The sequence below is a fragment of the Delphinus delphis genome, chromosome 4 (genome assembly GCF_949987515.2).
Source record: "Delphinus delphis chromosome 4, mDelDel1.2, whole genome shotgun sequence".
NCBI lineage: Eukaryota > Metazoa > Chordata > Mammalia > Artiodactyla > Delphinidae > Delphinus > Delphinus delphis.
In genome coordinates this window covers 39,700,507-39,772,595 of record NC_082686.1, presented here as the reverse complement: position 1 = coordinate 39,772,595, position 72,089 = coordinate 39,700,507, and positions in this window count along the sequence as shown.

The window sequence follows — 72,089 nt, the reverse complement described above, 5'->3', positions numbered from 1 at the left end:
GTATTATCTTCTTGGAGAATAATGGTGCCTATACATTTGTAAAAAGTGTTGAAAGTTCCCGCAGGAAAGAAACATTTAGTTTTAATTCAGGATTTTTCCAAATCACTTACTAGGGACTCTGCTTTTAACTCAGAAATAAATAAATAAATAAATAAATAAATAAATAGTACCTATGAACATTCCAGGGGACTACAGTTTTGATGGAGAGCAAAAATTTCTCTTAGACCCCAAGCACTGACAATGACTTATAGATTTATTTTTTTAAACATCTTTATTGGAGTATAGTTGCTTTACAATGGTGTGTTAGTTTCTGATTTATAACAAAGTGAATCAGCTGTACATATACATATATCCCCATATCTCCTCCCTCTTGTGTTTCCCTCCCACCCCTCTAGGTGGTCACAAATCACCGAGCTGATCTCCAGGTGCTATGCGGCTACTTCCCACTAGCTATCTATTTTGTATTTGGTAGTGTATATATGTCCATGCCACGTTCTCACTTCATCCCAGCTTACCCTTCCCCCTCCCCGTGTCCTCAAATCCATTCTCTACATCTGCGTCTTTATTCCTGTCCTGCCCCTATGTTCTTCAGAACCTTCTTTTTTTTTTTTTAGATTCCATATATATGTGTTAGTATATGTTATTTGTTTTTCTCTTTCTGACTTACTTCACTCTGTATGACAGTCTCTAGGTCCATCCACCTCACTACAAATAACTAATTTTCATGTCTTTTTATGGTTGAGCAATATTCCATTGTAGATATGTGCCACATCTTCTTTATCCATTTATCTGTCAATGGACACTTAGGTTGCTTCCATGTCCTGGTTACTGTAAATAGAGCTGCAATGAACATTGTGGTACATGACTCTTTTTGACTTTCTCTGGGTATATAACCAGTAGTGGGATTGCTGGGTCGTATGTAAGTGCTATTTTTAGTTTTTTAAGGAACCTCCATACTGTTCTCCATAGTGGCTGTAACAATTTACGTTCCCACCAACAGTGCAAGAGGGTTCCCTTTTCTCCACACCCTCTCCAGCATTTATTGTTTGTAGATATTTTGATGATGGCCGTTCTGACTGGTGTGAGGTGATACCTCACTGTAGTTTTGATTTGCATTTCTCTAATGATTAGTGATGCTGAGCATTCTTTCATGTGATTGTTGGCAATCTGTATATCTCCTTTGGAGAAATGTCTATTTAGGTCTTCTGACCATTTTTGGATTGGGTTGTTTGTTTTTTTTTTGATATTGACCTGCATGAGCTGCTTGTAAATTTTGGAGATTAATCCTTTGTCAGTTGCTTCGTTTGCAAATAATTTCTCTCATTCTGAGGGTTGTCTTTTGGTCTTGTTTATGGTTTCCTTTGCTGTGCAAAATCTTTTAAGTTTCATTAGGTCCCATTTGTTTATTTTTGTTTTTATTTCCATTTCTCTAGGGGGTGGGTCTGAAAAGATCTTGCTATGATTTATGTCATAGAGTGTTCTCCCTATATTTCCCTCTAAGAGTTTTATAGTGTTTGGCCTTATATTTAGGCCTTTGATCTATTTTGAGTTTATTTTTGTGTATGGTATTAGGGAGTGTTCTAATTTCATTCTTTTGCATGTAGCTGTCCAGTTTTCCCAGCACCACTTACTGAGGATGCTGTCTTTTCTCCATTGTATATTCTTGCCTCCTTTATCAAAAATAAGGTGACCATATGTGCGTGGGTTTATCTCTGGGCTTTCTAACCTGTTCCATTGATCTGTATTTCTGTTTTTGTGCTAGTACCATATTGTCTTGATTACTGTAGCTTTGTAGTATAGTCTGAAGTCAGGGAGCCTGATTTCTCCAGCTCCATATTTCTTTCTCAAGATTGCTTTGGCTATTTGGGGTCTTTTGTGTTTCCATTCAAATTATGAATTTTTTTGTTCTGGTTCTGTGAAAAATGCCATTGGTAGTTTGATAGGGATTGCATTGAATTTGTAGATTGCTTTGGGTAGTATAGTCATTTTCATAATGTTGATTCTTCCAATCCAAGAACTTGGTATATTTCTCCATTTGTATCATCTTTCATTTCTTTCATCAGTGTCTTATAGTTTTCTGCATACAGGTCTTTTGTCTCCTTATGTATGTTTATTCCTAGGTATTTTATTCTTTTTGTTGCAATGGTAAATGGGAGTGTTTCTTTAATTTCTCTTTCTGATCTTTTATTGTTAGTGTGTAAGAATACAAGAGATTTCTGTGCATTAATTTTGTATCCTGCTACTTTACCAAATTCATTGATTAACTCTAGTAGCTTTCTAGTAGAATCTTTCTCTATGTATAGTATCATGGCATCTGAAAACAGTGACAGTTTTACTTCTTTTCTGATTTGGATTCCTTTTATTTCTTTTTCTTCTCTGATTGCTGTGGCTAAAACCTCCAAAACTATGTTGAATAATAGTGATGAGAGTGGACAACCTTGTCTCGGTCCTGATCTTTGTGGAAATGGTTTCAGTTTTTCACCATTGAGAACAATGTTGGCTGTGGGTTTGTTATATATGGCCTTTATCATGTTGAGGTAAGTTCCCTCTATGCCTACTTTCTGGAGGGTTTTTCTCATAAATGGGTGTTGACTTTTCTCTAAAGCTTTTTCTGCATCTACTGAGATTATCATATGGTTTTTCTCCTTTGATTTGTTAATATGTGTTCATCACATTGATTGATTTGAGTATGTGAAGGATCCTGGCATTGCTGGGATAAACCCCACTTGATCATGATGTATGATCATTTTAATGTGCTGTTGGATTCTGTTTGCTAGTATTTTGTTGAGGATTTTTGCATCTAAGTTCATCAGTGATATTGGCCTGTAGATTTCTTTCTTTGTGACATCTTAGTCTGGTTTTGGTATCAGGGTGATGGTGGCCTCATAGAATGAGTTTGGGAGTGTTCCTCCCTCTGCTATATTCTGGAAGATTTTGAGAATGATAGGTTTTAGCTCTTCTCTAAATGTTTGATAGAATTCCCCTGTGAAGCCATCTGGTCCTGGGCTTTAGTTTGTTGGAAGATTTTTAATCACAGTCTCAATTTCAGTGCTTGTGATTGGTCTGTTTATACTTTCTATTTCTTCCTGGTTCAGTCTTGGAACGTTGTACTTTTCTAAGCATTTGTCTAGTTCTTCCAGGTTGTCCATTTTATTGGCATATAGTTGCTTGTAGTAATCTCTCATAATCCTTTGTATTTCTGCAGTGTCAATTGTTACTTCTCCTTTTTCATTTCTAATTCTATTGATTTGAGTCTTCTCCCTTTTTTTCTTGATGAGTCTGACTAATGATTTATCAATTTTGTTTATCTTCTCAAAGAACCAGCTTTTACTTTTATTGATCCTTGCTATTTTTTCCTTCATTTCTTTTTCATTTATTTCTGATCTGTTTTTTATGATTTCTTCTGCTAACTTTGAGGGTTTTTTTTTTGTTCTATTTTCTCTAATTGCTTTAGGTGTAAGTTTAGGTTGTTTATTTGAGGTGTTTCTTGTTTCTTCAGGTAGGATTTTATTGCCATAAATGTCTCTCTTCGAATTGCTTTTGTGCATCCCAAGGTTTTGGGTTGTTGTGTTTTCATTGTCATTTTTTTCTAGGTATTTTTTGATTTCTTCTTTGAATTCTTCAGTGATCTCTTGGTTATTAAGTAGTGTATTGCTTAGCCTCCATGTGTTTGTATTTTTTACAGATTTTTTCCTGTAGTTGACATCTAGTCTCATAGCGTTGTGGTCAGAAAAGATACTTGATACAATTTCAATTTTCTTAAATTTACCAAGGCTTGAGTTTTAACCCAAGATATGATCTATCCTGGAGAATGTTCCATAAGCACTTGAGAATAAAATGTATTCTGTTGTTTTTGGTTGAAAGGTCCTTAATAATATATTATATATATATTATTATTATTAAAAATAATAATAATAATAAATATCTATTAAGTCCCTCTTGTTTAATGTATCATTTAAAGCTTGTGTTTCCCTATTTATTTTCATTTTGGATGATTTGTCCATTGGTGAATGTGTGGTGTTAAAGTCCCCTACTCTGACTGTGTTACTGTCGATTTCCCCTTTTATGGCTGTTAGCATTTGCCTTATGTATTGAGGTGCTCCTATTTTGGGTGCATAAATATTTACAATTGTTATATCTTCTTCTTGGATTGATCCCTTGATCATTAGGTAGTGTACTTCTTTGCCTCTTGTAATAGTCTTTATTTTAAACTCTATTTTATCTGATGTGAGAATTGCTACTCCAGCTTTCTTTTGATTTCCATTTGCATGGGATATCTTTTTCCGTCCCCTCACTTTCAGTCTGTATGTGTCCCTAGGTCTGAAGTAGGTGTCTTGTAGACAGCATATAAGGGTCTTGTTTTTGTAACCATTCAGCCAGTCCATGTCTTTTGGTTGGAGCATTTAATCCATTTACATTTAAGGTAATTATCGATATGTATGTTCCTATTACCATTTTCTTAAATGTTTTGGGTTTGCTTTTGTAGGTCTTTTCCTTCTCTTGTGTTTCCTGCCTAGAGAAGTTCCTTTAGCATTTGTTGTAAAGCTCATTTGGTGGTGCTGAATTCTCTTAGCTTTTGCTTGTCTGTGAAGGTTTTGATTTCTCCGTCAAATCTGCATGAGATTCTTGCTGGGTAGAGTAATCTTTGTTGTAGATTTTTCCCTTTCATCACTTTAAATATTTCTTGCCACTCCCTTCTGGCTTGGAGAGTTTCTGCTGATAGATCAGCTTTTAACCTTATAGGGATTCCCTTGTATATTATTTGTTGTTTTCCCCTTGCTGCTTTTAATATTTTTTCTTTGTATTTAATTTTTGATAGTTTGATTAATATGTGTCTTGGCATGTTTCTCCTTTGGTTTATCCTGAATGGGACTCTCTGCGCTCCCTGGAATTGATTGACTATTTCCTTTCCCATATTAGGGAAGTTTTCAACTATAATCTCATCAAATACTTTCTCAGTCCCTTTTTTTTTCTCTTCTTCTTCTGGAACCTGTATAATTTGAATGTTGATGTGTTTAATGTTGTCCCAGAAGTCTCTAAGACTGTCCTCAATTCTTTTCATTATTTTTTCTTTGTTCTGCTCTGCAGTAGTTATTTCCACTATTTTATGTTCAGGTGACTTATCCATTCTTCTGCCTCAGTTATTCTGCTATTGATTCATTTAAATAATTTTAAATTTCTTTTATTGTGTTGTTCATCATTGTTTGTTTGCTCTTTAGTTCTTCTAGGTCCTTGTTAAATGTTTCTTGTATTTTCTCCATTCTATTTCCAAGATTTTGGATCATCTTTACTATCATTACTCTGAATTCTTTTTCAGGTAGACTGTCTATTTCCTCTTCATTTGTTTAGTCTGGTGGGTTTTTACCTTGCTCCTCCATCTGCTGTGTGTTTCTCTATCTTCTCATTTTGCTTAACTTACTGTGTTTGGGGTCTCCTTTTCACAGGCTACAGGTTTGTAGTTCCCTTTGCTTTTGGTGTTGGCTCCCAGTGGCTAAGCTTGGTTCAGTGGGTAGTGTAGGCTTCCTGATGGAGGGGACCAGTGCCTGTGTTCTGGAGATGTGGGTGTATATTGTCCTTCTGGTTGGCAGGACCACATCCAGTGGTGTGTTCTGGCGTGTCTGTGGCCTTATTATGATTTTAGGCAGCCTCTCTGCTAATGGATGGGGCTGTGTTCTTGTCTTGCTAGTTTTTTGGCATAGGGTGTCCAGCACTGTAGCTTGCTGGACATTGAGTGCAGCTGACTCTTAGCATTGAGATGGACATATCTGGGAGAGCTTTCACTATTATCACATGGAGCTGGGATGTCTCTTGTGGATCAGTGTCCTGAACTTGGGTCTCCCACCTTAGAGGCACAGGCCTGACACCCGGAAGGCACACCAAGACCATATCAGCCACACAGCTCAGAAGAAAAGGGAGAAAAAGAGAAAGAAAGAAAGAAATTAAATTTAAAAGTTATTAAAATAAAAAAATAATTATTAAAATTAAAAAAATTAAGAGTAATTAAAAAAAAGAAAAGAAAAAAGAAAGAAAGAAGAGAGCAACCAAACCAAAAAAACAAATCCACCAATGATAGCAAGCTCTAAAAACTATACTAAGAAAAAAAACACAAAAAAACAGACGGACAGAACCCTAGGACAAATGGTAAAAGGAAAGCTATACAGACCAAATCACACAAAGAAGCATACACCTACACACTCACAAAAAGAGAAAAAGGAAAAAAAAACACATATGTATCTATACATAAAAACAAAAAGGAGGAAGAGAGCAACCAAATCAGTAAACTAATCTCCCAATGATAATAAACTCTAAATATTAAACTAAGATAAACATAAATCTAGAAACAAATTAGATGCAGAAAGCAAACCCCAAGTCTACAGTTGCTCCCAAAGTCCACCGCCTATATTTTGGTATGATTCTTTGTCTCTCCAGGTATTCAGTGTACATCAAATTGATCATGGAGATTTAATCCACTCTTCCTGAGGCTGCTAGGAGAAATTTCCCTTTCTCTTCTTTGTTCCCACAGCTCCTGGGGTTCAGCTTTGGATTTGTGCACCGTGTGTTCTCCTGGGGAAGTTGTCCCTGGATCACGGGACCCTGGCAGTGGCTGGCTGCACAGGCTCCTGGGAGGGGAGGTGTGGATAGTGACTTGTGCTCGCACACAGGCTTCTTGGTGGCTGCAGTAGCAGCCTTAGCGTTTCATGCCTGTCTCTGGGGTCCGCACTGATAGCCACGGCTCTCGCCTGTCTGTGGAGCTTGTTTAGGCAGTGCTCTGAATCCCCTCTCCTCACGAACCATGAAACAATGGTCTCTTGCCTCTTAGGCAGGTCCAGTCTTTTTTCCCAGACTCCCTCCTGGCTAGCTGTGGCGCACTAGCCCCCTTCAGGCTGTGTTCACGCAGCCAAGCCCAGGCCTCTCCCTGGTATCTGACCTCAGAAGTCCGAGCCTCAGCTCCCAGACCCCGCCCGGTCCGGCGGGTGAGCAGACAAGCCTCTCGGGCTGGTGAGTGCTGGTCGGCAGCGATCCTCTGTGCGGGAATCTCTCTGCTTTGCCCTCTGCACCCCTGTTGCTGCGCTCTCCTCCGCGGCTCCGAAGCTTTCCCCCTCCGCCACCCGCAGTCTCCGCCCGCGAAGGGGCTTCCTAGTGTATGGAAACCTTCCCTCCTTCACAGCTCCCTCCCACTGGTGCAGGTCCCGTTCCAATTCTTTTGTCTCTGCTTTTTCTTTTTTCTTTTGCCCTACCCAGGTACGTGGGGAGTTTCTTGTTTTTTCGGAAGTCTGAGGTCTTCTGCCAGCGCTCCGTAGGTGTTCTGTAGGAGTTGTCCCACATATAGATGTATTTCTGATGTATTTGTGGGGAGGAAGGTGATCTCCATGTCTTATTCCTTCACCATCTTGTAGGTCTCTCTAAAGATGTTTTAGAATGCTTATGCATTTGCTAAGTCAAATGCAAGAGAACGTCCTGTTTTAGCCTATTTTCTCATTTAACTTGTCATTTTTAAAAATTAATATTCAATTCAATTAATTTGACTTTCCCAACAAATCCAAGATGAAAATAATAATTATATTTTAATTTTGTATGATTAAAAAATACATAAATTTTAATCTGAGGACTACACTATTATTGTCTGAACTTCTTTTTTTGTGGCATTTTTTTCAACCCTTAGAATTATATTTCTAGAATATATTGTGAACTCATTGTCAGACTAGTACTTCCTAGAGAACAGATTCTCTCCTTTATCCTTATACCCTCTGTCCTTAGCAGGGTACCTGGCATGGTGAGCACATTTAATACATTTTTTTGACTGGATGTATAAATTAACAACTTCTAAATATTAGTATCTTCTATTTGGAAATTTACCTTTTTCTTTTCTTCAAGGTTGTATTCTTTGTATTTTAGATTGGTTGTTTCTATTTAAATGTATTAAGACCCTAAGGGATCATTTTCATCTAATTTTATTCAGATGGTTCCAGTCTTAAAAACAAACACAATCTTTCAAATCATTTACCGTTACTAATTTTTGGCCATTTTCCATACTTCTTTGTCTCAACTTCTGGGATATTTTATTGGCTTGATTTTTTAAAGCTAAGTCACAGTTTTAGTGACAGAATGAAGAGTTGGGAGGAAGTTTTAGAGACCTAGTAATCCACTAAGTAAATTTAGAGATGTAATAATTGTGTGTCAAATAATTTGCACATGTTTCTAAAAATAAATAACTGCAAAGTTAGGACTAGAACCCAGATCTAGATTACATTTCTTCAGGCTTCTTTCCATTATAATCCTAAATTTTGAAGGTTTTTCCCCTGTTTTTTTTTTCTTTAAGCTGTTCATTTATTTAAAAACCATATACTGAGGGCAAACGTTTTGCCTGGTATTGTGAGGGTCATCATTAATAAACAAGAACACATGGAAAGGTCATCGTTTGATTTGAATAGACACACATGGCAGTTAGAAATATGGAAATGTTCTCTCTCCCATGTGTAATACTTCTCAATTTTTTTCAGATTTGTTGTTTTGCATCTTAAACAAGCTGATTCAGCCTAGTGTTCTGAATTTCTTTACGACTTTTTAAATTATAGCCTTCCCTTGAGAAACTTGATTAATTCATATTGCTGGAATTATCACCTTAGTGCAAATGACATATGGTTTCATTCTGTTTCTAGTCTCTCTGGTTTGGAACATATTTTTGAAACACTAATAGATTTCTTATCTTGTAAGCCTCTAATGTTTTGACATTAAACATAGGCATTAAAAAATGTAGCAGTGTTAATTGAGAATGGTAATCAGGATGTCACCACAGGGTCCTATTTCGTGAGAGTTAATGTAACTCAATTATGTGTGGTATCCTTAGATGGAAGTTTAACAATGAGCTATTGTTTTAATTTTATATTGTTTCTATGTAAAACTGTGCTCTTTGTAAAATAACAGTATTTAAAGCTTGCAAAATATAAGTAATACTTAATTGCTACTATAGTAGATGGTAGTGTTTACTAACATTCTCAGGTTTAATCCTTTTAAAGGATATTTTGATATTTTAAATGCACATATTCCTTGTAATATTTCTTTTTACTGTTTAAAGAAAACTACTTGCACTTAAGCTTGAGAATTCAGTTAAATATTGTAAAAACTGCCAATCAGCAGAACAAAACAATATTAATAATAGCTGGTTTCACTAAAAAGCCCATTTTTTAAAAAATGAGATTTAAATCTAAGAGTCTTCTTCATCAAATTCATTTTCTCCTTTTCTACACTGGCTCTACCTTTGAGTTAATATCTCCAGTGTGAAACTGGGGCCAAGTGTAGAAATATCACAGTGGTTGAAAGGGCTCTTCACAGAAGATAGTGAGTTCATTGTAATGAAAATTATCAAGGTCAATGCTATTTGACTCTGGCAGGAGATTCTACAACCTGCATCTTTAAAATTAATAAGGACAAATTGAAATGATGGGTATTAAATCTGCTCCTGGAATTCTGGGAAAAGCAAATTTTATTCCAGAAAATCTTTTGGGAAGGCAACTTGGTGATTTGTCTTTTCAGTACTTGATTCTGGTTCTTTCCCTTATATTTTTGTTTTGTTTTTTAGAAAAGGCCTTTCACACCTCATGCTTTGCTTTTTCATTTGGTCATTTTGGTCATTTGGTCATTTCATTTGGTCATTTTCTTTCTATCCCCTCAACATTACTCCTCTACTTGTTACATTTTGGATTTTGTCTCTCTACCTCCCCCACCCCAACCCATATAATACTCTTTGGTTCTGTCCCTTCAGAGGCTTAATTTATTTGCTAAAATTAGCTGATAGGACAGGTACTTTGATTCAGTTCCTGGTCTGTGCATCAGGTTGAGAAGTTTTAGCTACAAATTACAGAACACCCCAGTTTATGGTGGCTTACACATTGAGTCAGGAAATTATTTCACATAACCAAAGTCCATAAACAGAGCAGGTCAGAGAATAGTATGATCAGATACTCAATAATGTCTTTGGGTACCTCTGTTTTCTCTGTCATTCTGTCATCCTCAGTGTCAACTTCACATTGAGCTTATTTTCTTTGTGCTTGCACATGAAAGGGAAGGATTGTAACTTTTATGGAAAGAAAATCTTCCTCAAATGTCCTCAACTGACTTCTCATGTCCCACAGTCTAGGTTAGATATTGGACATGGGATTTCCATGATTGGTTTAGAAAATCCATTTGGGCATCCACTACTAGCATATGGACTCGGGGAGAGTGTATACTATCTAACTCGTGACTATTCCAGATGCCTAGATATTATCTGGCACATAATAGGGTTTCACCTTATAATTTTGAGTAGATATTCAAACCCTCATGACTACTACATATGGCAGGTAACTACAGATAATGCTCCCAGAAAATCAGCTAAAAGACCATCTGTTCATTGTCTCCCCACGCTTTCCTCCTCTCCTTGAAATCCCTATCCATGCAGTCAACTCTACTTTAATTCCTAGACCAATCTGGACTTAAAAGTTTAAGTGTGCCCCTTTCTTGTCTTTAAATCCTTCATTAGTATGGATGGGATTAATAATACCTACCTTAAAGAGTGCTTGTGACGATTAGAAAAAATGTAGGCATAGCATCTGACACTGTGCCAAACATATAGATGGAATCTGATCAATGGTAGTATTATTTTCTGAACTCTTTGTACCAAACTAACTAATATCATGATATCCTCCCAGGCTCTCTCCTGTGCCACTGGTTACATTTGTGGCAAACCTGACCTGAGACCATGGTTCATAGGGCTGACACTTGGACCTCACATAGTTTTTAAACTCTCTGTGTTGTTTCTGCTCTGAAGATGTTTTTGGCACCAGAGTGTCTATTACCAAAGGTCGTAACTGTACTTGTCTCTGCCCTCAGCTTCTGATTTGGTTTCTATTTTAATTCATGCTCTCATTGCCTGTCTAATTTCTTAGTGCCCCTGGGGTGCTGACTTTTGCTTTGTCTTGATCTGCTCCTTACGTGGGTGCTGGAGTTGCCTCCGAACTCATTTGGTAACTTGGGCTTCCATTTTTAAGGACTGACTTCCTCAAGGCCAGCGTCTTCCTGCCTAAGTGGACATCCAAGTGTCATCTAACTAGATTACCCATCCTCGTGCTTGACTACCTTGCTGGTATATCTCATTTCTAAAGCTTCATACCTCAAACCTAGGTATTGAATGAAAATCACCATCTATGACTTAAGTACCCTGCAGAAAGGCTAATAGCCAAACCTACTCATAGCAACCATTCTGCCCTCTGGGATATTTCAAATGCCAATCTTTGGCTCTGTTTCCACTTGGGCGTTTATTCAGGCATTTGCAGACATGTCTTCTTCCCAACTTTACACTTGACACCATCCACTGTCTCTTTAAATGTGCATAGATTTAAAGAGTTAAAGAATTTCCTGATCATGGCTTATTTTTAAGAGAAACTGTATAAGACTGAGTATGGAATGAAAGAAAGATATATTAAAAGTGATGAAGGAGAGGTAAAGAGGAAAAGAGAAGAAAGCTTATTGGAGCTTATAGTTTTTAATATCAACAATCATGATTGGTAATTTCCCACTCAAAACAGTTTTTAATTATTTCCTTCCTCAATGCCCTTCTTGTAGTGTTTTTTTTTTTTTTTTTTTTTCTCTCTAAGGGGAGACAATGTTAAAAGAAAAAGCCTCTGCTTAGCTTAGTTATTGGGTTGGCCAAAAAGTTCATTCGGGTTTTCCCGTAACATCTTCCAGGAAAAACCCGAACGAATTTCTTGGCCAATCCAATAATTCCAAATACGTGAACTCTTCTTACTGTACAGGGAAAACATTTTTGTAATACATCCAGTGGTGAATATCTGATGACTAAATGGCACATCACCAGGTATTGTATAATACTATCTACAGGCGACTCTCTGCTCAGTCCTGATGATTGGAATAGTTTATACATTACCTCTGTTCATAGTATCTGATGATGTACTGGTTTGAATTTTTTGCACTCTTCCCCATCTGTTTTTAATTTTCTTCATTATCTTGTCTTGTGAGGGATCTATTTCTGTGGTCCAACTCAAATTATTTTTTGGATTAAAATGGATTAAAAGCGTTATGGCAAAACTTCAGGAAAATCTCCTACATGTGTCATGAGAGTATTTGCTCTGCCTGTGCCATGCTTTTCCTTATTAGAGAAGGCAGATTAATTTGACAAGGCCATGACTCTTGTTCTCAAACAAGATGTAGTCAAGTCTCTGTTTGCCTTCTAATAGTATGCGTATAAACCATACATGCTCTGTTAAGACAGCCGCATATATGCATATATATAAATGGGTGTGTTTTCATTTTATATGTATGTATTTACTTATATAGATATATCTATCTAGAGAAATAGCATTTATATAAGTATATGTATATATATATGATAAAACATGACCATTATATGTGTATTTCCATATTCATATCCAATTCTAAATTTACACTATCTTTGATATAAGTGCTCTATGGAGGGCAGGGAGTCTTTCTGTCTTTGTTAATTAATGAATCCCAAATATCTAGATCTGTGACTCACCTGCTTTGAATGAAGGAAGGGATGTTGGCTGCTAATGTATGCTTTACAAAATATTAGGGAAAGCTCGTGATTGATATATTTGTGAAATAATTAGAGTGCTTAGAACACCTTCTCCTCCAGCCCAGACATCTAATCTTGCCTACAGGGGCTTAGCTATTGGTCTAGGGAAAACCCACACTGTCAGCCTCCAGTGCCCTTTGAAACTTCTAGGATCTGGGGTCCTGAGATTCTTTGCCAAATGATTGACTCTTACTTTCAGGAAGAAATGTGGAAGTAATGTGGGCATATGAGATAGTACCAGTATTTTTAAACGTATAAAGAGAGAAACCAGCATATAAGAACATAAGGGTTTGCATTTTTGAATGGGTGATATGGTATCTGTGTATTTCCTAATGATGGCTATGGGCTTCATAATATACCAGATCCAATAGTGGAAAAACAATAAAAATAAAATCAATGTCAAAAGTCTAAGAGCAAATTTAAAAAGAAGAGCTAACAAAAACCCCAAATGTAGGAAATTCCTAGGGCTTTTGTGTCAGTTGAAAAGAGAGCAAAGAGATGGTAAACATACGGTTGGTGTAGTTGGCTGCTTGCAATTCTGTGTTATCTTAAAAAAATAAAAAAAAAACCTTTCATATATAAACTTAATTTCAATTGGAATACCATAATCAAGGGTTCGATTTTGTAACCGAGACAACATAGGTCACTTTTAGTGGTGGGAATTAAATTGATAATCTTATGTCGACCTTTCTTCTGCAGTAGAGGAATCTGGACGATTTAAATAACCCCTTTTCTTGCACAGGCATCTCTTAATTATTAACGTCATTTCCAGAGGTCTATCCACTCTGGTTCTACAGAAGGCAAATTGTACCATGATGCCTGCACGCCTGCATTCTTGACATGCAGTGACTGCACCCTCTTCCTTTTATGGATGAGGACATCCCTGGGCACTCAACAAAAATTTTAACTGGAATCAATCCTCAATTGGCTCTCTATTCTCTACTTGAGTGACACACCCTGATTTCAAAGAAATGCTGACATGTGGAAGATTAGCATGAAGGTGAGAGGGAAGAAAGAAATCAAGGCAGTAAACCCTAAACTTATGTATGTGTTGAATATTTCATGGGTAACTGCATATGGGATTGTGTTTTTTTAAAGTATGTGTAACATCTGGTTCTTTTTTTCACTGAAATCATGTGCAGTGCTTTTTCTTCTACTCAAGAACAGATTTTCTATTGTTTCATAAATAATTTTGCTTTTGTACCAAAGGCATTTGTATTAATTCAATATGGTGCAATAAAAGTATTCGTGGAATGGATTTAACCATATTGTTTATTGATTGCTCCACTTATTTGCTTTATGTTTATCTTTAGTCAGCTATCACATCAAGTTTTTTGGTATTCATTTGGACACAGAAATTAGATATAGAAGGAAACCCTACTGTTTATGGTTTATTTGTTTTTGTTTTTTTTGCCTGGTGTTTGGAAGTCAGGAGGTAGGAGGGGAAAGTAGAATTTAAGGCCACTTCATTTTGCAAGGAAGAAACATGTCTATGTAAATGCTTCTGCTACTGCTCTCCATTTAACAAAGCAGCAGAATTGCTAGGAGTATCTGAGGCTTACCAATAAATAATAGACCAGCAGAAGGATTCAGTTCCATCTTGGGGTTGCATTTTGCCACACAGATTGATGGACAGAAAACAGACCTGAAACATTTTTGAATATGTGGGAAGAAAAATTAATTAAAAGCTCAACTTGTCAGTTTTATAAACAGAAACATTTAGAATTTTTTTCAATTTCATGATAATTATGACTTGTTTTTATACTTCCAATCTTAACTTCCATTGTGATGCAGGATGAAGGCCTCACCCCACGCTCAATGATCAAGCTGAGTCTTCTCTCTCGATCTATAGGCATCCTGGAAGGTGTCAATCTTGTATATTTTTCATGCTAAATTTCTGTCCTGTCCCACTGTTAATTCAACATGAGCATGCCTAAAACTGAAATCAATGTTTGTTTCCCACCAAACTAGCATTTTCTTCAACCTTTCTTAATTCTAACAACTGACCCATCACTTCACTATTTCTGCTGCCACCACCCTTCACCTATTCATATCACTTTATGGCTTGACAAGTTCAAAGGTCTCCTCATTGATCTCTCTTGCTCAGATCTTCTAATTGATCAGAAAACTGGTATTTTGATTGATAGATTTTAATACCTATCATCTGCATATATATTTTAATACATACCTTCCCTGCTCAAGTATTTTTAGTGATTTTCAGTGATTCTTTGTCTCTTAGAGAGTAATTCATGAACTTTTATTAAGCCTGGCATGAATAGTCCTACACAATCCAGGTGCAATTTACCTAATAGAGTACCCCTTATGCCGTAAAGTGTTTTTGTAGAAGCTTCCTGGTTGTGAAAGCCAGGGTTGTGAATGCCACATTTAAGCTGGGTGGTATTCTAGTACCTTCTAAATTTATGACTCTACGATTCATAGCTTTTTGACCTTAATTCTCACTTATTCCCAGTATTCCTGTTACAAACTTTGTTTATGTTTAATTAATATGCATGTTGGATACAAAACAATGTTTGGGGTGTATTTTCTACATATCTGAGACCAGCTTACCTTTTAGAGAGGCTTTTAAATTTCACCTCATTCACTCATTCTTTCCTGGCCACCTAATCCCATGTTTCTGACCTTAGGTTGCATTTACTGTCAGAATCTCTACCTTAGCATTATAATTTGTTGGCATGAATTACTATTTGTTTTTCTAGTAATGTGTGCTTCTGATTAGATCGTAAGATCCTGAATAAAGAGATTGTCTTATATCACTTTGTTTCCCCACTTCTTGTACAATCTCCTGCACTATGCATATTACAGATACCCACTGAACATTTGTTGATGATGTCAATGATCCTTTAACTTCACCACCTGTGTGACTCCTGGTCGGCCTTCCATTCCCAGTACCAATCTGCCTGCTGCATTTGACCTTGCCTGACTATGAAGCCTAAAGTAACTTTACATTATCTGAAAGTTCTTTCATACTTTTAGCCAGTTTCATTTTTTTCTTGTCACCACAATTAATTTTTCTTTCTCTCCCTCTCCCTCCCACCCCCTCTGCCTCCTTCTTTTAAAGACTGTGGGCACATTGCAAGCTTGTATAATAAGTATTTGTGATTGACTGGTAACTCCTCTGAAAACATCTGAATCTTTTTCCAGGTCACAAATCTGTAGACTTCTATGAAACTGTTGTACTGTGATACAACTGGGTCATCAGTATATCTGGGTCTTAAGAGTAGTGTATGTAAAACCACAGAGTACAACTCTATAACTCCAAGAAAGTATGCCCCTTAAAACCCAAACTAAAGGGCTATTTGAGCGGCTCAGTGAGAATTTACCAACCAGAAGATTGAGGTGACGTCTCTCCACTAAAGTACACTCCTCCATGTCCCCTGCTCCTGTGCACACTGCTCTCGAGTATGGGGAGTTTGACACATGTTTATCAGACCAGCCGAAAACCTGAATGGCAAGGAGATAATTCAGAAACCATAGGACAGAGTGCCAGATGAGCAGTCTCCATTATCACAGTGCCAGGCATCCCCAGTGACTAGATACACACTTTTGCATGACTCTATTCATTGATTCGTGCCAAAGAAAGACAACAGACGGAAGGTCCCATGTAGACAGCTGTGCCAAATGGATGTGGCGCCACTGCTACTCAAGAGTGTCAGTCCTAGTAAACCAGGGCTATGAAGACAGCCAACGGGTGGGGCGGCCCAACATAAATATAGATAATATTTGTGGTTTAACTCCCACACAGTTATGCAGAAGGCATTATGGATTGGCTTACAGTTTGATCTGGCATTTTTAAAAATACTAAGGCATAAATAAAAACATGACCTAAATGCATAAATAGAGGTCTCTGCCTACCATGTGCTAGAAAAATATCTTAGGGTCTCAGGACTAAAATAAACATGATTTCTACCATGTGCTCAAACAATTGAATTTTGCCCAATTCAAAATTAGGCAAAGCATGAGTATTTACTAGTAAAATTAACTTCTTTTCTCTTTCTTCTCATTATAGCTACAGGCAAAGAGAGGAAACCTGAGCCATTATACAGTGCTTTTAATTGGTATATGAAGCCAACTGTGTTAACTCATTATAGAAAACCCAGCTTCTCTTCTCTGCCTGTCACTTCTATGTGGAGGGAATTCGTATACAGAGGATAATTACCTGAACTTTCCCTTTTACTTTTATTCCATAAACACATTACTAGACTTTCTTATTGTTTTGAGTAAAAAAATGTGTAAATAGGGGAAAAACAATAAGGGAACAAATGTCTCATATAGAGATGAATTTCAAAATTTTAAAGTTCTGTTATTGTTTAAACTACTGTGAAGAATTTTTTTTTCCAAAAGGGAAACTAAAGATAAAATGGAATAAATTGAGGAATGAGTCATATAAGCATCAAATAAGTATGATTTCCTAATAGATTAAAGATAAGGATATCAATTGATATTTGTTTGTTTTGCTCTAAGAAAGTGAAAAAATTCCTTTTCATCAGGGAGAAATACAAATCATATAAGTGATTTCTCTAAAGCAAAACTACCTTTTCCAACAACATTTATAAGTAGTTGGGCCATGTATAGGATCTCCATGGTTATTATCTGCCTAAACTAGTCCTCATATTTAGATCTTTTCTACCTTAAAGATGTAACACTTTTTCTTCAGCGGTAACTAGTCTTCACACCTTTGCTTATCTAATGCCTGAAACAGCACATCTAATGTTGGTATTTTCATGTAACAGCTTAATTAATCAATTATCACAAAATTGGTATAATAAAAAATGTACAGTTTTTGCACCACACAGATAAGAGTTCAAATCCAAACTCTATGTTGTAGCCTTCAGCATATCACTTCATTTCTCTGCATCTTAATTTTTTCATGTGTAAAATGATACTAATTTGAAGCTTTGTTGAGATAATTTATACAGTGCCTGGCACATGGTAGCCTTAAATAACTGGTAGGTCTTATTATGGGCTTTTAATCAGAGAGACCTATGCTGTAATTAATTGTTTATATATGACCTTGTGAAAATAACTCATCATTCCTAATTTAATTTCAGTTTTTACAACAATAAGAACAAATATATATTAATAACACCTGGAATACAGAGCTGGCTGTAACAATAAGAATATGAACGAATCAACCCAGCAAATAATCCTAGTCACACAATCCAGAAAGGGAAAGAAAGTTATGTGATGAAAGTAGAAAGTATAGGAAATCAACTATGAAGTTCAAGGGTAGGAATTCTTTTTAGTAACCCAGGTTTTTTTTTTTTTTTTTTTTTTCAGAAGCAAAGGAAAGCTTTGTTCTCTGATCAGAGAATGGAGAGGTGGGAGCTCCCACTCTAGAGCACACGCAGTTTCATCTCCCCACAGGCCGTGGGCGGGGCTGCTTTATAGGGATCTCCTGTGGGGGGGAGAGGGGCGGAGTTCTCATCGGGCAGGTGCAGCTGCGCTGCTTACGCTCCAGATTGCAGGGCTGGGTGCAGCGTCTCTGCACACGGCCCCCCGCCATCTTGAATTGAGCAGTGCGTGGGTGCTTCTGCCCACAGATTGAGCTGAGGTGTCAGCGCAGCCGTTTCACACTGGGAACTCTGGTCTGGAGGGCCAGATGTGAGGCCTCTGCACGCGGCAGCCTATAAGCGACTGAAACAAGAGTAAGCACAAAGGAAAAAAAAAGGTTAGACAATTTTATTACCCAAATTCTATTTTTATTTCCAGAGAATTGTTAGTAATCCAGTCTTTATTATACAAGTATTCAAGACAAATCATGCATTTTTTTCCTCCTTGACTTTTCTACTAGTCTAATATTCTCTACCCACTTTTCAAGCAAAAAAGAAAAAAAACAGTGATTGAGATCGTGGTTATATAGGCTATGCGCCAGAATATTCCTCTAAGTAAAGCAAAATTTGCACTATTGAGAAGAAAAGATGAAGCATTGTAAATTGTCTCTATTGACTAAAGAGGTTTGGGTTTGCAATATGCTTCACCCCTAATGATTTAGAGCCACAAAATCTAAGATCCTTATTTGTAGTTTCAAAATCAAAATTCCACAAGCAAAATATTAGAAATATAAACTTTTTTCCAGCTGTAAAATTTTGAATTGCTTTCCTTTTTTTTCCTGTAGTTTTCCTCACTCGTTAAAGTGCTAGTATTTCTCTACTTTTATGTTTTAAAAATATCATCCCACTGATGCATAAATTAAAAAAGTCACTTGGTAACTGTATTCCTTCACTATGTATTCAAATAAGACGGGAGAAATACTGTCCATGAAAATACAGGAAGTGTTTCTAGACTTTCGGAGATCAATGGATTGGAACAGAGAGATCCCTGCATCCACCTAGCATTAAAGTGCCTCTAAGCCGAACAGATCTAAGCGCACCTGAGGGAATTCATTCTGCTCAGGACTCAGTCAGGCTTTCATAGCAATTAAGTTGATGGACTGTATATTTAATACATTTTCCAATTGTGAAAGAAGATATATATTGTGAAACCACAAATCACGTGGGCATGTTTTTATTATATTATAAAAAACTTTAAAACACTTAGTGACAATAGGAAATGGCTTTTTGCCACAATTGTTTTGAAGTTGTGCTACTTTTATTCTCGGTTGGCATGCTGTAGTATTTATACATAACTTGACTTAATCTGTGGGCCATTTGTCATCAGGAGGAGGCTTATACAGCAGTGAGTGCAACCTTTAATGGGAAGATATTATCAGCATCATTATTAGTAATATTTATATAGTGTAATAAATAATGTTTATTTCTAAACTGGTGTCAACTGAGAGAATCCCTGCCTTGAGGATCTAGTTGTAGGATGCAGTTATTCTTAGAGATCATAGTTGCATATGGTTTGGGCCAAGTCATGAAAATACTTCTCTGTTTACCTTTCTGACTTTAGTATCTGGTAGCCACTTACTTGACTGAGGTGCACTAAGTAACCTGAATGGAACCCACTGTTTTGACTTGCCCAGGTTGACCATATGGTTTATTGTCCAACCCATGACAACTGTTAGAGTGCATGGGGGTCCCATTTATAATTTACCTGGGAGAACTATAAAGCAGACTGTTTCATGCAAACTAGACACCTTCCTGGTCACCTTTGTTATAGGTGAAACAACTTCATTCATACCTGCTTACCTGCCTCCCCTACTAGTTGATCATGTGAATACAAATTAGGAATTTTCAGCTCTACCATTTACTGTTTGTGCAACATTAACATTAAGATCTCAAGTCCTCTAAGCATCTCTTTCTTCATCTTTAAAGTGGGCATACTGATATGGTGGTTCTTGTATATAAAGGTCTTGTTATGGTACCCAGGAAATAGCAAGTACTCAATTGATGATAGAGATATAATGGGTGTGGCTCACAGCCCCTACTCCAGCCTGTTCTCTTCTTCTGTTCCTCATACTCAGAGTTTTGAAACTTATTTCTATAACAACAGTTTTGAATATCATCTTCCCTTTGATATATGCCTTTCTTACATTTCTAGGTCCTCAAATTGCCATGTCCTTTAACATTCCCTCCTAGCCCCCCCCGAAATGTCAGATTCTTTCCCATTTCTAGTCTTTCCTGTACTAACAAAAAGTCTATCAGAAGCGATGCCTTCATGGTTAAGAGCATTTGGAATCAGATAGACCTAAGTTTGTATCTGAATCTACATTTATAGTCCATATGGTGACATAGAAATTTATTTAACTGAAGTCTTAGCATCTATGTACAAAATAGGGCCAATTATAGTGTCTCTTATGATTTAGTATAAAATGCATATTTATCAAAATATGTAGTGTGTAGTAAGTGCTCAGGAAATTTTAGCTGTTTTTATTATTACCTGCTTTATGCTTCATCCCTCTAGATTCTTTCTCTGTTTAACAAAATGATGCCTACTATGTTTCTCATAATCAAAGACTCCATCAGTTTCAAGGTGCATCATTATGTACCAAAAAAAAGAAAAAAACCTTCTGCTAGCTAAAATATTAGACATTATAGATTATAATGCATATTTTACTTTTAAAGATGTTAAAATATAAACATGTGCATTTTAGAATCAATAAATGTAGTAGACAAACATGTCAAATAATCTGTTTTGATGCATTAATGGAAGCCAACTTTATAGAATATCCCTTTTTAAACTTTGATTTGCATAAGAATCATCTGAGAATCTTTTTGAAATGCAAATTTGATTAAGAAAAATCAATTTCTGAATTAGATTCTGACTCTTGGATTGAACCTGAGACTCTGCATTTTTAATAAGCAAGCAAGTGATGCTAATGCACCCAGTTTGGGGTCCACACCTTGGAGAACAAGGCACAAGAATTCTTACATCCTAGCTAAGGGTCGTTTCCTAAATATAATGCTGTCATCAGAAAGATAAAAAAGGTATTTCAAACTACTTGTGCCCCATTCCAGGAATATCTGCTATATCACAGCTTCTCTCTTTGTTGTCCCTTCTTTTCTACCGCTCATCTCTTTCTGTTCTCCCTCTCTACCCTGCACCACCCCCCGCACATGAGAACACAGTGAATCACTCTTACTTTACTTCTGAGCGAAACTGTTTTTGCAGATCTCTTGATTTTTGTTGGAACACGAACATTTCCCCTTTCTTAAACAGAAAGAACCAGGAAGGTGCAATGCACAGGACAGAAAGAAGTTTATTTGAACAGTAACCTTTTTTTGGTATTCTAGCAGAATAAGTTTTTCAGAACTAATGCAGTCAGTGTTAGCAAGAATCCTTTGCATTTTGGGGGAAGATTGTGCTTAGCAGCAAAGTAATCGGCTGAGCTGAGTGGACGATGTTTTATTTGACCAACAGATGGCAGTAGCAGTCTCTTTTTCCCTGTTGCAGTAATCAGAAAATTGAAACTAACCTGCTCATAAGATCCTTCTAAGAACACTCATCAACTTTTTCTAGGCTCCTTGAGTTCTTGGCTGATTTCAAAATGCTATCTCTCTCTTTGAGCACTGGATGACTTAATCACTCTTATAAAATGTAACACTATTTTCAGGAGACATGCCACCTACCAAATCCATATTTGCCCAATTCAAATGGAAAACCAGGAGACCGTGACTGTCTCATTTCTAATATGCATAATTTTTTATTTTACACTTCTGGAAATTTTAGCTATACTAAAAATATATTTCTTTAAATTCAAAAGGATAACTCATATATTTGAAAATTACATATGTTTGCAAATGAGCCGGAGTAAATCAATTCACCAATCTCCATCAAGTTCCAAGTTTTAGAGCTATGTGGTTGTACATGTCAAAGATATCCAGCATGTCTCTATCTATGATGTTTCTGAGAATATTTATTACTTTTGTTAGTAAATTTTGATAGGATGTATATCTACTAAAGCTGCTCAATACTCCTTTTTACAAATCTTCTCTTTTCTATTGGGCAGAACTATATTTGAATATCTTGTAATAGAATTTCAGTTAAGAAATACAGAAAAAATACCTTTATTCTCAGTGTTTTACAAGAGGATACATGTGAAAAACTATGTATAATCTACTTGTCATTCTAGAATTATAAACATCTACATATGTATAAGTATTTCCTATTTAACTACCACATGTCTGAGCATCATAATTTAGGTGCTAATCTTAAATTTAAACTCAGAATATTATTGATACATTTAGATGCATTTTTATTCTATTAAAGTTGTAAAATGAATCTTTATAATTCACAATGATACCTTCTTTCCTTGATACCTGCTTTAACACCTGGTTAGAGCTCAGGGTGTGAAAGTTTTTGTTCCAATTTTTGCCATGGCTTCATTTAACTCATCTGTTTAAGGGTCACTTTTGCCTTTAGACACTTAGTTCAGAAATGCAAATAACAACACAAAAACTCATATTCATGCCCTATAAATATTTTTAAATGAATTAATGGAAAAATTGGATGTTTTCCCCTAAGATTGTGAACAAGGCAAGGATGTCCCTTTTCATCCCTCACTCAACATGGTACTGGAAGTTCTAAGCACTGCAAAGAGGCAAGAAAATGAAATTAAAAGGCACAAATTAAAGGCAGAAGAAGTAAAATTGTCTCTATTTGCAAATGCTATGATTGCCTACATAGAAATCCCAAGGCAACTATAAAAATACTCCTAGAAGTAACAAGTGAGTTCAGCAAGTTATAGGATACAAGAGCAACACATATTTCTATATACTACAATGAGTGTGTGTAAAACCAAAATTAAAGACACAGTATCATTTACAGTTGCTCCAAAGACAATAAAATATTAGGTATAAATTCAAAAAAAGTACATGAAAATTACAAAATGCAATGAAAGAAATCCCAAGAAGTCCTAAATAAATGAAGAGGCATACCATATTCATGGATTGGAAAATTCAGCATAATAAGATGTCAGTTATCTCCAAATTGATTTACAAGTTTGACACAATTCTTATAAAAATCACAACAAGTCTTTTTGTAGACACAGACATGCTTATTCTAAAATATATATGGAGGACTTCCCTGGTGGTGCAGTGGTTGAGAGTCCGCCTGCCGATGCAGGGGACGTGGGTTCGTGCCCCGGTCCAGGAGGATCCCACATGCCGTGGAGTGGCTGGGCCCGTGAGCCGTGGCCGCTGAGCCTGCACGTCCGGAGCCTCTGCTCCACAATGGGAGAGGCCACAACAGTGAGAGGCCCACGTACCGCAAAAGGAAAAAAATAAAAATAAAAAATAAAATAAAATAAAATATATATGGAAAGGCACAGGGACTAGAATAACTAAAACAATCTTGGAAAAGAAAAATAAAGTGAGAGAAATTACTCTATCTGACTTAAGACTTAAGACTTAATATATAGCTACAGAAATCAAGACTATGTGATACTGAGGGAGGGATAGACACATAAATCTATGAAGATGATAGAGAACCCAGAAATAGACCCACAAAAATATGCCAAACTGATTTTTGGAAAAACTGTGAAACAATTCAATAAAGGAAGGATAACCTTTTCAACAAATGATGCTGGAGTAATTGAACATCCATAGGCAAAGAAACGACCCTCAAACTAAAACTCATACCTTATACCAAAAATTAAATCAAAATGGACCATAGACTTAAACATAAGATTGAAAACTATAAAACTTTCAGAAAAATTGGGTGAAAATCTTTGGTATCCTGAGCTAAGTAGAGAGGTATTACACTTGATATCCAAGCATGAACTGTAAAAGGAAAGTCTGATACACTGGACCTCATCAAAAATAAAAACAATTTTGTTTTGCAAAAGACACTGTTAAGAGAATAAAAAAATATGAGACTATGAAGAAAAAAAATTGCAAACCACATACCAGACAAAGGACTAGAATGTGAAATTTACAAAGGCTCTCAAAACTCAGCAGTAAAAACACAAACAATCCAATTAGAACACGGGCAAAATCAATGAACAGACATTTCACTGAACAGGATTTATAGATGGCAAATAAACACATAAAAAAATGTTGACTATCACTAGGCATCAGGAAAATGCAAATTAAAATCACAACTTGACATCACTAACTACCTATCAGAATAGCTAAAATAAACATATGTACATATATATATATATGTATTTATATATTCATGTATATATAAATAATTGTGTATGTGTGGTGTGTGTATGTGTGTGTGTGCATGTAATGGCTGAAATAAAATATGAAATAATGACAATATCAAATGCTGGTGGGGATGCCAGTCATATGTTTCCACTTAGGCATCTGTAGATACAAAGTGGTACAGTTACTCTGGAAAATTTTCTTTTTTCTTGTAAAACTAAACCTGCAATTACTATGTAGCCCAGCCAATGCACTCATAGGCATTTATCGCAGAAAAATAAAAACTTCTGTTCACACCAAAAACTTTACAGAAATGTTCATAACCACTTTATTTGTAATATCCCCAAATTGGAAATAAGGTTCCCTTCAATCAGTGAATGGTTAAACAAATAGTGGTACATCCATACAATGGAATACTACTCAGCCATGAAAAGGAAATATAGTTATGGACACAACAAATTGAATGAATGTCCAGGGAATAATGTTAGTGCAAAAGGCCAAATCTCCAACGTTACATAATGTATGATTCCTTTTATATAAAAGTTATTTAAAAGACACCAGTTTAGAGATTTAGAACAGATTAGCAATTCCCAGATATTAGGACCAGGAGGAGAGAAGGTAGTGGGGCAGGCAGGAGGTAGACATGGTTATGATAGGACAATAGGAGGGATCCCTGTGACAATGGAACTGTTCTGAATGTATTCTGAATCTGTTCTTGAATGTGGCGGTGGATACATGATGCTCCAGATATGATAAAATTCTATACAACTAAATATACACACATGCATGTGCACACACACAGACAAGTAAAACTGGGGAATCTGAATAAGACTCGTGTATTATATCAAAGTCAATACCTGTTGTAGTTTGTGCTATTGTGTTACAAGATAGTACTATTGGAGGAAACTAGGTAAATGGTACACAGGACATCTCTGTATTATTTATTACAACTCCTTGTAATCCTATAATTATCTAAAAATAAAAAGTATGATTAAAAAAGTTACAGAGAGAAAAAAAATAACCTTTTAAGAAGATCAGTTGTTTCTTAACTAAGAAATAGTTCCAGAAACAACAGCAAGAAAACAAATTAGTGATATGCTAGATGTAATTTTGAACTCTTGATTATAATAATAAAATATGATGACTTATGATCTTCATTGTTTATAAATGTATTTAACATACAGAGTCTCATTTTAATTTTTACAAAAACTCTAAAAGTTGTATGGATTTTTTTTATTAAAACAGAACATTGGAGAGTTTAAGGTCAAGAATCTTTTTGGCTCAAAAGCCAAAATGTGAAGGGCTGAGATTTAATCCCAAGAATTTTGGTCCATATATTCCACCTAGAATAAAAAGGAGGTATTTCCACTTCAAATTTAATTGCTTTTAAATCAAGAAGAAAGATATTAACAGTAAATTTAAATCTATGAAATACAATAACACTAAATAAATTTAGATATGAAGATCCTACTCCAAAAAGTATATCTATGTTAAGTTCCTTTTACAGAGATAGCAGATATCTATTATGTATTATATTGATGATGTGACCAAGCAAAGAAATAAGTATAGAGTAACTTGGAGTCCATATAAGGTAATTTTAATAGAAAAAAGTTTCTTCAGCAAAAATATCTTTCTACCATTCTACCCTTATTCTTAAAATCCTACCATTCAATTTGTTGCTTTGATTATAGCGCTGAAGTCCCTTCCAAGAAAATAATGTCCTCAGAAGTGTTACTTGTCCCTTATGTATTTGTCACCTGGGAAGGGTAATAGGACAAACCAGCAATTAATAAGTATTCTCAGAAGGATCTTTTTTTATACAAAACAGGTAGGATCTTAAATAAATTATTCAGGACAGGTAAATTTGATTCAAAGAACGAGCCAAAACAGAAGTAAAATGAATCAATGTGAAGACTTCAGATGTTTGATTCTCAAAATGTTAGCCTTAACTCTAAAATTCTAAGTCATTTATTTGATTCATATAGGCCAATAAAAAGAAGTTCCATAGAATTTCATTTGTTTGTACTACTAAGGGTAACATACTTACTCTTAAGGGCAATTAAGAGAGACATGTTCAGCTCAGGAGGATAATTACTGGTCTTCAAGGTAGGATTACCAACTATTACAGAGTTCCTATTACAGACACTCATGGACCATTGGAATTAATGGTTCTCTGGAAGCACACTGTTTCATGAATCACCTTGATCTTCAGTTGGTTCAGGTCCTTTATTTCTTACAGTCCTGTGTGTGTGTGTGTGTGTGTGTGTGTGTGTGTGCATGCATGCGTGTAAGTTACAGTGAGATTAGCTTCTTCATTATCAGCTTAATTTATTGTGGATTGCTGTTTATATAACAATAGAGGGTAAGAACTGCCTATTTTTGGCTTTATCATAATTAAAATTTGACTTGTATACATTGTCGTTAAAATATGAATCATTCATATATCTGCTGCTAAGGCCAATAGATATACCATCTCTTCCTATCTCTGAATTTGAGTCATTTAACTTAAAATATACTATAAAAATAAGTAAAAGAAAATTCTTGAGTTATTTTTAAAATATATGCAGGATATTGTCTCACAAAATAAAATCATGTGTATAAGCTTCAATTCTTCCCTTGTAAATTGAGTAATTTTTAAGTAAATGAACAAATACATTGAAATAAATTGTAAGGAACAAGTTTGTTTCAACTTCTTTATTTTTTATCCTTCTTCTTTTTACTGGAAAATGAGAACACGGGCAGGCACATCTCAGGATTCTTTAGTCTCCTTTGGTGAATGCTGGTCTATGTTTCTGAGAGTTCTCTGATCCAGGAATCTAGGAGGCAGCACAGAGGTACAGAGATTCAGAGAAAAGGAGGCTTCCAAGGAGAAGAGGGTGAATACTGCAGAAGGGAGGATTGTTGAAGACAAACACGGATGATCTCCCAGTTAGCAGTGGGGTTGACCCTGTTCACCTCATTCTAAACTTTCACAATTTATTATATTCTACTTTTGGCTTTTATTAAATGTTAAGCTTGTGCATTAGAATGTGAGATAGTCTGTGGACATAGAGAAAGGAGATTTACAGTCCAGATCAAGAAATTTAAAATGGATTTTGATGGAAGAAGAGGATGATGTAAAACACATTTAAGGTTGAGTACTACATGATACATTAGAAAAAAAATTTGTGCGCATATGTGAAGATGGCTCTAAAGACTTTTATGTGTATACACACAAATGAAACTTTATCAGCGTGACTGTTATTGACATCATCAAGTCTAGAACCATGTTGCTCAGGGCCACTAAGCACTTCTAGCTCTCAAGCATATTTCAAGTATATTTGACCTTTAACTCCCACAAGTAGTGAATCCCCGTGGAAATGGATTGAGAAAGGGAACATAAAAAGCAATAATTTTTCTTGTAAAATTTCCATTTGTCAAAGATAGAAATAACTCTATGTGTTGTAAGATTTGCCTTGCCTTAGAAACAATTCAACAATGCTTTTTTTGTTTGTTTTTTTTCACATTTTTATTGGAGTATAATTGCTTTACAATGGTGTGTTAGTTTCTGCTTTATAACAAAGTGAATCAGTTATACATATACATATATCCCCATATCTCTTCCCTCTTGCGTCTCCCTCCCACCCTCCCTATCCCACCCTTCTAGCATTTTATATCAGCTGAATAAAAATATGGGGTTTCTTAAATTAATGAGTAAGATATAAAAATATATATTTTTTTAAATAAATGGTGCTTTTGGTATATAGGAGTTTCTTGCTACCAGGGGACTTAAATTTGAAGGTTTCGGCCATACCAAAGAATTTTCAAGAGCAGTGCATTTTATTAAAGATGTGACATTTTAACTATAATGTCAATGTAACATCTTTAATGGTAATTAGAAAAAATAAAATGAAGGTAGTTATGGGGAAATAAAGCCACATAGGGAACTGACTAGGTGGAAGTGAAATTAAATCTTCCCCTCTCATTTTCTGCTTTTTCTTTTTGGGGTAGGAAAGTGCTATAAAGTATACAAGAAAAATTATAACTCCTTATTAATTGACAGCTAATAGGTGCTTTTATTCTAATTGCACATAAGCCCAATTAAACTGGAAATATTAAGTGGATTTTCATTTAATTTGTTAGAATTCTAAAACAAGTGATTTCAGGAGAGCATATGGACTTGTATAACAATTCATTAGGATTATCATTTGGAAAAGAAGGAAGGATGGAAGGGAGGGAGGAGAGGAGGCAAGGAAAGGAGAAAGGGAAGAAACGGAGGGAGGGAAGAGAATAGCTAGCAGCAGGTGCGTACAGGTCAGTGTGCCAACCTTCCCTGGAGTATTGTTTTTCCTCAGGCATAAATTGCCAAGAGCAGCAGTGTGATTTTACAGTATTTTAAACACACTATTGAAAAAATTCTCTCTGAATCACAAAATTAATAAAAGCAAGTTATAGTAAAGAGCAGTAGAGACAGTTGTTTAATAATTTATCTTTCTGTGTACAATGTGAAACTGTATTGAGATAGGAACTTTTATTGCGACAGCATCTTATCAATGGGATGTCCTATGAGAAAATAATTGGTTTGCTTTTTTCAGGGAAAGGAAAGAAACTGTCCAGATCCTTCACCTTCGAGCAGATCATTATGGTCCTTAATAATTATGCCGTCTAGACCAGGCTAACTTGCCCTAGAGCGAATGCGTGAAAGGGTCTTTTGTTTGTCTTAGCAAAACAGCCTGGAATCACGGTATTCAGGGCCCTTAAGATGAGGCCATTCAGTTTGTATGAGGAACCTAGAGATGGATAAACACCTCAGGAAAGCTGAGGGAGATGGGACTTGTGGTCTGGCCCTAGTACCAACTCGGGAGAGAAAGAAGTATGAGGGGATTCTGTGTTCAGATTGAGCCCTTCCAATATCACCTTGCATCCCCAAAGTGGCAGGGGCTGGAACCAAAAGTGTTCATTTTTAGGAGTTACAAAAAATGTGACTCATAACTATAAGGGTCTGGAGCCAGCTTCACAAAGCATAACTCATACACATTTGCTACTTTAACAATTGCTGTAGCCTGACAATGGTCTGTCCCTGCCCCTCTGAGGATGCCTTATGCCATATAAGCATAGGCAGTGGAATGAAAGGCTTGGAGGACCCTTGTTAGTCAGTGGGAGGGCTTTCCCCATTGAGAGGAAACACAGGGGGCATGCAGGTCCACCACCCTGGGTGGTGTGACTTTGGGGCCAACATTTTGCCCTAGACTCTCTGTACACAGGGACAGGTTATAAAGAAGAGTGTGGTACTTTAAATACAGAATTTAGAAAATGGTTAACCTAAGTGAGAGAAGCTGGATTGTAACTAGGGGCTATGCAGCCAGAAATGGAACTGAAACCCGCACTGGCTCTGACATTTCTGCTTCCAGCTCTGCTTCTTTTGTGTGGTGGCTCAGCTTCACCCTCTACTGCCTCCATATGAGGCAGTTTCGAGACTCCATATTCCAAGCTCTGTCATGCAAGGAAACTGAGCTTCATTCTCCCACCTTTAAGTTTTAAAAAACAAAATCAAAGCTCTTAAGAAAGAGGTTTGCCTGACCTTGCTTGATTTGTCCTTAGATCCGGTTTGTCACCTAGGCATATTGGCATTCTGAGCCAGCTAACTATGCGTCGTGGATGGCTGTCCCGTGTATAATAGGAGGTTTAGCTGCATCCCTTGCTTCTACCCACTAAGTGCTAGTAGCCGAATGTCTCCTGGTGGACAAAATTGTCCCCTGATTGAAAACCATTGCCTTAATCACCGTGGTCAGAACTATAGGATCCCATTATATCAGAGCAGGGTGGTGAGGTGGGTTTGGGAGAAAGAATAAATCCTCAATTTATTGTGAACTAGGAAGACACCCCAACCTGAGTCTTCTGCATACCTTTCGTCTTCCAGTCCTGCTTTTCTCATGTAGGCTCTCTCTAAGCTTCTGCACTAATACATTACCTAGTCTTTGTTGTCACATGGTTATTTCATTACCATGGAAAGTTATTTAAAAGATTTGAGTGAGCAAAGAATAAGAATTGGGCAAAAGACTGGGTAACAATTTTTATACTATTTACCCACATTGAAACATAATATGTATACTCAAGCAATTTATCTCAAATGTAACATAAGAAAAATCATTAGCCATAATTATATTTATAGATTAACATTTTCCTTTGACAAGGGGGAGAACAAATTATTCATTGTTTTTCTATTTTTCTTATATGAAGGGAAATCATTTTTTGCATTGGTTAAAAGAAGGGGGGCATAATTAAGACTACTTGTTATAATTGTGAAAGTCAAGTAGATAAAACTGAATGTTTCACAGAATAAATATCTATGCCATTATCTATAACTAAACAAGCTCTTATGTTCACATATTATTTCACGTTAGGTTCTATGTATTAAGTAGGTTTGCAAGATTCTACTTGATTCCTTGTTCACAGATATTGCATGTAAATCTTAAGATTCTACACCATATCGTTGTATGGTATCTATTCATTAGGCCTTGTGAATATGGACATAGTAAGGCAAACAAGAAAAATGTAAGCATGAGAATTCTGGCTGGCTGACTTTATAGAATCAAAGGAAAAAACCTAACCCACCCAAGAAGTCTTCAGAAAATGATCAGAGCATGTGTTTTGCCCTTGAAATTTCTGCTATTCTTTTGATTTATAAGCAGTCTAAAGAAGAATCCTATAAATTAAAACATATACTCCTGAATCTTAATTTTTATACAGACCCCAGTGATAGATTTACAGTCATTCAAGACCTACTTCATCATAATTAAATTGTACTTGTCAGCTTTTTATTGCCATTCTTGGAGATAAATCCTTATCTTAGAGGTTCCCACAGTGATTATCATCATGGCCTCTTGCTTTAATCGTAGAGAGGGGATTCTGACAGAATCGTAACTCCTGCAGATCTTGTACAACTTACCTTCAGTTTCATCTCTTTATCGCAAGACACTTATTTTGTTATCTAAAAATATTCCTATTACTCGTTTCTTCAAAGTTTTCCGGAGCTTTTTTTGCTCATTCTCTTTTACTCCCTCTGTCCCTTCCATTCTTTCCTCCTTCTTCTAAGAAATAAAAATGTTAATTCTTCTAAGAAATAAAAATGTTAATTTTTCTTAACCTTGTTAATAATCACACAGCTTCCTATTCTGCTGTGTTTAATGGAAGTTTAACTCCATATTACTCATTTGAGAGTAATAAATATTCTTTGCTGTAAATGTGAAGGTCTCTGATGAGGAAAAATATTCTTTATCCCTAACCTACCCATCACAAAAATAAAACCACATATGCAGTCCTTTCATTCTCTCTTTCCCCTAAAAGACCATTCTTTTTAGACTTTTAATAGAATTTAGATATAATTTTCCAGAGAATCTCATGCCAGAATCATCAAATAAGGGAAACCAAAAAATATTTTTGTTGTTGTTAGTTGTAATTTGACAGTCTATTTTCATGAAGCAAAGATATTTCATAAACATTATGAAATGATTTCTATTTATTTTATACGTTTAGGCACTTAGTTATATAGCAAACCAAAAACTAAAGGAAAAAATGTATAGTAAATGTGACAGATAACAAGTGATAATCTTAATATATTGATGAAAAAGAACACTAAAGTTACAATAAACAAGAGAAGAAATATAAAAAATATTGAGAGACAATATATAAAAGAAGACATAAATGTCCAGAATACATCATAAATTTTTAAATTCAAAGAAAATCAAAACAGTTAAATGTCATTCTGATATTTAAATTAGCAGATATTTTTGAAAATCAGAACAGGTAAATACAAATCTTCTAAATTAGCAAATATTTTGAGAATATTGCTATATTATTTGCCCAGGCTGCTATAACAAAGTACCACAAACTGAATGGCTTAAAACAATTTAAATGTATTCTCTCACAGTTTTACAAAATAGAAGTCTGAAATCAAGATGTTGATAGGGTCATGCTCCCTTGAAGAGAGAATCCTTCTTTTTCTCTTCCAGCTTCTGATAGCCCCAGGCCTTCCTTGGTTTGTGGTACTGTGACTCCAATCTATGCCGCAGTCTTTACATGGTCATCTTTCTTCTGTGTCTGTCTCTGCTCTTCTTATAAAGATACAGATCACATTGAATTAGAGTCCACCCTAATTCAGTATGACCTCATCTCAACTTGATAGCATCTAACTCTAATTCCAAATAAACTCACATTCATAGTTCCCAGGCTAGGACTTCAGCATATCTTTTAACATAATTTAACCCACAGCAAACACTATCCCGTTCTGATAAATTAGTAAAGCTTTCTTCAAAGCACAGTAGCAATACTATTTCTTCTACTAATTTCTGTGGGAATTTACCGTGAGGATAAACAGAAGTGTAAACTACTATTATATACAAAAATATTATTTGCAGCATTTTTTTTCTTTGTTTTTTGCGGTACACAGGTCTCTCACTGTTGTGGCCTCTCCCGTTGCGGAGCACAGGCTCCGGACGCGCAGGCTCAGCTGCCATGGCTCACGGGCCCAGCCGCTCTGTGGCATGTGGGATCTTCCCGGACCGGGGCACGAACCCGTGTCCCCTGCATCGGCAGGAGGACTTTCAACCACTGCGCCACCAGGGAAGCCCTATTTGCACCATTTTTTTTGTTGTTGTTGTTCATACATTTATTTATTTATTTATTTTAACATCTTTATTGGAGTATAATTGCTTTACAGTGGTGTGTTAGTTTCTGCTTTATAACAAAGTGAATCAGTTGTACATATACATATGTTCCCATATCTCTTCCCTCTTGCATCTCCCTCCCTCCCACCCTCCCTATCCCACCCCTCCAGGTGGTCACAAAGCACCGAGCTGATCTCCCTGTGCTATGCGGCTGCTTCCCACTAGCTATCTACCTTACGTCTGGTAGTGTATATATGTCCATGCCTCTCTCTTGCTTTGTCACACCTTCCCCTTCCCCCTCCCCATATCCTCAAGTCCATTCTCTAGTAGGTATAGTAGGGCACAGTCTTTATTCCTGTCTTACCCCTAGGTTCTTCATGACAGTTTTTTTTTTTCTTAAATTCCATATATATGTGTTAGCATACGGTATTTGTCTCTCTTTCTGACTTACTTCATTCTGTATGACAGACCCTGCAGCATTTTTAATGGAATTATTTAGAAGGAATCTGTAAGGAAAAAATGGGGAATGACTGAGCACTTTTGGTACCTCCCTAGGATGAAATATTATGAAACCACTAAAAATATTTATAATTTTTCAATGTTCAGAATCACAGATAACCAAAGGAATACTAACAAAAGGCAGTTAGATTATATTTTCTACTATAAAATTAGCCAAAAATCAAAGGAAACACACAAGCATACAGCATCAACAACAAAGCACCATTGGTAAGTGAATAAGGAAATGAGCATTCTTCTACAGTGCCAGCAAGAAGATACAGTGCTAAAAAGCTTCCTGGGAGATATTTGGCAATACATGTCAATGACTCATAAATATTCCTGCCTTTGGTTTACCAATTCCACTTCTAGAAACTTATTTTAAAGAAATAATCTTGAATATGCACAAAAATTTGTCCATGAGACTATTTACTGGAGTTAATTGTATTGAAAAATTACAAACTAAATATTCAATAGTAAGAAATAGGTTTAATAAGTAATAAGACATCCAGAGAATAAAATACAATATATTTAATGACATGGGAAGATAGGAGATAAACCTTTTAAAGAGGAAAAAAGAAAATTACAGAACAGTATTTATAATATTATTTCATTTGTAGGACAAAGCCAATCTATGAGTGAGAAAAGAATATGAGTCTAAGAGTGGTGAGATTGGGGGGTCCACACATGCTCTTGAGGATTCAGTAAGTTAAAACAGCTTTCAAAACCATACTGTTTGCTTTTGTGAAGTTGTTCAGTGACTCCAAAAGATTTTATTACCATTTGCATGTTGGATACACTTGAAATAGTGTATTTCAATACAATTGTGTATTTCACAAATAGAGTATTTCAATACAATATTGTACTCAATACAATTGAGTAGTTGGATACACTACTCAATACTTGTAGTATTGGAGTAGATGAATACTTGAAGTATGTTGATATTCAGAAGTGGGGAAGACCTAGAAGTAAACTTAATTTTGTTCTGTTTTCTAGAAGACACGTGGGATTCAGTCGGGAAATGGGAAATTGCATGTTTATAATATTTAGCTTTTACACATAGAAAAAAATACAATTTTGACTTATAAAAAAGATTGCTTAGTTGCTAAATATCTGAAAGACAGAAAAGGATAGTTGAGAAATAAATTAAGCCTATAAACAAGTAAAAAAAGAATAAAATTACATTTAAAATACATTAGTCTAAAAATTGCAAGGTTTTGGGGGTTTAGAGATTTACTTGATTAAAAAGTTGATTACATATGAAAAATGTTAAGATATTTTTCTTAGAAATAACCACAAGTTGGGTTCTGTGCAATATCATCACAATGTTGGAACTTCTTTTCCTGCTCTGTTAAATTTGTAGCTCAATTATTATAATTCCCAATATGCTATACTTTATTTTTATTCTACAGCACTTTCTGTGTGGTCACGGTTTTAACGTTGCTCTCTTGTTCCAAGACACATGAGTGCCAAACGAACTTCAATAACTCCTAAGAAGACAGTGTTTCACTCTTCTTATTCTCTGTTCCTTACCCTTAACTAATGAAGCTCTTTGTATAAAATCAGGAAGTTGGCTACATATATTTTAGAACAAGCCAGAAGGAGTTTCAGCAGATACATATAACAGATTTTTACACTCACATAAGATTTATCTTATTTCTTCCAACAGTTTGTTTTGTGGGTAGTTGCTGTATGTTAACTATGGTTTGTTCTTTTGGACATGTCCTTCCATAAAATGAGAATGAGAGGTGAGCCCTCCTCATCGAGCTTAAATCGTGCCGATTCCTGACTTAAATCGTGCACTGGGGTTTTTGTGCTCACACAAGGTCTATAATATTGCTTCCAACAACTTGTTTTATGGCAGTTGGTCTCTTGCCAGGTGGGCCTTTCCATAGGCCGCCTCATGACATGGCAGCTGTGTGCTTCTAGGGTGAGCAATCCAACAGAGAGAGTGGGAGAGAAACACTGCCAAGATGGGAGCCCCAGTCTTTTCATAACTTCATCTCAGAAGTGACATCCCATCACTTCTGCCGTTTTCATTAGAAGTAAATCAATAAGTTCAGCTAACACTCTACATGAAGGATTTACACCATGGTGTACATTCAGGGAGGATAGAATCATTGGGGCCATCTTTCAGGCTGCCTAAAATACCAACCAAAGTTTGAGAAAAAAATCAAGTAGGCTGGGTAAATGGCTTTAGAGATATTTATTTGGAAGTGGATTTCAGTGGATACATTTCAGGACACAGGCAGTGGGACTGGCCAGAGCAACGTGTAACTCTGGCCACAGAGCTGGCATAGTGAAGAAGGTCCCCATATCCAGAAGAACCTAAGTTTAGGCTTGGGAACTGGGTACATGGACAGGGAGAAGCTGTGACTCAGAAGCTAGCTTAGAGGGCATTTGCATCTGCAAGGGCAATGTCTGCTAAACTGTACTGCTTCAGTTCAGAAACTGGGTAGCGAAGGAGACATGAATCTGGGAAGCTTCACTGACTCAGCTTTGAGAACCAGAAAAAAGGCAAGGCTGACATGAACCACAGGACAGTGGTTCTCAAACTTTTCTTGGTATCAGAATCACTTGGTAGATTAGTAAAAATGCAGAGACCCAGATCCTATGTTACCTCAATAAGCTTAGCCTCTGTGTGCTTCACTAACACTTCAGGTAATTCTATTACATACCTAAGTTTGAGAACCATTGCCTTAAAAGGACTATTATGTTCCCTAAGGGGTATGCCATTTACCGATTCATGATAACTAATTCACTAAATTAACAGATGAGCACTAAACCCTGACACAGTTCATGGTAGAAATATGAATGTGCATCCTTGCAGGCAGAAATGGAGAAAAAGATGGTTATAACTAAAAGCATTCCAAAGAAAAGGCCTGTGCTTTTATGCTGGAAGAACAAATCATGGCTGGCACTGATTAATAGATTCTGCTCTCTTAGGCTGGCAAAATGCAAAAGAATTTTCTTTGCCAGAAATAACAAAATGGACACCCAAGCCAGCATCTGGAAGTTATTCTTAAAGAAATATGGCATTAGCTAAAATTGGAGTGGTGGGTCAATTTCTAGTTATCCATTCATTGGTCCATGCTGACGAAAGCTTAATGCAATTTAAACTAAAATCTTCATGCTGTTTTTCATTCTCTTCCTTCTTGTTCCATTATGTTTATTTCCAAATGTGTTTGACAAATATATATTGGTGGCACTTTGCTAAGACTTATATGGACTATAGACACCAAATAAGTTTTTATCAGTCTTAAGTGAGAGGAACCCAAGCATAGAATATGTGCAGTCTTTGGACCCAGAGAGACTTGGTTTTAAATCCAAGTGATGCCACTCACTGCCTATAAAAACTTGAGCAAGTGACTCAACTTCTCTGAAGTTCTTATATATATAAGAACTTTAGATATATATAATCCATATATATATATATCTTATATATATATGGATTAACTAATTGCTTTGAAAAATTACTGTTAGAAGTGATGTAGGCAAAATGCTAAACTCATAGTAGTTGCTCAGTAAACTGAACTATTACTACTGTTAATGACTAATACTCCCTAACTCTGTCAACATCAAAATACATTAGAACCACAGTTTGTTCAGGATCATGTGCAGTTTATGCCCATTAGGTTTTACTTTTGATTTTCTGTTTTTTAAATAAGAATTAAAGTAGAGTAAGTAAGAGCACAGATTCTGGATCCAGGCTTCCAAGTTCACATATCCCTTTGCCATTCACTAGCAGTGTATCTTTGGATGATTTACTGGACAATTTACTTAACTTCTCTCCATCTTGCTCACCTCGTCTTTAAACTAGGGATAATAATGATGCATCAGCCTCATAAGAATTTGTAAGGATTAAATGCATATTTGTAAAGCATTTATAAGAAAAAAACACCATATGTGTTAGTTACTGTTAATCATAGTTTCTTTGGTAAAGTTCATCCTTTACTGTGTTTTTTTTTTAGCTTATCTATCAATTTTGGATATTGTTTATCAAAGAAAATAATGGGTTAAATTGCACTTTTGGGCTGGTCTCAGCTTTTTGATGGGGTAATGGTACCATATCTCTCCGGCTTGTTTTATGGCCTTTACCCTGAGTATAGGATCTAGCTCTTCCAAGCATGTCAGCTGCTCACCAGGTGCCAGTTACCTGTGGGAGCTTCAATTAATTATCTGATCAGGAGAATAATTCCATTCATGGAATTACTTTGCTTTCAGTAAACTAATTAGTACCCATGTGATCTGACAATGTGAAGGAACTATCTCAACATGCCTGACTGGCTCTCAAAGAGTAACATTCCTTATGGGAACTTTGCTCAGAATTGAAATAATGGGATAGAGGGATCTAACTTTTTTCCCTTTCTGACACCATATAGCAGTAGAATGTTCTGTGCAGTGGATGCCAATATATGTGATTAATACTAACGTAAAAGTAGAACAATATTTTTCCTATATATATGAAAGAATATCATATTAATTCACCTTTTTTCATATTGTTTAATGGAGATAATTTACTTCAAAGACAGCCTAATTCTTAAAACAAAAACCGTTATACCAGTATTGCTAGAAAGAGAAGTTTCTGAGGTCATGAAATTTGTTGTCATGGCCATTTGGGGAGAAAAATATCCTCAGATGACCAGGAGTGTGCTTCTTCCTGCAAATACTATTAATGTTGTTAATTCATTCTCTAGGCTGGTGGATGATAAGCCTATGCTGCCTTGAGAAAATTGTCTAGAAAGCGTTTTTTTTTTTCCATCCATGTGTTTTTGAGCATTCACTTCTTGAAACTAAAAAGTTGCAGGTGTAACACACATTGAATTGACGTTAAGTATCAAAGTTTTCCCGATGTCTGCACAGCCCTTGGGATAGAAAGTCACTTTGCTTTTCCTCTCGTAGCTGTGATATGAGCACTTCAAACCAATGGAGAAGCAAAGTATCACGTGTCGAGCTGTTTGGATTCCCAGGGAGAGGGCAGTTGTCTCCTTGGTGACTCTCACTAAGAATTCAGAGGCTTCTTTCCACCAACACTGAGTTTCTCATGGTTGAGAACTTCCTTCAATGCAAAGGATGAAAAAGTCTGAACGTGGAAGTTGGAGTCTGTGGGGGACCGTTCAGTCACTCAGGGGAGCAATACCTTGAAACTTGCCCCTTGGGTCACCTGGGCACAAAGAGTGAGGCATGAATGCAGGGCAGTTGACCACAGGAGGAGAAGGAAACGCAATGACCGCATGACAGAGACCAAATATGTGGAAAGAGAAGCGCGAAAGAGAAACTCAGAAGAGAGAGGTAGTCTCGGTAGAAATGTGCCACCCTGTCCAGAAGGTGCAGCTGCAGAAAAGAGAGACTACAAAAGCAAAGGGGAGAGAAGAGAATGGAAGTATAGAAAAAGGAAAGCAGGCTTATCTGTATTCACCTCCCAAACTGCAGGACTCTAGTAGGATCATACCTGTATATTGAGTAAATACAGTGGGTTCTCAATTCTCTGGGGACACATACACAGATTCAAGAGAAAAGGAAAGTAGAAGACAGTTTTTCAAGAGCAGGAATGACATGTTGATGGAGTCATCTATGGCTAGACCATATTTACAAACTCTTTGTGAAGCAGGCTTATTATTCAAAGCTAAACTCATACTTGTCTGATATGCTTATAATTATGTGTCAGGTTTGCTTTAACTATTCACTAAAGTCAGTTAATGGTTTATCTTTATAATTATGTTGCTTTTAAGCAAGTCCCATTTGTTTTACAAGTTCAAATAAAGTACTTTACAAAAAAGCATGTTTAATAAGGCATGTTTCCTCACTAGTACCCTTGCCATTAAAAAGTAGTTGTCGGGCTTCCCTGGTGGTGCAGTGGTTGAGAGTCCGCCTGCCGATGCAGGGGACACGGGTTCGTGCCCCGGTCTGGGAGGATCCCACATGCTGTGGAGCGGCTGGGCCCGTGAACCATGGCCGCTGAGCCTGCGTGTCCAGAGCCTGTGCTCCGCAACGGGAGAGGTCACAACAGTGAGAGGCCCGCGTACCGCAAAAAAAAAAAAAAAAAAAAAAAGTTGTCATATTTGCTTTCAGTGTGACTGAATGTGAAAAAATAAAGGTGTGCACATAACAAGCAGCCTGGAATATCTGAAACGTCTCAAGGGTTGTACTTTGAGGTAGTACAGCTCAATATTACCAAAAGCTCTGTGAAAAAAATACTATTCTGGTACATTCAGCTCATGGTACTAAATTGTCCAGGGAAGACCCTTATTTCGGTTATTTGCAGATTTCATTGTAATGATTCATCACATCATCAGCATATTAAAATAAATATTCCTTTAAAATATCTTATATTTCTTATTAAGTCTGTTTTTGAGAGAACATTATTTGTGATATTACACAAGTCCTATTTATGGGGAACATTTTCTCCATACCTGGAAAAGTACTGAGCAGCTAGTTTGTTTTAATCTTGTGGACCATTAAATCATATAATTTATTATGTTTCCCACTTTGTGTGGCTTCTCGAGAGCTTTTAGAGGCAAAATTGTAGCCCATCTAGATCAAATTCACCAGATCTTATTACATGTATTTCATGTACTAACCTCATCTCTGGTTTCATTTTTTTGACCCTCACTTTTTCTTTCTTCCTGTTTCCTCTAATTAAAAAAAAAAAAAATCATTTACAGCTCTAATTCTTCTTTGAAAAAAGGGCAAGAAAAAGATGGACTTGATAGATGCCTAGATATGTTTATAGAGATGCCTAGATACTAAAGCCTAGGTGGGTCCTAGCATCCTACCTGCAGGCCTCCTGGTTAGAGGAAGGTCAGGGTTAGCAGTTCAACAAAGATCAGTTCCGCAAGCATTCTAAGTGTTCTCACTGATGGCGGGGAGTTCTTTCTGTTGTTGCTGCTGCCCTCCCCTCCCCACACCTTACTGCCGTGGCTGTTTTGTTAGCTTACTATTTCACTTGCCTTTTTGGAGTAGATTTTTTGCCCTTTGGTTACTCAGAGATGAACGTACTTCTTTCTAAAATGAAATATTTGTGTGTTCTGATTAGAGGGCTCCTTGATTTCATAAGCCATTGCTTGTAAAAGCGTTATGAAAAAAAATAATGCTGTTCTGCCCCCTCCTCACATTATATTTAACTAAATATGTAAAAAAATATGTCTTTGATCAAACTTCATCATTTAAATTCACCTAAATAGATGCGAGTTTGACTTATGTCATAAGCCAAGAAAAGGAAAAACTTCCAGAACTTATAGAACAGGTGGCTGGGGAAAAAAAAAATGGTAACATATTGCAGGAAACTCTATTAAGTGAAATTTTCCACAGCAAATTCAATTAATAATACTGAGTTTAGGCACAGAGAGTTCAGCAGAAAGAAAGTTTTACTTAATGATAATTAATCAAATGATAGAATACTCTGAGAATCAAACAAGACTAGGTTGCTAAAGTATTTGTTTAAAAACAATGACAAGGGCTTCCCTGGTGGCGCAGTGGTTGAGAGTCCGCCTGCCGATGCAGGGGACACGGGTTCGTGCCCCGGTCCGGGAAGATTCCCCGTGCCGCGGAGGGGCTGGGCCCGTGAACCATGGCCACTGAGCCTGCGCGTCCGGAGCCTGTGCTCCGCAACGGGAGAGGCCACAGCAGTGAGAGGCCCGCGTATCGCAAAACCCCCAAAAAAACAAACAAAAAAAAAACAATGACAAAACAGAATCCCAATACATTCAATTTTGCTTTACAGAATACCTTTAGGATACCAAGAAAGCACATGCATGTGTGTCTCCAGCTCTGCCCTAACCCTGAAACTCTAGTCCCTTATTTCTAACTATACGACTCTCTCACTTAAAATGTGCCTCGTATTCAAACAGAGCGTGGGTGGAAAGTGAAGCAGTGGAAGTGGGTGTGACAAGGAAGTCTGATAAAGTAACCTTTGAGCAGAAGCCTGAACCAAAAGAGGGACAAATCCTTGGGGAGCTGCAGGAAAAGAACACTCCAAGCAGAGAGCACATCACTACAAAAGTGCTACCAGCCCTTCAGTAAAGGCTGAGCACAGAGTTGGTTTTCTTCTGTGGGATCACATATGGCCATATAGGTGATAAGAGAAAAACCTGTGAAAAACTTGTACTCACACAAATTTGTATAGATCTCCAGTCTTAAAATTACAGCCAGGTTTTAAATATGAACTTTCTTGAAAGATAATTCATTACCTACGATGCCATTACATCTCTCTAATCAACCTTTGTAGGTCTTACATTTCCAAACATATAAAGGGATAACACAATTTACAAGAAAATGGAGCAATAGGAAAGGAAAAAAGTGATAGCATTTTGTGACATTCATGATTGAATATTTCCAGTTTCAATTTCTGAATAAAAACTTCACATATCTCAAAAGTAACTTTCACCTAACATTTCATGAATATCGACTCTTTCAGTTGATCCTGGAGAACAGAGCCAAGTTCCCCTTATAGCTCAATGACAGTGAACCTACAGAGTATGTCCCACTGCATATGTTACAAAGAATGATTTAAAACCCAATTAAGTAATTCCAGAATTTGTTACTACAACTCATCTGGTTCTTCCATCCTTATTTAAGCTTAATCAGGATAATGGGATTAACTGCAGGGGGCGATGCATATATTATGGTTTGTATAGTGCATGCCTGGGGGAAGAAAGAGGAAACCAAGAAACAATTTCCTTGTGTCACAACTTACTGACTTTGTTTCCAGGAAGACTGGTGACCCTGTCTCTTTTAGTCCTGAGATACAGGGGCTCCCACATTTCTACAAATCAGATAGCCATCTGTCAGGCTGAGTTGAACCAGATTTTTATGATGTGGAAAAAAATGCTCAAGAGAATTGTAGATAAAGCCATCAAAATTATGTTGCACCTGTGACCATAGCCAAGCACAACCTGCCAATTTTATCCCACGGCAGATCTAGTGACAGCTCTCATCACTTGGCTTTGCCTGCTTCGTTCTGCCTTCCTAAATTTCACTCCAAGCTGGATTTTCTTCAAGACCCTAAAGGCTCAAACATCAGGTGAATCCAAATGCTGAGAAATTCACTGAAAAGAATCTGAGCCTATTTCACATGCATAATTCACATTTGTAATGGTTGCATTCAGGTGGCTTATTGAATTCTTCTTTTAAATATAGTAGGGTTTTTGTGTGTGCATGCCTTGACAAAATGGATTTATCTTACACTATATGAATACTCTGGATAAACTATCAAAAACTGTCTCAAACTGACCAGAAATAATTTCTATAATGGATATTGTTAATTATAACGGAGAATATAAAATTTAAAACTTGTGGATTTTGCTCTTTAATTTTTACCTTTCTAGAGTAAATTTAGAGATTTCCTTTTTTTCCTCCTGTCCTTGATACTATATTAATAACCAGAGAAAAACTAAGAAAATTTAATATAGTTGTTTTTGTAATATATTGGGAGTTATAAGGAGTCCAAAAGTCTAAAGTTGGAAGGTAAAATTAATTCAAATGCAGAGCTCTTTCTCTTAAAGCAAATATTTTATTTATATATATATATATATGATTTATACAGACATATATTTGTTACATACCAAACCAACCTCACACACATACACATGCACATATATATGTATATGTGCATATATATTTGTGTGTGTATATATACATATATAGGTATATGTACCTGTGTGTATATGTAAGGTTGATTTGGTTTGACAAGTAAAAAGGAGACAAATACTTTATTAATATTTAATTCTGATTCTGTCTTTAGCACCAAGCTTGCTATTGACTTGTTCTAATTGCCCAAGTCTTACTTTCTTATTTTGTAAACAATAACTAAAGGAATGGAGGGGATTCAGTGATTTTACACAGGCATAAAGGCCGACAAATACAGATGGGATATTTCTTTTTACTGGCTATACTATCATGCATGAAGTGTCGTTGATTATTATTTTTCTTGTGCTAAGTGGTTATAAGTACTGGCTCACTTAATCCCCAGAATACTAAATCCTTATTATCTCATTTAAATCGTAGACAAGAAGAATTTTGATTTCCTTCCATTTTACAGATGAAAAAACTGAGACTTAGAGAAATGAAATGACTTGTCCAGGGCTACATTTCCAGTAAATTGTAAGGTTTATTGTATGATTATTCTACCACCGTGAAGCTGAATCTTAAAACTCCAACGTTGAAACAAAACCCAAATGTCATCATTCATTATGTTTAGGTACGCTTCAGCTCCCTAATATTGAGAGATGCTGTCTTAAACTCTGCTGGAATAAGGAAGGAAATAAACAAACACATTCACAGATACAGATCTTACTGAACTTAAAAGAATTTCAGGCAAGAGGCCAACTTGGGATTTGGAGTGGAATTGACAGTATGTCCCTGATAATGTTGATAGTTAATATTTATTGAGCTCTTACTATGTGCCAGGTACTGTTCTAAATGCTGTATCCTGTTAACTAATTTAATCTACATAAAAATGACTATCCCTATCTTATAAATGAAAAAACTATGGCTTAGAGTAGTTATGTGACCTAAGTTTGCCTCCCCAGGCAAGTAGCAGAGCCTAGATTTAGAATCAGGGAGTCTGACTCCTAAGTGGTGTGCCTATTCCCAGGCTAGAAACAGTCATCTACTGCCAGATTTTGAAACTATGTTTTTCCCTGCCCTGCTAGGCTGTATATTTTTAGTTAGGTAATTGGCATCTAACTCTATACTGGGTTTGAAGATTTGGTGCAATATCCCTGAGCACAGAGGTTTTGTCAGTTTAATTTTAACTCAACTTTTCAGGGCCTAGACCAGTAACTGGTGCATAATAGATGCACAGTATAATATTTGTCTAATAACGAGCTACTCACTGTAGTCATGTTTTCGAAACATAAGCTAGAATATCTGGGTTCTAATCCTGACCTTACAATTTACTGGAAATGTAGCCCTAGACAAGTCATTTCATCTTTCTAAGGCTCAGTTTTTTCATCAGTTAAATGGAAGGAAACCAAGATTCTTCTTTTCTAAGATTTAAATGAGATAATAAGGATTTAGTATTCTGGGGATTAAGTGAGCCAGTATGTATAACCACTTAGCACAAGGAAAACAGTTTGGTAATTTCTTAATATGCACTTACCATATGACCCAATGGTCCCATTTTTATGTATTTACCAAAGAGAAATGAAAACATATGTTACCACAAAGACCTTATCTGAATAAGTGCTTTATTCATAATCACAAAAACTGGAAGTAACCCTAAAGTGAATCAGCAGGTAAATAGATAGAGAAATTATGGTATAATAGAATATTTCTCATCAATAAAAGGATCAAACTACTGATACACGCAACAGTATGGATGACTCTCAAAGACATTATGCTAAAGCAAATAATTCAGACACAACAGGTTATATAAGTTGCAATTCTATTTATATGAAATTCTGGAAAATTATAAACTGACAGGTACAGAAATCAGATGATCACTGCTATCCAGGGTCTAGAGCTAGGGTTTTGGGGAGGAGTTGATTACAAATGGTCATGAAGGAATTCCTTGGTGTGACAGAAATACTCTTATACCTGAATTTTAGTGGTGGTTACATGACTATATGCATTTGTCAAAATTCAGAACTTTATACCCAAACAGGTTGAATAGTATTCTATATAAATTAAACCTCAACAAAACTAATGTTAAAAAAGAGTATTTAGGGCTTCCCTGGTGGCGCAGTGGTTGGGAGTCCGCCTGCCGATGCAGGGGACGCGGGTTTGTGCCCCGGTCCGGGAGGATCCCGCGTGCCACGGAGCGGCTGGGCCTGTGGGCCGTGGCCGCTGAGCCTGCGCGTCCGGAGCCTGTGCTCCGCAACGGGAGAGGCCACAACAGTGAGAGGCCCGCGTACCGCAAAAAAAAAAAAAAAAAAAAAAAGAGTATTTAGCAAAGTTCCTAGTATTTAATAAGTATATTAAATGTTATATGTTATTTTTCTTTTATATTTGATCTTTCTTTTTAAAAAATAATATACAATGACTGGGTCTAAATTAGAGTAAAACTGCCTTATTAAATGAGTGGCTATTAAAGAGTAATGCTCTCTAAGGCACTTAGTACACTATACTCAAAATACAAACTACAAATTTACTTTTAACTTGATTTCTTGTGAGTTTGGGACCTCCTTTCAGAAGTCTTCACCTTATTAAATGTCTTAATTGCCTGACTTTTATCTTCAAATGATGAAGATGACTGTTGCCTCAGACTACATACGGCACTGATACTGTTCAGAAAATCCATCTTGATAATGCTCAGTTGAAATACGCCTCTCTGTATTCTTGAATTACTGCCAATGAGATATTTTTATGATGAATTCTCTCTTATCCTCCAGAGCTCCTGTATCAGTCGGGAACTTGTGGATACTGCCGAGAGGGCGTACAGTACTCTGGGGCTCACAACATGACAAGAACCATCATCACTGGTAGGTTTGAAGGGGAAAGGGGAGAAGGTAGTTCCTGGAGTGCAGGGAGGACAGCGGAAGGAGAGAGCAGCCTGATTGGAGGGGGTCTTTGGAAGAATTTCATAGCCAAGACACAAGAAGGGAACTATGGAATAAACACCTGACCTCACACTCCTTCCGTCCAAAGTCCTGCTGGTGACTGCCACTTCCAGAAGAAGGAGGGCCTGTTGGTAAATTCTATAGAGGTCATCATTGCAGACACAGGGTGAATACAAGTGGAGAATGGGTCTGTAGGGGCAGCTAGAAGATGGACAGCACATCACCCTCCAAATATTCAGAACACAAAATTCCTCTTCTTCTAAGCATTCTCTGTTGTGCACATTAATTTCCCCCACTCTTCTCTTGTTTTGCATGTTTTCAACATTTCCCACTCTCCTCATTATTTGTCTCTTGTCAGAACCCTTTGTGAGCCTGAAAATGCGACTGTTTTATCTAGTTGGCCTAGTTCAGGGTCTTTCCACTTAGGCCAAATGGCCTAAACCAAAGCTCTGGTGGATCTAGAATGGTGTAGGAAGCTGGCCCATGGATAGAGCAGATAAGTTGGCCCCTGGAAATAGTCACAGGTCTGAGAAGGGGGTGAGTAGGACAAGAGAAATGGAAATTTATGGTACTGAGAGAAATTGGGGATTCTGGGGAAGTGAGGAACAGTTTGTCATAGAGGAAAAAGTTTGGGACTTGGAGAAAACTACCTGGGCTTTGCTCTGGCATCAACAAAGATTTACTATGTGGCTTTGTGCAAATTATTTTTTTGGCCTCTCACTGTTGTGGCCTCTCCCGTTGCGGAGCACAGGCTCCGGACACGCAGGCTCAGCGGCCATGGCTCACGGGCCCAGCCGCTCCGTGGCAGTGGGATCCTCCCGGACCGGGGCACGAACCCGTGTCCCCTGCATCGGCAGGCGGACTCTCAACCACTGCGCCACCAGGGAAGCCCTGTGCAAATTATTTTAACCTAGTGGACTTGGCTTCCTTATTTTATAAAAGAACTACCAGAGGCTCTATGGGAGATACTACAACGTAGAGGTTCAAGTGTGGGTTCAAAAGCCAGTGTGCCTGGATTTGAATCCCGACTTTGCTACTTACTAGTTGTGCAAGTTACTTAACTTCTCTAAGTTATCATGAAGTATCTATCTGGTGTATAGAAAGTATTTAATAAAGGTGAGTTACTAATATGCCAGGCCTAGAGGTCAGTTATAGTCATATTAATCCTTCAAATTATCACCAGCAACATAAATTAGATCATAAATGCTGATTTAATAAGTATTTGGTCAATTATCCTTAGGGTTTGGGCTAAGAACCGTCACTTGCTATATTAATAATGTATAGGGTATTTCTTATAAATAGGATAAAAATATTTAAATATTTATGTGCTTAGCAATGGGAATTTCTGATAAAAGGATGGTCTTTAATATAAGAAATTTTTTTTTCAATTATCAGGGTTTGAGTGTCATTTTGTGGCAATTCTGTGAGATCTCCATTAACAGTGAAATATTTCATTTTTATAATGGCATAAAATATTTCCAAATGACTTGCCATGTGTTTCATATGTATTTATAGTAGAAAAAGATGCATTTACTACAATACCTGTTTTTCTAAATGAGCTTTTCTAAAGAGCTATGGGGACAAAGTCAAAAATATATGTTTCTAACCTCCATTTTAGGGCTTTGTTTCCCCTCATAATAAAGGTCTATGAAGATATATATATATATATATGTGTGTATATATATATATATAATTTTTCTTATGGTTCATTTTATAAGTTTTGAATTTTGTTTAGTTTTACTCATTTAACTGATTATTAACTTGGTTAATTATTACAATCTTTAAATTGCTATTAATCATGTAAATGAATTTTAAGTGATATAAATTTGTTGAACTATTTCTTCTGTTTCCCAAATTAAGTAATGAATTAAATTATATTTCACTGAGTTGGCTACAGTTGGTTTATTAAATTAATTATATCATAATGGAAACAATTCCAACACATTTATCAGGAAGCATGAATAAAATATTTCTAAGTTTCTATTTTAACAAAGAAAAATAACTCTTTCTTGGATTATCTTCTCCTTACATTTCTCTTGAGCTATTTAGGGAGTCTAACAAGATCTTCTTTACAAACAACCTTTCATGAGATTGTAAGAGATGCAAAAATTAGTCCATTTAGAGTAACAATTTATAGAATTATTATTGATTGGTGCAACTTGAATGGTTGGCAGTATTTGTTGTTGTTGTTGTTGATTTCCAGTTAAGTTTAACAGTGGAAAGAATCAACACAACAAAGTAAATTCCATAATTGTCACCTGCTAATTTATGCAATAAAAATTTCTTTGTAAGGTCTGACTTCAAAAGAAATATAAATTTGTCCTGAATAACAGTATATAGCAACATTATTTAATGAGTTTTTCTGGCTATATATATCTGGAATTAACAAGTTTGCTTTATTTGTTCTCCTATTAGCACTCCAGACATTGAAGTTCATTTTTTGAAGTTATGATATTAATTTTAACAACTTTTAATGTGGTATTTATAAATACCAATATTTGTCTTATTTGCATAGGCAATTAAGCTAACTTTGCATGTGTTTTTTTGAAATATACACTAAAAAATTCATTTGTTAGTTTCTTTAAATGATTACAGATGATCCACACCTGTTTTGTGTTTTCTGAAACAAATTCCAAAAGCAAAACAATAAAACAGTCTTTAGAAAACATTTTGTCTTCTGGGTACAGAAAAAAATGCAACTTTACATCAAGGATTGTTAGATCATATATAAGTGAGAAAATTATTATTTTTTTAAACATCTTTATTGGAGTGTAATTGTTTCACAATGTTGTGTTACTTTCTGCTGTATAACAAAGTGAATCAGCTATATGTATACATATATCCCCATATCTCCTCCCTCTTGCGTCTCCCTCCCACCCTCCCTATCCCACCCCTCTAGGTATTCACAAAGCACCGAGCTGATCTCCCTGTGCTATGCAGCTGCTTCCCATTAGCTATCTATTTTATATTTGGTAGTGTATATATGTAATGCTACTCTCTCTCTTCATCCCAGCTTACCCTTCCCCCTCCCTGTGTCCTCAAGTCTATTCTCTACATCTGTGTCTTTATCCCTGTCCTGCCCCTAGGTTCATCAGAACTCTTCTTTTTTTTTTTTTTTTTTTTTAGATTCCATATATATGTGTTAGCATATGGTATTTGTTTTTCTCTTTCTGACTTACTTCACTCTGTATGACAGATTCTAGGTCCATCCACCTCACTACAGATAGTTCAATTTCGTGTCTTTTTATGGCTGAGTAATATTCCATTGTAGATATGTGCCACATCTTCTTTATCCATTCATCTGTTGATGGTCACTTAGGTTGCTTCCATGTCCTGGCTCTTGTAAATAGAGCTGCAATGAACATTGTGGTACATGTCTTTCTGAATTATAGTTTTCTCGGGGTATATGCCCAGTAGTGGGATTGCTGGGTCGTATGGTAGTTCTATTTTTAGTTTTTTAAGGAACCTCCACACTGTTCTCCATAGAGGCTGTATGTTTACATTCCCACCAACAGTGCAAGAGGGTTCCCTTTTCTCCATACCCTCTCCAGCATTTATTGTTTGTAGATTTTAGTTTTTTTAATTTTTTAATTTTTTGCAGTACGCAGGCCTCTCACTGCTGTGGCCTCTCCCGTTGCGGAGCACAGGCTCCAGACGTGCAGGCTCAGCGGCCATGGCTCACGAGCCTAGCTGCTCCACGGCATGTGGGATCTTCCTGGACCGGGGCAGGAACCCGCGTCCCCTGCATATGCAGGCGGACTCTCAACCACTGCACCACCAGTGAAGCTCTGTTTGTAGATTTTTTGATGATGGCCATTCTGACTCGTGTGAGCTGATACCTCATTGTACTTTTGATTTGCATTTCTCTAATGATTATTGATGTTGAGCATCCTTTAATATGTTTGTTGGCAATCTCTATATCTTCTTTGTAGAAATGTATATTTAGGTCTTCTGCCCATTTTTGGATTGGGTTGTTTGTTGTCTTGATATTGAGCTGCATGAGCTGCTTGTATATTTTGGAGATTAATCCTTTGTCAGTTGCTTCATTTGCAAATATTTTCTCCCATTCCGAGGGTTGTCTTTTCGTCTTGTTTATGGTTTCCTTTGCTGTGCAAAAGCTTTTAAGTTTCATTAGGTCCCATTTGTTTATTTTTGTTTTCATTTCCATTTCTTTAGGAGGTCGGTCAAAACGGATCTTGCTATGATTTATGTCAGAGTATTCTGCCTATGTTTTCCTCTAAGTGTTTTAGAGTGTCTGGCCTTACATTTAGGTCTTTAATCCATTTTGAGTTTATTTTTGTGTAATGGTGTTAGACAGTATACTAATTTCATTCTTTGCATGTAGCTCTCCAGGTTTTCCAGCACCACTTACTGAAGAGGCTGTCTTTTCTCCACTGTATATTCTTGCCTCCTTTATCAAAGATAAGGTGACCATATGTGCATGGGTTTATCTCTGGGATTTCTAACCTGTTCCATTGATCTGTATTTCTGTTTTTGTGCCAGTACCATACTGTCTTGATTATTGCAGCTTTGTAGTATAATCTGAAGTCAGGGAGCCTGATTCCTCCTGCTCCGTTTTTCTTTCTCAAGATTGCTTTGGGTTTTCGGGGTGTTTTGTGTTTCCATACAAATTGTGAAATTTTTTGTTCTAGTTCTGTGAAACATGCCATTGGTAGTTTGATAGGGATTGCATTGAATCTGTATATGGCTTTGGGTAGTAAAGTCATTTTCACAATGTTGATTCTTCCAATCCAAGAACGTGGTATATCTCTCCATCTGTTTGTATTATCTTTAATTTCTTTCATCAGTGTCTTAGAGTGTTCTGCATACAGGTCTTTTGTCTCCCTAGGTAGGTTTATTCCTAGGTATTTTATTCTTTTTGTTGCAATGGTAAATGGGAGTGTTTCTTTAATTTCTCTTTCTGATCTTTCATTGTTAGTGTATAAGAATACAAGAGATTTCTGTGCATTAAGTTTGTATCCTGCTACTTTACCAAATTCATTGATTAGCTCTAGTAGATTTCTAGTAGAATCTTTCTCTATGTATAGTATCATGGCATCTGAAAACAGTGACAGTTTTACTTCTTCTTTTCTGATTTGGATTCCTTTTATTTCTTTTTCTTCTCTGTTTGCCATGGGTAAAACTTCCAAAACTATGTTGAATAATAGTGGTGAGAGTGGACAACCTTGTCCTGTTCCTAATCTTAGAGGAAATGGTTTCAGTTTTTCACCATTGAGAACGATGTTGGCTGTGTGTGTGTCATATATGGCCTGTATTATGTTGAGGTGGGTTCCCTGTATGCCTACTTTCTGTAGAGTTTTTATCATAAATGGGTGCTTAATTTTGTCAAAAGCTTTTTCTGCATCTATTGAGAGTATCATATGGTTTTTATCCTTCACTTGGTTAATATGGTGTATCACATTGATTGATTTGTGTATATTGAAGAATCTGCTTTCCTGGGGTAAACCCCACTTGATCATGGTGTATGATCCTTTTAATGTTCTGTTGGATTCTGTTTCCTAGTATTTGTTGAGGATTTTTGCATCTAAGTTCATCAGTGATATTGACCTGTAGTTTTCTTTCTTTGTGACATCTTTGTCTGGTTTTGGTATCAGGGTGATGGTGGCCTCATAGAATGAGTTTGGGAGTATTCCTCCCTCTGCTATATTTTGGAAGCGTTTGAGAAAGGATAGGTGTTAGCTCTTCTCCAAATGTTTGATAGAATTCACCTGTGAAGCCATCTGGTCCTGGGCTTTTGTTTGTTGGAAGATTTTTAACCACAGTTTCAACTTCAGTGCTTGTGATTGGTCTGCTTATATTTTCTATTTCTTCCTGGTTCAGTCATGGAAGGTAGTATTTTTCTAAGAATTTGTCCATTGCTTCCAGGTTGTCCATTTTATTGTCATATAGTTGCTTGTAGTAATCTCTCATGATTCTTTGTATTTCTGCAGTGTCAGTTGTTACTTCCCCTTTTTCATCTCTAATTCTGTTGATTTGAGTCTTCTGCCTTTTTTTCTTGATGAGTGTGGCTAATGGTTTATCAATTTTGTTTATCTTTGCAAGGAACCAGGTTTTAGTTTTATTGATATTTGCTATTGTTTACTTCATTTCTTTTTCTTTTTTTTTTTTGATCTGATATTTATGATTTCTTCTGCTAACTTTGCTGGGTTTTTTTTTTCTTTCACTAATTGCTTTAGGTGTAAGGTTAGGTTGCTTACTTGAGATTTTTCTTGTTTCTTGAGGTAGGCTTGTATAGCTGTAAACTTCCCTCTTAGAATTGCTTTTGCTGCATCCCATTGGTTTTGGGTCGTCGTGTTTTCATTGTCATTTGTTTCTAGGTATTTTTTGATTTCCTCTTTGATTTCTTAAGTGATCTCTTGGTTATTTAGTAGCATATTGTTTAGCATCCATTTGTTTGTATTTTTTACATTTTTTCCCTGTAATTTATATCTAGTCTCATAGCATTGTGGTCAGAAAAGATACTTGATATGATTTCAATTTTCTTAAAATTACCGAGGCTTGATTTGTCATCCAAGATAGGCTCTATCCTGGAGAATGTTCCATGAGCACTTGAGAAGAAAGTGTATTTTGTTGTTTTTGGATGGGATGTCCTATAAATATGAATTAAGTCCATCTGGTCTAATGTGTCATTTAAAGCTTGTGTTTCCTTATTTATTTGCATTTTTCATGATCTGTCCATTGTTGAAAGTGGGGTGTTAAAGTCCCCTACTATTATTGTGTTACTGTCAATGTCCCCTTTTATGGCTGTTAGCATTTGCCTTATGTATTGAGGTGCTCCTATGTTGGGTGCATAAATATTTACAATTGTTATATCTTCTTCTTGGATTGATCCCTTGATCATTAGGTAGTGTCCCTCTTTGCCTCTTGTAATAGTCTTTCTTTTAAACTCTATTTTGTCTGATTTGAGAATTGCTACTCCATCTTTCTTTCGATTTCCATTTGCATGGAATATCTTTTTCCATCCCCTCACTTTCAGTCTGTATGTGTCCCTAGGTCTGAAGTGGGTTTCTTGTAGACAGTGTATATATGGGTTTTGTTTTGTATCCATTCAGCCAGTTTATGTCTTTTGGTTGGAGCATTTAATCCATTTACATTTCAGGTAATTATCGATATGTATGTTCCTATTACCATTTTCTTAAATGTTTTGGGTTTGCTTTTGTAGGTCTTTTCCTTCTCTTGTGTTTCCTGCCTAGAGAAGTTCCTTTAGCATTTGTTGTAAAGCTGGTTTAATGGTGCTGAATTATCTTAACTTTTGCTTGTCTGTAAAGGTTTTAATTTCTCCATCAAATCTGAATGAGATACTTGCTGGGTAGAGTCATCTGGGTTGTAGGTTTTTCCCTTTCATCACTTTAGATATGTTCTGCCACTCCCTTCTGGCTAGCAGAGTTTCTGCTGAAAGGTCAGCTGTTAACCTTATGGGGCTTCCCTTGTATGTTATTTTTTTGCTTTTCCCTTGCTGCTTTTAACATTTTTTTCTCTGTATTTAATTTTTGATAGTTTGATTAATATGTGTCTTGGCGCATTTCTCCTTGGGTTTATCCTCTATAGGACTCTCTGCGCTTCCTGGACTTGATAGACTATTTCATTTCCTATGTTAGGGAAGTTTTTGACTATAATCTCTTCAAATATTTTCTCAAACCCTTTCTTTTCTCTTCTTCTGGGACACCTATAGTTCAATTGTTGGTGCATTTATTGTTGTCCCAGAGATCTCTGAATCTGTCCTCAATTCTTTTCATTCTTTTTTCTTTATTCTGCTATGTGATAGTTATTTCCACTATTTTATCTTCTAGGTCACTTATCCATTCTTCTGCCTCAGTTATTCTGCTACTGATTCCTTCTAGAGAAGTTTTGATTTCATTTATTGTGTTGCTCATCATTGTTTGTTTGCCCTTTAGTTCTTCTAGGTCCTTGTTAAACGTTTCTTGTACTTTTCTCCATTCTAGTTCCAAGATTTTTTTATCATCTTTACTATCATTACTCTGAATTCTTTTTCAGGTAGACTGCTTATTTCCTCTTCATTTGTTTGATCTGGTGGGATTTTTTTTTTTTTTTTTTTTTTTTTTTTGCAATACTCAGGCCTCTCACTGTTGTGGCCTCTCCTGTTGCGGAGCACAAGCTCCAGACGCACAGGCTCAGCGGCCATCGCTCACAGGCCCAGGCACTCCGCGGCATGTGGGATCTTCCTGGACTGGGGCATGAACCCGCGTCCCCGGCATCGGCAGACGGACTCTCAACCACTGCGCCACCAGGGAAACCCCTCTGGTGGGTTTTTATCCTGCTCTTTCATCTGCTTCATATTTCTCTGTCTTCTCATTTTGTTTAATTTACTTTGTTTGGGGTCTTCTTTTCTCAGGCTTCATGTACGTAGTTCCGTTGTTTTTTATATCCGCCCCCAGTGGTGAGGTTGGTTCAGTGGCTTTTGTAGGCTTCCTTGTGGAAGGGACTGGTACCTATGTTCTGATTGGTGGGAGCTGGATCTTGTCTTTCTGGTGGAAGGGCCGTATCCAGTGGTGTGTTTTGGGGTGCCTGTGACCTCATTATGATCATAGGCAGCCTCTCTGCTAATGGGTGAGGTTGTGTTCCTGTCTTGCCTGTTGTTTGGCATAGGGTATCCAGCACTGGAGCTTGCTGGCCGTTGGGTGGAGCTGGGTCTTAGCATTGAGATGGAGATCTCTGGGATAACTCTTGCTGATTAATATTACATTGGGTCAGAAGGTCTCTGGTGGTCCAATGTCCTGAACTCAGCTCTCCCATCTCGGAGGCTCAGGCCTTACACCAGGCTGGAGCACCAAGACCCTGTCTGCCACATGGCCAAGTACGTGGGGATTTTCTTGCCTTTTGTGAAGTCTGAGCTTTTCTGCCAGTGGTCAGTAGGTGTTTTCTAAGAGTTGTTCCACATGTAGATGTAGTTTTCATGTATTTGTGGGGAGGAAGTTTGTCTCTAAGTCTTACTCCTCACCATCTAGAAGGTCCCCCTGCAGTAGGAAACTCCACTGAAGACCCCAACCTCTGCAGGAACTAGAGGTGCAGAGGCATTTTTTTTCAGAGGGTTTGCAGTTTGCTGGAATGGCAGAAAGGGAGAAAAAGAGAAGATCCTCTAGGGCAAGGGAGGAGCAGTAAGACCAACAACTGTAACCACCATCACTTTCGGGACTGTGCCAAGAAAATTTTGTTTAAAGTAAACTGTTTATTGCATGCTGTCATGAAGTTAGGTTGCAATTTCCTTCACCATAGTATTATAGTATTATAACTTTGTTAATTATGAGAAAGAAAATTCTTTTTAAGCCAATTTATCTATGAACTGAAAATAAAAATTAATATCCATCCATTCATTCATTTGTTCATTCAATAGGCATTTTCTGAGCATCCATTAGAAGGCATGTATTGTGTTAGACACTAAGATAAGGGGATGAATGACCCCATTCATCCCATGAGTGACCCCATTCTCACTGTGGAAGTGTCCACAGGCTAGTGATGGAGGCAAAATAATGATAAAATTATGAACAGGATTTTAGGGGCCTCTAAGGAAGGGCATTTATCTTAAGCAAAGGATTGGAAAACCAAGCTGCATCTTGAAGGATAAACAGGATTGTGTAGTCAGAGAAATGAAACTTAGTACTCTAGGAACTAGGAATAGTTTTTTTTTTGTTTTCTACCAAAGTACCTTGTAATGCTCCTTAACCTGAATGCTGAATTCTAGCAACTGCTGAATGGTATCCGATCTGCTTTCTTGAAGTCTGTGTTAAAGCTTAACGACGTTTAACCAAGTCATCCAAGATGGCCGAGTGGGTTAAAAAAAAAGTCTTTGTTTGATTGCAATATGTTACCAACAATTAACATAGAATTCCTATGAATCTTATATATCGTGTTGACTTCTCGGTATATCTGTGTTCAAAATCCCTGTTTTTCTTCTTTCAGTATAAATGTTATAGTAAATGATGCCAAAAGAAATTACAGTTGACCCTCGAACAATGCAGGGGTTAGGGACACCAACCCTCCACGCATTCGAAAATCTGAGTATAATTTATAATTTTCCCTCCTTACACATGGTTCCTCGGTATCCATGGTTCCATATTCACAGATGTGGATCGGTATAGTACCGTGGTATTTACTATTGAAAACATTCTGCATGTAAATGGACCCATGCAGTTCAAACCCACGTTGTTCAAGGGTCAGTTCTAATGTGAAAGTAGCAGCTTAACATAAATGCTAAAACAAATGCCTAATTAATATACACTCAGTCTGTCAATTTATCAAACATTTCTTTAATTCTATTAAAGAATTAGAGATTTGCTTTTCCTGGGAAAAGTTTTTCTCCAAAATATAACAGAAAAACATTTAAAAATATGATGCATATTGCATATTGATAGTTAAAAAAATGATCTTTAATAAAATATTTTTGTTAAATTTACCTAAAAATTACAAGTTGCAAATATACAGTGTCTTTGTTTAGATATTTAATTCAGCACCTTAAGTATTAAAGGAAAATAATAATGTGCTAAAAGGAATAGGACATACTATACTCACTTGAAAAAATAAGCCCACTAAGAAATAATAAAAGCAGTCCCTGACATCCAGGAACAGGCCTGACACGAGCAGCAAGGCCTCAGTGTCTTAAAAGCTGGCATGGTCCTCACAGCTAGGCCATTCTGTTCTCTTTCTGGACACAGACAATCTCAAAGAATACCAACATCAGACAAGGTCACACTGAGACCATGATAAGGTGAGACAAAAGCAAGACCACGTCATAATTTTGTCTAAGTGCCAACAAAAAAAGAGGTCATTGTGTAAACCACAAAATACCAAGCATCTTCCTCCCCTGACTAAGAGCAACTGCTACTTCTTCACCAGTTACAGCTTGATCCTCACCCTAGTCTGCTCTTTTTATATATAGGACTTTTTGAGATATCCAATCATAGATTTGTCCCCACTTTCTGATAGCATCTAGTCTTGGACAAATCCCCCCTTTCTTAAGCCCTCCTCAAAGTCATCCAACCAAAGCTCAATTTGAAAATAGGCTATTGCTAAAACTCTCTTACAGAGACACCACAAGTTTCCAAGTTGTGTGTTCTTCCATGCTACAGTGCAAAACAAACCCAACTTATTCAACTCCAGGTGTTTTCTGGTGGTCCTTGGATGGAGGGAATTAAAACCCTGCCCTAGATTAGATTCCATTGTGGGATAACACAATGATGTTACTAGTTACTGTGTTACTGTATCTCTGTACAGGACTTTGCAGCAGATCTTATATTTAAGAGTATGTGTTCTGGATCTATATTCCCTAAAGTCAAGTTGTAGCTCTGCCACTTACTAACTATGTGGTTCTTAATAAACACTTAATCTCTGAGCCTCTCTCTATCGATATATCCATAAAGTGCGATAAATAATAATAGTACTTCTTTTCTGGGTTTTTATGAAAGTAACAATTTCTGGAACATTTGTCCATACTTAATAAATGTTAGCCATCATTATTTAAAATGATTATTACTCAAAAAGAAGGAAAATTTTTACCTAAAATACAAATATTACAGTATTTGGAGTAATGTGAAACTTGATTTATGAAACATATTTTTTTTTTTTTTTTTTACATCTTTATTGGGGTATAATTACTTTACAATGGTGTGTTAGTTTCTGCTTTATAACAAAGTGAATCAGTTATACATATACATATGTTCCCATATCTCTTCCCTCTTGCGTCTCCCTCCCTCCCACCCTCCCTATCCCACCCCTCCAGGCTGTCACAGAGCACCGAGCCAATATCCCCGTGCCATGCGGCTGCTTCCCACTAGCTATCTACCTTACTACGTTTGTTAGTGTGTATATGTCCATGACTCTCTCTCGCCCCATCACAGCTCACCCTTCCCCCTCCCCATAACCTCAAGTCCGTTCTCTAGGAGGTCTGCGTCTTTATTCCTGCCTTACCCCTAGGTTCTTCATGACATTTTTTTTTTCTTAAATTCCATATATATGTGTTAGCATACTGTATTTGTCTTTTTCTTTCTGACTTACTTCACTGTGTATGACAGACTCTAGGTCTATCCACCTCATTATAAATAGCTCAATTTTGTTTCTTTTTATGGCTGAGTAATATTCCATTGTATATATGTGCCACATCTTCTTTATCCATTCATCCGATGATGGGCACTTAGGTTGTTTCCATCTCCGGGCTATTGTAAATAGAGCTGCGATGAACATTTTGGTACATGACTCTTTTTGAATTTCGGTTTTCTCAGGGTATATGCCCAGTAGTGGGATTGCTGGGTCATATGGTAGTTCTATTTGTAGTTTTTTAAGGAACCTCCATACTGTTCTCCATAGTGGCTGAACCAATTCACATTCCCACCAGCAGTGCAAGAGGGTTCCCTTTTCTCCACACCCTCTCCAGCATTTATTGTTTCTAGATTTATTGATGATGGCCATTCTGACTGGTGTGAGATGATATCTCATTGTAGTTTTGATTTGCATTTCTCTAATGATTAATGATGTTGAGCATTCTTTCATGTGTTTGTTGGCAGTCTGTATATCTTCTTTGGAGAAATGTCTATTTAGGTCTTCTGCCCATTTTTGGATTGGGTTGTTTGTTTTTTTGTTGTTGAGCTGCATGAGCTGCTTGTAAATTTTGGAGATTAATCCTTTGTCAGTTGCTTCATTTGCAAATATTTTCTCCCATTCTGAGGGTTGTCTTTTGGTCTTGTTTATGGTTTCCTTTGCTGTGCAAAAGCTTTGAAGTTTCATTAGGTCCCATTTGTTTATTTTTGTTTTTATTTCCATTACTCTAGGGGGTGGGTCAGAAAGAATCTTGCTGTGATTTATGTCATAGAGTGTTCTGCCTATGTTTTCCTCTAATAGTTTGATAGTTTCTGGCCTTATATTTAGGTCTTTAATCCATTTTGAGCTTATTTTTGTGTATGGTGTTAGGGAGTGTTCTAATTTCATTCTTTTACATGTACCTGTCCAGTTTTCCCAGCACCATTTATTGAAGAGGCTGTCCTTTTTCCACTGTACATTCCTGCCACCTTTATCAAAGATAAGGTGTCCATATGTGCATGGGTTTATCTCTGGGCTTTCTATCCTGTTCCATTGATCTATCTTTCTGTTTTTGTGCCAGTACCATACTGTCTTGATAACTGTAGCTTTGTAGTATAGTCTGAAGTCAGGGAGCCTGATTCCTCCAGTTCCTTTTTTTGTTCTCAAGATTGCTTTGGCTATTCGGGGTCTTTTGTGTTTCCATACAAATTGCGAAATTTTTTGTTCTAGTTCTGTGAAAAATGCCAGTGGTAGTTTGATAGGGATTGCATTGAATCTATAGATTGCTTTGGGTAGTAGAGTCATTTTCACAATGTTGATTCTTCCGATCCAAGAACATGGTATATGTCTCCATCTATTTGTATCATCTTTAATTTCTTTCATCAGTGTCTTATAGTTTTCTGCATACAGGTCTTTTGTCTCCTTAGGTAGGTTTATTCCTAGATATTTTATTCTTTTTGTTGCAATGGTAAATGGGAGTGTTTTCTTGATTTCACTTTCAGATTTTTCATCATTAGTATATAGGAATGCCAGAGATTTCTGTGCATTAATTTTGTATCCTGCTACTTTACCAAATTCATTGATTAGCTCTAGTAGTTTTCTGGTAGCATCTTTAGGATTCTCTATGTATAGGATCATGTCATCTGCAAACAGTGACAGCTTTACTTCTTCTTTTCCGATTTGTATTCCTTTTATTTCCTTCTCTTCTCTGATTGCTGTGGCTAAAACTTCCAAAACTATGTTGAATAAGAGTGGTGAGAGTGGGCACCCTTGTCTTGTTCCTGATCTTAGTGGAAATGCTTTCAGTTTTTCACCATTGAGGATGATGTTTGCTGTGGGCTTGTCGTATATGGCCTTTATTATGTTGAGGAAAGTTCCCTCTGTGCCTACTTTCTGCAGGGTTTTTATCATAAATGGGTGTTGAATTTTGTCAAAAGCTTTCTCTGCATCTATTGAGATGATCATATGGTTTTTCTCCTTCAGTTTGTTAATATGGTTTATCACATTGATAGATTTGCATATATTGAAGAATCCTTGCATTCCTGGAACAAACCCCACCTGATCATGGTGTATGATCCTTTTAATGTGCTGTTGGATTCTGTTTGCTAGTATTTTGTTGAGGATTTTTGCATCTATGTTCATCAGTGATATTGGCCTGTAGTTTTCTTTCTTTGTGACATCCTTGCCTGGTTTTGGTATCAAGGTGATGGTGGCCTCGTAGAATGAGTTTGGGAGTGTTCCTCCCTCTGCTATATTTTGGAAGAGTTTGAGAAGGATAGGTGTTAGCTCTTCTCTAAATGTTTGATAGAATTCGCCTGTGAAGCCATCTGGTCCTGGGCTTTTCTTTGTTGGAAGGTTTTAAATCACAGTTTCAATTTCAGTGCTTGTGATTGGTCTGTTCATATTTTCTATTTCTTCCTGATTCAGTCTTGGCAGGTTGTGCATTTCTAAGAATTTGTCCATTTCTTCCAGATTGTCCATTTTATTGGCATAGAGTTGCTTGTAGTAATCTCTCATGATCTCTTTTATTTCTGCAGTGTCAGTTGTTACCTCTCCTTTTTCATTTCTAATTCTATTGATTTGAGTCTTCTCCCTTTTTTTCTTGATAAGTCTGGCTAGTGGTTTATCTATTTTGTTTATCTTCTCAAAGAACCAGCTTTTAGTTTCATTGATCTTTGCTATTGTTTCCTTCATTTCTTTTTCATTTATTTCTGATCTGATTTTTATGATTTCTTTCCTTCTGCTAGCTTTGGGGTTTTTTTGTTCTTCTTTCTCTAATTGCTTGAGGTGCAAGGTTAGGTTGTTTATTCTAGATGTTTCCTGCTTCTTAAGGTGGGCTTGTATTGCTATAAACTTCCCCCTTAGAACTGCTTTTGCTGCATCCCACAGGTTTTGGGTCGTTGTGTCTCCATTGTCATTTGTTTCTAGGTATTTTTTGATTTCCTCTTTGATTTCTTCAGTGATCACTTCATTATTAAGTAGTGTATTGTTTAGCCTCCATGTGTTTGTATTTTTTACAGATCTTTTCCTGTAATTGATATCTAGTCTCATGGCGTTGTGGTCAGAAAAGATACTTGATACAATTTCAATTTTCTTAAATTTGCCAAGGCTTGATTTGTGACCCAAGATATGATCTATCCTGGAGAATGTTCCGTGAGCACTTGAGAAAAATGTGTATTCTGTTGTTTTTGGATGGAGTGTCCTATAAATATCAATTAAGTCCATCTTGTTTAATGTATCATTTAAAGCTTGTGTTTCCTTATTTATTTTCATTTTGGATGATCTGTCCATGAATGAAAGTGGGGTGTTTAAGTCCCCTACTATGAATGTGTTACTGTCAATTTCCCCTTTTATGGCTGTTAGTATTTGCCTTATGTATTGAGGTGCTCCTATGTTGGGTGCATAAATATTTACAATTGTTATATCTTCTTCTTGGATCGATCCCTTGATCATTATGTAGTGTCCTTCTTTGTCTCTTTTAATAGTCCTTATTTTAAAGTCTATTTTGTCTGATATGAGAATTGCTACTCCAGCTTTCTTTTGGTTTCCATTTGCATGGAATATCTTTTTCCATCCCCTTACTTTTAGTCTGTATGTGTCTCTAGGTCTGAAGTGGGTCTCTTGTAGACAGCATATGTAAGGGTCTTGTATTTGTATCCATTCAGCTAATCTGTGTCTTTTGGTGGGAGCATTTAGTCCATTTACATTTAAGGTAATTATCGATATGTATGTTCCTATTCCCATTTTCTATATTGTTTTGGGTTCGTTATTATAGGTCTTTTCCTTCTCTTGTGTTTCTTGCCTAGAGAAGATCCTTTAGCATTTGTTGTAAAGCTGGTTTGGTGGTGCTGAACTCTCTCAGCTTGCTTGTCTGTAAAGGTTTTTATTTCTCCATCAAATCTGAATGAGATCCTTGCTGGGTAGAGTAGTCTTGGTTGCAGGTTTTTCTCCTTCATCACTTTCAGTATGTCCTGCCACTCCCTTCTGGCTTGTAGGGTTTCTGCTGAAAGATCAGCTGTTAACCTTATGGGGATTCCCTTATGTGTTATTTGTTGTTTTTCCCTTGCTGCTTTTAATATGCTTTCTTTGTATTTAATTTTTGACAGTTTGATTAATATGTGTCTTGGCGTATTTCTCCTTGTATTTATCCTGTATGGGACTCTCTGTGCTTCCTGGACTTGATTAACTATTTCCTTTCCCATATTAGGGAAGTTTTCAACTATAATCTTTTCAAATATTTTCTCAGTCCCTTTCTTTTTCTCTTCTTCTTCTGGAACCCCTATAATTCGAATGTTGGTGCGTTTAATGTTGTCCCAGAGGTCTCTGAGACTGTCCTCAGTTCTTTTCATTCTTTTTTCTTTACTCTGCTCTGCAGTAGTTATTTCCACTATTTTATCTTCCAGGTCACTTATCCGTTCTTCTGCCTCAGTTATTCTGCTATTGATCCCATCTAGAGTATTTTTAATTTCATTTATTGTGTTGTTCATCGTTGCTTGTTTCATCTTTAGTTCTTCTAGGTCCTTGTTAACTGATTCTTGTATTTTGTCCATTCTATTGTCCATTCTATCTCCAAGATTTCGGATCAACCTTACTATCATTATTCTGAATTCTTTTTCAGGTAGACTGCCTATTTCCTCTTCATTTGTTAGGTCTGGTGCATTTTTATCTTGCTCCTTTATCTGCTGTGTGTTTTTCTGTTTTCTCATTTTGCTTATCTTACTGTGTTTGGGGTCTCCTTTTTGCAGGCTGCAGGTTCGTAGTTCCTCCTGTTTTTGATGTCTGTCTCCAGTGGCTAAGGTTGGTTCAGTGGGTTGTGTAGGTTTCCTGGTGGAGGGGACTAGTGCCTGTGTTGTGGTGGAAGAGGCTGGATCTTGTCTCTCTAGTGGGCAGGTTCACGTCTGGTGGTGTGTTTTGGGGTGTCTGTGGCCTTATTATGATTTTAGGCAGCCTCTCTGCTAATGGGTGGGGTTGTGTTCCTGTTTTGCTAGTTGTTTGGCACAGGTTGTCCAGCACTGTGGCTTGCTGGTCGTTGAGTGAAGCTGGGTGCTGGTGTTAAGATGGAGGTCTCTGGGAGATTTTCGCCGTTTGATATTATCTGGAGCTGGGAGGTCTCTTGTGAACCAGTGTCTTGAAGTTGGCTCTCCTACCTCAGAGGGAGAGCCCTGCCTCCTGGCTGGAGCACCAAGAGCCTTTCATCCACATGGCTCAGAATAAAAGGGAGAAAAAGTAGAGGGAATTAGTAGACGTATGAGGAAAGAAAGAAGGAAAGGAGGGAAGGAAGGAGGGAAGGAAGGAAGGAAGGAAGGAAGTAAGAAAGAAAGAAGCAAAGAAGGAAAGAAGGCAAGAAGGAACGAAAGGAGGGAGGGAGGGAGGGAGGAAGGAAGGAGGGAAAGAAGGAAAAACAAAAGAAAGAAGATACAGTAAAAATAAAATAAAGTATAATAAAGTTATTGAATTAAAAAATTCTTAATTAGAAAAAAAAAAAAAGGACGGATAGAACCTTAGGACAAATGTTGGAAGCAAAGCTGTACAGACAAAGTCTTACACAGAAGCGTACACATACACCCTCACAAAAAGAGGTAAAGGGGGAAAAATCATAAATCTTGCTGTCAGAGACCACCTCCTCAATTTGGGATGATTCGTTGTCTAAAGGAGGGAAGGAAGGAGGGAAGGAAGGAAGGAAGGAAGAAAGAAAGAAGCAAGGAAGGAAAGAAGGCAAGAAGGAACGAAAGGAGGGAGGGAGGAAGGAAGGAAGGAGGGAAAGAAGGGAAAACAGAAAGAAGATACAGTAAAAATAAAATAGAGTATAATAAAGTTATTGAATTAAAAAATTCTTAATTAGAAAAAAAAAAGGGACGGATAGAACCTTAGGACAAATGTTGGAAGCAAAGCTATACAGACAAAGTCTTACACAGAAGCGTACACATACGCCCTCACAAAAAGAGGTAAAGGGGGAAAAATCATAAATCTTGCTGTCAGAGACCACCTCCTCAATTTGGGATGATTCGTTGTCTAAAGGAGGGAAGGAAGGAAGGAAAGAAAGAAAGAAAGAAAGGACGAAGGTAAAGTATAATAACGTTCTTAAAATTAAAATTGATTATTAAGAAAAAAAATTTTAAGAAAAAACCATGGACGGATAGAACCTAGGACAAATGGTGGAAGCAAGACTATGCAGACAAGATCTCACACCGAAGCATACACATACACATTCACAAAAAGAGGAATAGGGAGAAAAATCATAGATCTTGCTCCCAAAGTCCACCTCCTTAATTTGGGATGATTGGCTGTCTATTCATGTATTCCACAGATGCAGGGTACATCAAGTTGATTGTGGAGCTTTAATCCGCTGCTTCTGAGGCTGCTGGGAGAGATTTCCCTTTCTCTTCTTTGTTCTCACAGCTCCCAGGGGCTCAGCTTTGGATTTGGCCCTGCCTCTGCGTGTAGGTCGCTGGAGGGCGTCTGTTTTTTGCTCAGACAGGACGGGGTTAAAGGAGCCGCTGATTCGGGGGTTCTGGCGTACGGAGGCCGGCGGCGGGGAGGGAGGGGCACGGAATGCGGGGGGGGCCTGCGGCGGCAAAGTCCGGCGTGACTCTGCACCAGCCCGAGGCCCGCTGTGCACTCTCCCGGGGAAGTCGTCTCCGGATCCCGGGAACCCGGCAGTGGCGGGCTGCACAGGCTCCGCGGAAGAGGGGAGTGGAGAGCGACCTGCGCTCGCACAGAGGCCCCTTGGTGGCGGCAGCAGCAGCCCCAACGTCTCCCGCCCGCCTTGGGGTCCGCGCCTCCAGCCGCGGCTTGCGCCCGTCTCTGGAGTCAGCGCCCTCAGCCGCGGCTCGCGCCCGTCTCTGGGGTCCGCGCCCTCAGCCGCGGCTCGCGCCCGTCTCTGGGGTCCGCGCCCTCAGCCGCGGCTCGCGCCCGTCTCTGGGGTCCGCGCTTTCAGCCGCGGCTCGCGCCCGTCTCTGGGGTCCGCGCTTTCAGCCGCGGCTCGCGCCCGTCTCTGGGGTCCGCGCTTTCAGCCGCGGCTCGCGCCCGTCACTGGGGTTCGCGCTTTTAGCCGCGGCTCGCGCCCGTCTCTGGAGTTCCTTTAAGCAGCGTTCTTAAACCCCTCTCCTCACGCACCAGGAAACAAAGAGGGAAGAAAAAGTCTCTTGCCTCTTCGGCAGGTGCAGGCTTTTCCCCGGACTCCCTCCCGGCTAGCTGTGGTGTACTAACCCCTTCAGGCTATGTTCAAGCCGCCAACCCCAGTCCTCTCCCTGCGCTCCGTCCGAAACCGAAACCCTAGCCTCAGAGCCTCAGCTCGCAGCCCCGCCCGTCCCGGCGGGTGAGCAGACAAGCCTCTCGGGCTGGTGAGTGCCGGTTGGCACCGATCCTCTGTGCGGGAATCTCCCCGCTTTGCCCTCCGCACCCGTTGCTGTGCACTCCTCCGCGGCTTCGAAGCTCCCCCCTCCGCCTCCCGCAGTCTCCGCCCGCGAAGGGGCTTCCTAGTGTGTGGAAACTTTTCCTCCTTCACAGCTCCCTCCCACTGGTGCAGGTGCCGTCCCTATTCTTTTGTCTCTGTTTATTCTTTTTTCCTTTTGCCCTACCCAGGTACGTGGGGAGTTTCTTGCCTTTTGGGAGGTCTGAGGTCTTCTGCCAGCCTTCAGTAGGTGTTCTGCAGGAGTTGTTCCACGTGTAGATGTATTTCTGGTGTATCTGTGGAGAGGAAGGTGATCTCCGCGTCTTACTCTTCCGCCATCTTCCCCTGTGACTCCCCTGAAACATATTTTTGTTAACATATTGTCATAAAGATAAAACTCAGTAGAGTTCAATATTACGTAATCTTAGAGACATTAAATGAAATTAGGTATTCCATACCAAATTAGGCCCTGAGTCTGTAAATTCTTTAAATTCAAATTTTTTTTTACATTGAGTTTTTCTCTTGATTTCTGTATAAAGTTTTAATTTGAGGTCTGGTAACTGATCTTCAAAGATGGCTCCCCAGTGAGGACTCCTGGTGAATCCAGGCCCTTGTGTGGTCCCTTCCTCCTGAACTTAAGTTGGCACTGTAACTTACTTTTTGAACACTAGAACGTGACAGAAGAGATGCCACATGACTTCTGAATCTAGGTCATAAGAAACTTGTCTCTTATTGCCTAGGTATTGTGGGACACTTGCTCTTTGGACACTCCATCTTGAAATCAATCTACTATGCCATGGGAAGCCCAAGCCACATGGAGAGGTGGGTCTAAGGTGCTGAAGTTTACAATTCCAGCTAAGCTTAGAGCCAACAACTTTCATCAACTGCCAGACACATGAGTAGCCATCATGGCTATCTAATCCAGTCAGATCTTCAGAAGACTGTATCTCTAGCTGACATCTCACTGCAAAGGTATGGGAGACTTCATCTGAAACCACCCTGCTGAGCTCAGTCAAGCCACAGATTCATTAGGATAATAATAACATGTAATTTCAAGACAGTAAGTTTTGGGTGTTTGTTACATAGCAATAAATAACCGAAAATGGGGTATGGTTTTAACAATTTGTGTCCATTTGAATTTTTGAATAGAGTGAAAAAAAGGAAAATATTTGCTAGCCAATGTATTTTTGATGTGGTCACTAAAAACAATAACACAAAGAGTCCAACATCTTTGAACATACTCCATAAGTATATCCTTCATGGTCAGTGTTCAAAGAGTTTCATTCTCATTTCTCTTTTATTCTAATATTTTAAGTTCTGGTATTTATCTTTTCCATATGGCAGAAAAAGAGCATATTAGCTGTTGGAGAAAAGGGGAAAGAATCTATGGCTTACACAACACAAGAAGCTGCTTATCGTTCTTGATAGCTCTACAAGAAACAGATGTCACTACAGTGACTTGCTGCCAGGGAGAGTGAGAGGAATTCTGGGAAAACAAATTAGATAACAGCTTGTTGTGTTCACGCAAGTGTGCTAATGAATCATGTGATAAGCCACATGTTAATTACTAATGAATGAAACAAATTACTTCTTGTGGAATGATAGCTTTGATTGAAATACTTCATGTCTAACAGTCTCAGTCAACTTCATGTGTGCTTTCTGGATGCTGAGGGGAAAAGGTGCTTCGCAGCTGTTTTTAAATACAACTGGACTTTCTCTGAAAACTACCTCTTAAATTGTTGGTCTGATTCACTACCAAATGTTATGAGTTTCATATTGGCCATCAGAGATTTCCTAATGTTACATAGATGGAAATCTGGATAAGAGGCAAAGCAATACTAAAGAGTCTATAAAACCTCAGAATTTAGACAAACATGAATTAGTAAAACAAGATGGAGATGTTTAATAGTAGAAATAGATGGAAGAGGATTGTAAAAATATTTTCAATAATCACCACAAAAATAATGGACTTTAAGATTTTTTTTTCTCTCTCTCAAAGGAACGTTAGGAAATGTGATGATAGGTAGATAGATTTTTTCCTTTAAAGTTGTAATTTAAAAATATAAGTCATTTCCTTCATTTTATTTCTTTCAGCTTTGTTATATCTATCAAAATTGACAATCTCTCCCTCAGTCACATAGCTTTCCCCAAAAAGGAGCATTTTGCATATGATTCCATTGTTGCTACTATTTCTCCAAAATATTCCTCTCCCTTAGTAAATCATGTTCCTTTAATCTGGTTTGGTGGTGCCAGACCATATATTTATTATATTTTTTTGGATTACCTCTTGGATTCTCTACATCTGTGAAGCACTCTCTTGTTAACAAGCCCTGAGTATAATTAAAGGAACTATGGGTGCTTGCAAGGAATGCAGAAATTCTGGCTTCAGTTTCCAGTTATAGTTTCATTCTGCAGTCACACTTATTATTTACCATGTTTCTGGAATGTTACATAAGAGGTGATGTGTTCTTTTAAAAGGATCTTGGGCTGACATATCTTATCCATGTGAAAATCACCAAGATAAGGAAAATGATGAGGGGCTTACTGCATTTCCTAAGAGCCGCCTTCCCCTGTTCCTTCAAATGAATGGCAGGTACTTTTTATAAGATCTGACAGCAACCACCTCTCTTTCTTGTCTCCTTTCTCCATTCCTTCTACTGTCACACAGTTGAGCTTGACCACCTAGTCCCCATACCCAGGCCATGGGCCATAAACACTGAGATATGACCCTGTGTTTTCTAGTCTGGCCTGAATTGTTGTTATTTCCTTCAGTGAGAAAAATCCAAACCCACACACCATTGGCAATTTGGCCAAACTTATTGAGGCCTGGTCTTTTTGAGTGTTTCAGGCTACACACGGCCTTAATAATGAAACAATTCCTGGCTTGATCCCTGGCTTCAAAGATTAAAGATTCAGTCTTCCTCGGATACATCCCATTCTCAGTCCTTTCCCCCTGATTTATGTCCCCAAATGCCCACTATATCTTTCAAAGCATGTGTTTTCACCACCTTGCATTTGGAAATTGTCAAATTTTACAATTTTCAATCCATCCAACACACTGCTGCCTGAGTTATCTTTATAAAGCACAGATCTTATTTTTTCTGATTATGGTACTTTCCAACTCAAAGTCCTGTAAACCCTCTACTTGGGCTGGTATGACATGACACAGGCATACCTCAGAAATATTGAGGGTCCAGTTCCAGACCACTGCAATAAAGTGAATATTGCAATAAAGCAAGTCATACAAATTTTTTGTTTTCCCAGTGTACATAAAAGTTATGTTTACACTATGCTGTAGTCTATTAAGTGTGCAATAGCATTATGTCTAATAAAACCATGTACATACCTTAATTAAAAAATGATTTATTGCTAAAAAAAATACTATCATCTGACAACACAGGGTTGCCACAAACCTTCAATTTTTAAAACTGCAATAACTGTGAAGCACAATAAAATGAGGTATGTCTGTGTGTTATAGCTATGGTAGATCTCTTTATTGTCCCAACCAGGACACACTTAAGAGAAAAGCAGGCACTATCAATTATTACAAGAAAATAGGTACAAATCTAGGTTTGCAGTAATGCTAACTATAGGCCACTCTATTCCCCATGATCTACCACACCAGATCCCCCCACCATTCCACAGCCAGGCATTTTAGCTTCCCCAGTAGTTTCTCTTTTTCCTCAAAACAGTAATTATGATTGCTAATATTAATGTAGTAACTGATTGCATCCTCATAACAAGTCTGAAACAAGTGTTCTTATTATCCCTTGTACCTCTAAGGCACAGAGAACCTATGTTATTGGCTAGTCAGTGATAATGCTGGGAGAGCCTGGGTTCAAACGGACACAGGACTGGCTCCAGAACCCTTGCCTCTGAATGTTACTCTATGCTGTTTTCCTGCAATGTTTCTTCTTTTATTTACTTCCTAAATTCCTATTCTTTAGGAAGAATAACATAGTATTTGAGAGAAGAAGCCTTGAAGTCAGACTCCCTGGGTTCTAGTTTGGGCTCTACCACATAGTTGGCCTTGGGTAAGTTACTCAATTTTTCTATGACTCAGTTTACTCAGTTGTAAAAAAAAAAAAAAGGATCATTGTAGCACCATTTTAAGAGTCATTGTGATGAATAACTGAGTTAAACCATGTAAGATTTGGTATATAGTAAGCTCATGAAGAGTAGTTTCTATTAATAAAATGCTACCACTTCCTCAAAGAACTTTCCTTTGCCCATTGTCATAACACTTGGTTTTCTTGCTCTGAACACTGGAGAATCACTCACCGGAGAAACACTTAAAGACTTCTGACGCAGTCCAGATTTAGTAACAGCATCTCTGGTGGTGGGACTGGCCATCACTATTTTTTAAAACCTTACCAGGTGATTCAAATGTGCAGCCAGTGTTGAGAAAACTGCATTAAAGCTTTTCTGATATGAAAAACCTTTGTGCATATGTTTCTCTTTTCACAAATTTCAAGCTCCTTGATTGTAAATCCTGCATCAGATTCGTCTTTGTATTTCCAGTGGCAACTATCACGATGCCTTATATATAGTTGGCACAAAAAATTATTAATTCCTTTGAATTAAGAAGACATCTCCAAAATATGCTCACTGTTACAGGATAAGGGGGAAAATCTTTTTGCCATCACTAATGAACTCAATACATGTCTTAATCAGAGGTTGGCAGGATCCCGGTAAAATGGTTTGGATGGGAAAGTGGCAAGAATGTGGTGATAAAGTGAAATACTTAGTTGTTAATTTAAAACTAACAGCCCGCAAACTTGGCTATGCTTTATAATCACCTGGGAAGATTTTTACCAAAAAAATTTGAGCCCCTCTGTTCCCAAGGAGATTCCAATGTTTAATCAAGTTTGAGAAATACTGACTTAGATGGATCACAACAGACTCGGGACCTGCTTCCTTTTACCCCAAGATCTGAAAGTCAGCTTCTGCAGTTTGCAGTTGGGTACATGAGAATGAAAAGAACAGAGAACATCTTCATATGTAAATGTATTTAGATATGTAAAAGAAGCAATAATATCAAGATGGGGAAACATGTACCCATGCATGTGCAGACACAGACACATACGCTTATCTGTTTTAAAGTTACCCTCCACCATAAGCGTATGGTGTGAAAGGTAGTATCAGTCCATAAAGACAGTATGTCCAAGACACTGTTATTTGTGAGATAATTCTTTTTTGTGAAGAAGTCAAGTAGATAGCTTTGCCAAACAACCGTCAAATATGCAGAGTCATTTTTAAGAAGGACACTGGGTCTCACAGTTTAGTGATCTGGACCGAATCTAGAAGATTCTAACTTGTCACCTTACAGTTACCATATCTAGTGTTGTTAAGTACTAGCACCATTTTGCCATGTTTCAATCACAATTAATTGTCAGGTGGAAAGATTTTACATTATAATATTGGCCTGTTCAATGCTCTTTAATATTTTAACAAATAATAGGGAATAAAAGATTAAAGGAGCAATACTCTGTAAAACAAGAATATGATTGCTTGTTCTGTGATGCACATATTATTATCATATTACATATTATTTCAAACTGAGATAAAACAGTGCTCATACTATATTAATTACGTCCTTTTAAATTTTTGTAAACTTTTTTCACTTTTCTCCTTCACTCCCTTTTCAGAATCTTATTTCAACTTTTCTTGCCCTATTTTGATTTTTTTAAAAATTCTGTTCTGAAGAACAGAGGAGATCTGGGTGAAGGGTAGTCTCCAAAATAACTTACGTGATGAAATAGAGTACAAAAGAAATATTTGAAGCCAGATAAAGCAGATGCATAGTGGGATATTCTCATCGTATTATCCGTCTACCATGAGCAGATAAAAAAGAGTAAAGCATGATTTATAATCAGTTTCCCAAAGTCAGCTGCAGTATTTTAAACAAAAAAGATTTAAACAAAAAAGCCACTATTTCTGATTATTATTCCTTCCTCTGTTTGTCCCAAAGAACTTACACTGTTTTAGTCCCTGTTTAAACTTTCTAGGTGTTATACTAAATTATTAAATTATAAACCCCTTGAGAGAACATATCTTAATTGTTGCTGGATGTTTTGCATTTCCCAACAGGGTGATTTATACATACTGTGTGTTCAATAAGTATTTTATTGAACTGAAGTGTAGAGCAGTTTTTAAAGACTGCCACATCCTGAACTTTTATTAAAGCAGTGTAAATTAAAACGTGGCCCGTGGATGGGTAGCATCGGCATAGCTGTGAGACTGTTAGAAACACAACTTCTCGAGTCCTACATAAGGCCTGCTGAATCAGAATCTCTGGGCCCAGGAACCCATGTTTAACTAGCTCTCAAGGCGATCTTTATGTCCTCTAAAGTGAGAGGATTGTTTGACAATGTATTTCACATCAATTTCTTATGAAAATAGGTAAGGCATATTATATCTGCCAATTACCCCAAAGCTGGCAGTGATGACCAACAGACCCAGCATTATTTGGGGGGCGGGTTGAATTAAATTTCTACAAACTAGAATAACTGATGTATCTAACAGGATAATATTAAATAGATAAATATAGGCCATTATACCTTAACCATATACTTATTTAACATCAACTATATATCAAATACTATGCCTAATAATGGAATGGATACAAATATATTTTCTGCTTTCAAGGAGGAATATTAGGCTAAAGAGATAGTTATCTACACAAATAATTTAAAGCACAGTGAAGTAAGTGTGCCAACTACTTAGTGATTGTCTCCCAGTCTTAACACCCACCGCCATATGAATCTTTGTTAATACTTGGGCTGGGATGCCACAAACAACATTTTTGGGTCGGCAGCTGGCTCCCTGTTAAACTCTGAGTGTGATGCTAAAAGGCTGAAAAGC